At 45.3% G+C, this 72,089-nt stretch overlaps 1 protein-coding gene across 1 annotated transcript; it reads left to right on the top strand.

Moving 5' to 3' along the window:
- Window positions 1–21,010: 21,010 nt before the first annotated feature.
- Window positions 21,011–36,836, top strand: LOC136991959 (olfactory receptor 4S2-like; the record flags this gene model as incomplete). Its single annotated transcript, XM_067295460.1, has 2 exons — window positions 21,011–21,024; window positions 35,948–36,836. Coding segments are annotated over exons 1-2 (903 nt in total), but the record flags the coding sequence as incomplete, so codon positions are not given.
- Window positions 36,837–72,089: the final 35,253 nt, after the last annotated feature.

Here is a 72,089-nt window from a genome sequence, read left to right as displayed (position 1 = left end):
GTGGACACAGCTAAAGGTGGGACCATCCCCACCTATTTGTAGCAGTCTAAATTCTTCATGCAATGAAGGACAGTTGTCTAGCTCAGCACCATTGTCAACAGAGAGGGACAGGTGCCTTCAGAGGTTGGTCTGTCTCACCGTAGGTGGGGCAGGTAGAAAGACAGATGGGGCCCACTGACCCCCTTCATACTGAAACTGCTAAGGGGTTAGGGCACACGGCCAGTTCAAACTAAGGCTTATAATTTAAAAACTTTTTTTTTTTTTAATGTTTTGGGGAAGAACGCCATGATTTTTCTGATTTCTCTTCTGGCTGCTGGATGCTAGCAGGCAACAGCGGGACCATAGCTTATGGAAGGTGTCAACAACAACAATGTGATATGTGCTAATTTGTTACATCAAATTGAGAAACAGCCTTGAAACATCCTGGACTGTGATGTGTGCTAATTGGTTACATCAAAGTAAGAAACAGCCTTGGGAACATCTGTGGGAACATCCTACATCCTGTGGTGGGGGCATGTACCCTGCCTGAGATAAGGGAGTTGAGCTAGTGAAGCGGCAATGTTAGTTTAGATAGCCTAATATGGTGATGGCGATGTCACACAACTGTGAAATATAGCACGACCTCGAAAGTTGTAAAATATATGCGTGACCTGAGGGTCACCACTCACAATGCAGAGGGCTGAAGAAGACCCCCTAGCAACAGCCGGCGCAACCGCAGAAGTTACAGGAAGTGCCACATATACCCGGAGCTGGAATTGCATATAAGGAGACTGTGAGGGGGGGATTGCGCGCGCCGTTGGTGGAGCAGGAGACTCCCCGGCCGCCCAGTGCTGTTTTGCTTACTTGTGACTTGCTCAATTATTTTATTAAATTGGAATTTATGCAACCCGGCCCGAGTGGTTGTCAATTTGTCGCGTTTACCTGTAACAACAACATTATATTTCTCTACACATTGGCCCATGAGCTTCAGCCTCTGCAGCAACAGAAAGATGACAACTGGCAGGACCAAAAGGCTATGTTTTCCTGAGACTTGTAAAATCCTTCTTTAGGGTGCCATAGATGATCATAGGGACACAATCTTTGCTATAGTTATGCACAGCTTTAAGGAGAGGAAGTCAGGGGAAATAACAGCCCTAACAGGCTTGCAGTGAAATGCAAAGGGAATCCGCAAGACCTCTTTCCATCCCCCTTTGACTGTAAACCTTATGCAGAGGCAGGAACCTCTCACCTGTCTGAGATTAATTCTGTCACTTTCAGCTCAATAAAGATTTCAACTCCTTCTGCCAACTGAGGGACAGCATTTGTAAACTCAGCCAGAAGGGATGAAACATCTATTAGCGCTAGAACACCTATCCTTAGAGCTAGCTTAGTTGAATTGATAAAAGGATTCCAAAGCCTTTCCCAACTTTCTCCTCTCCCAGAAATGATTGGTCGTTTATTCTCAAAATCACATTGATGGCAGACACATAGTTGGTAAGTCACCATCTTATTTCGGCATTTTTTTAAGTGAAAGAACACTGCAACTTGATTAACTTTCAGATTATGTCCAATGTCCTTAAAATAACTACCAGTTCACTCAGTTGCCTCAAGTGGATTGCTGATATGTGGAGATGAAAAGCAGGAATAAGGTCTTGTTACTTCACAATGGTAGCAAAATTAGAAGTCAATCTTTTCTGCATTGCTGTAGTTTTTTCATGTTTCCAGGCAGAAGGGGAAAAAGGAGGTAGTAGTGAGTGACAGAAGAGGGAGATTTAACAGAAGAGGGACAGTTACTTTCCCTAGTGTTTGGGGGGCAAAAACACAGGTGTGTGTTCTCCAAGATTTCCTTTCCAGAACTTCAGGTTCTGTGTGTTGCACTGGAAGAGGCTACTCCTTTCAAATACTGAAGACGTAGCAGAAATGGCCATAAATTCAAATCACATTGCTTTTCTCCTCTTGAATATCTTTGAAAGCTTTTTCTCATCTTGACAGGCCGGTGGTTTTCCTACATGAGCAAACGTTCCTAATAGAACAGAGAACTGCAGTTCTGTGCCACGCACTCCTCAGGCAGGAGTCCTGTTTGTGCTTGGAACTTGCAAGTTAAAAGTCAGGATTCCTCCAGCTTTCAGCAGCAGAGGAACACAGTCTTTCAAGATAGAAGTTGCAGATACAACCAGTTAAAAGTCCACCTAAAATCACTTCTAGCAATTTAGTACCTTTCTGAATCTCACCCTTGGAAGCGGATCAAATCTTCCTTGGAAGTCCTACTCTTTGTACCAAGGTTTTGATAAATTCTCCCCAAACAAAGTTCTCTTTCTAACAAGTCTGCTGAAGTTTCTCTAATATGATCTAAAACTCTCCTCAGAGCATCCTTCACCTCCTTATTCCTCAGGCTGTAGCTGGTAAGATTCAGCACTGCAGTCACCACTGTAGAGAACAGAGGGGCCCATTTATCTCAGTCCAATGAGTAGCTGGATATTGGGCTACTGCACATAAAAACGGTGCTGCCATAAAACAAGAAGAGAGCTCTCAGATGGGAAGCACGGGTGGAGAAGGCTTTGCATCTGCCCTTGGAGGAGTGGATCCTCAGGGTGGTGGAGATGAGGTAGATGGAGGAGATGAGAATTGCCAGAGATGTGAAGATGCCACGAAACACACCAAAAATGTGAAGTACCGTCTCTTTGCTATAGGTGTCAGAGCATGAAAGCTGGATCCTCGGGGGATATCACAGAAATAATGACCGATAACACCAAAGTCACAGAAAGAGAATGTGAAGGTGGAGATAGTTTGCGCAAGTGCGTGGACAAAGCCAGTGAAAGAGGAGATGATTACCATCTGTGTACAGGCTTTTGAGGACATGACAGTTGCATAAAGGAGAGGGTTACAGAGAGCCACATGCAGTCATATGCCATTACTGCCAGCAGGAGACACACAGCACTAGCCATGAGGAGACAAGTGAATAGCTGTGCCACACAGGCACTGACTGAAGTGGCTCTCCTCACTGCTGAAGAGTTCACCAGCAACCTTGGGGAGAGAGCTGAGGAGTAACAGAAATCCACAGGAGCCAAGTTACTGAGGGAAAGGCACACAGTGTGTGAAGCCTTCAACCTTCATCTACATGATCCTTCCAAGATTCCCTATTAATGTGCTTAAAAAAAGTGGGTTACCTTCACCTCTTGGCTTTCTGTTAGTCCAGAGAGGATAAACTCAATGGCCACACAGTGATTCCTCTCAGGCATGTTGCTAGCACACTCATATTATCTCCCGACAAGAAACTGGTTCAACACCTAGAAGCAATGGGAAACTGGCAACACACAATGGATTGTCTCAGTAGCCACAAGGAAGTACGGCGCATTTTCATCATAGCTTCTGACTAGACTTCTTTAATTACGCATTGAAATGACTTGTGATACAAGGGAGTACTGTTCCTATTTTTCAGGTGAGATAAGAAAGCGCAGAAAGATAAAATAATTTATTCAAAAGGCAGCAGCAGCACTGTGAAACACCAGTCCTAGTCTGGCACTACAATGGTTTTCGTGTGCCCTCTTTCTCCTCTTTTAAGGAAAAAAGTCTGCTTTTCTTGAGGACATCTATGGAGCACTCTTCTCCCCTCACTCGTGGCCACGGTTGGGTGTACAGTATCATCCAAATGGCCCACTCCAAGGGCAATGGCCCGCTTGTTCCTGAAGATAGGTGGTCTTGACACTAGTTCAGACATCATTCTTCCTGTATTGCAATCACCAATACATTTTTTGCGTATTAGCTAACTCCCCGGGGCATTGGTAGCAGGGTAGTTAGAGCTCAGTATGGGCCACAAAGTCCATTAATGGGACAAAGCAGCCCCTGTTCAGCCTTGCTGAAATAGGAATATAATGGTTAGGCTGCAGCTGTGCCAACTTGCTAAGACCTGCCTTCATTACATGGACCTCCACCACCCTGACCTTTGGGACTGCAACTTGTAAACATACAAATAACAAATCCACATCCTGGCAGAAGAAAGTAAGAGTTTCTTCTCTTGAAAGAAATGGTGCCAAGCACTAAATGGCAACAGCAGCAGGAAAACCCAGCTTTGCATCTTCCCAAAGAGGAGGAGATACCACAAGATCCTCTAGGTTTGGCTGAGAAAGGATTTCTCATTTGCTTGCATCCCTGCTGTCAAGGAAAAGTGGCCATTTTCTGCTCAGGAATAAATTGGGAAGAGTCACCAAATGAAATACTTTCCATTTATAGGGTGAAAAATCTCATGTTAAAAGGGAAGGAATCCTGAACAAAAAGGGAATCACTCATCCCTGTAAAGGTTCTACCAGCTTCACCTCACATGAAAAATTATTGTTAATCTATTGGAGGTTAGCAGTAACCTGGCTGATGCTCTCAAAGCGGAGTTCTTATCACGTGGGTGACTGAATGGAGGTTTCAGTTCTTGCTGAGCTCTGTTTCTAGCATAGGCTTCAAGATATTGCATAGGTACAAAACTATTCTCTTACTGACCTGTTTCATCCAGAAAGGCAAGAGTAGATACTCTGTACTGTAGATACTGTAGATACTGTCTGTACTGTAGATACCAAGCCAGTTTATTCCCCCCTTGAGCCAAATCTTCAGAAGTACTTGCCCATTTCAAGAAGCAGACAGCAGGATTAAAATCAGCCTATAATGGTTAGGTACACAGTTTAAGTGAGCAAAATGCTTGCCCTGCTTAGATGCACAAAAGACCAGACTGCCTTTACACACTGAGTCATCTTTGCATAGCTGGCTGTTGTTTATCTCCAACCTACCCAACCTTTTCTGCCCTAAAGCACAGCAACTAGCCCAGTTAATTTTCAGAAACGGGCTTCGATGAGCTTGCTATCAACAGGTTGCTCTCTTCCATGGACTACTTGGGAAACTGAAGGAGGAAATTTCCCTCTCCTGCCCCAACGTGAGTGATCAAACACTGGATTAGGTGCAAATTTGTACAATCTCCATCTGTGCTGACATTTAAAATTCAGCTGGATCGGGCCGGAGCAATCTGATCTGACTGAACCTGCTCTGAGGAGGAGGTTGGACTTGATGACCTCCAGAAATCCTTCCCAACCTGAATTATTCTATGATTCTATCTGCAGATTGAAAATGATCTTTTTGATCTCTAAAATGAAGAAATAGGCCTACCTTCCTTGCACGAAGGTGTGAAATATTTTATGCCATATTGTTCCCAGAAATAAACTCTTATTTCAAAAGCTACAAACATTTCATGTACCTTCGTAAGAGTGAGTAGCTTCCTTCTTCACTTCAAAGACATCTTACTGAAACAAATCAGAAGATTTATCTAAACAGAAAAACTTTAGGACTTCACACTTGCAGTAGAGCCCCTCCCTGCTCCAGATAAATGCCCAGATAAATGTTCTTTGCTTCGATGTTTGCAGAACTATGCAATTCAGTACTGCCTTTGGAGCAACAGCTCATTCTTTTCCCTATATGTTGCAGCTGACCTGCAGCCTGGGCGTTGTGAAACATTAGTGGAGTGTCACGCTGAGAAACAACTTCAATATGAAATGTGATATTCTAACACTCAGCTTGCCGCTTTGGAACTCTTTCTTCAGAAAAATGGTGTTACTGAAGTACTTGGTGTATTTATGACTCTCGATGCAGTTTAATGTCTGTAAGACACCAGGCCTCTGTGCAAGACACCAGGCCTTAATCAGGAGTCTCAGCAGATGCACTGTAATGAAGAATCCTTCTGTGAATTAATTTCCCCTACCCTTGGTTAGGGGTCCAGTCAACATCTATTCTGGGCTCCCCCTATAGACAAAGGAAGCAATATCACCTTCAGAGGACAATTCATCCCATCTTAAGATAAGTGTGATAAGCAGAAGGAATCATCCTCTAAGGGTGTCTTTGTTGTCATTGATTATAGGACATGCCCGTCTCTTTCCCTGCCCTTACTACTTTTTACTAGTGAAACTGATGACATAAGTGTCCTAGCAAATTCAGTGAACCCTGGTCGTGTCTGTCCCTATCAACTCACAAACAAAGCTTAACAAAGCTTTAGACTGCAAACTTTCATATAAATTCTTTTAATAATAACAAGACCATATTCATGTAAATAGCAGTACAGTGTAAGATATCAGAGGAATCAGTTCTGCTTATCTGACTCTGAAGAGCTGCAGTGCAACTCTGTGCAGTTTAAGCATTAAGTATGCCATCTGAATGTGAATCCACCTCTGTTATTAACTATGATCAAACTTGATAATTCTTCCTCTCATTAAAATGCACAGTCCTGATACACAGTTAGCTGGTTTTTCCACAGAAGACTCCTGTTGTCTCTAATAACACATCTACCCTTGGACTCGTGTCCTTTGTTAGATAACCTCTTTGGCTCATGGACCATCTAGTTTCAGGCAGCCTGCTCATCTGTGGAGCAGATATTTTGCTGTGATAACCTGTTCGTGTGTGGACCATCCAGGCTCAGATTATGTGTCCATCCATCGGGGTAGATTTTTCTTCAAATGCAGATATAAAGTTCTTCAAGTAGGTAATCGCTGGTGATTTGCTTAGAGTTCTGGTGCCTCTGCCTTAACACTGCCTTTTCACTTGCACCTAATCCCACATATAATTTTCTTCTAAGGTCCTTGAACAATTAACTCTTTTGAAGAAAAGAAAAATAATGGTCTATTGGAAGATGTTGACATAGATATCATGCTTTAGTAACAGCTTGCCATTAACCTCTCTCTGTTCTTGCAATATCACTGGACACTTATTGAAATTACTTTACGATAAGATGATGAAGACAGCTGTTCTGGGAAGCTGAGGAGCCTTTGAGACATACGAACAAAGACCCTTCCCCTGATTCTGGCAGGAGTTTAAGGACATCTCTACCTGCCAGAAAAGCTAGTTTACTTGTGCTACTTCGAGGGCTTAGAGGTTGTTCGACAAACTGTTGGCCTTCAGAGCAGAGAGCTGAACTGGATTACTCAGCTGAAGAGTGATCTGCTCTGACTGTCCCTAGCAGGGAAAGTCATCAGTGGGGCTTAGGCAGGCAGAAATGTCCCAGGTAACGCAGCCTTGGTTAGACTGTGCTTACAGTGGCTGCTCGTGTTGTGGAGTGGGGGCGACTCCTGGGACAATGAATGTGCAGTGCCGTGTGTAAGATGATGAGTGAGGGAAGCTCGTCTCTTTGGGCTGCACCATGAGGTCTGCAATGTATTTGCATTGGACCGAGTCCTCTTCCAGACTGCATTAGACTGGCAATGTAATGGCTTCCGGAGTTCTCGTCTAGACTATGTGAAAGCCATGGTGTTCAGGAGATAGCTGGGTTAAAAGTGGATCAACAGGTATTGCTTCTCTGGGTTATTTATCTTTCTTTGCTGTAGTCCTCTCTCACAGTTTAGTCAGAAATATCTGAAACCTCCATGGTATTCTAGGAAGCATGAAAATGTTTGCTTGCAGAAAATTTGTACTTCTAGATGCTGCCAGAGTTGCTCTGGGAACTGACTGCTTATTGTTTAATAACACCTGTCAGTCTTAATGATAAAGCTATGGCTATGGAAGAGTGGAACATATTTCTTCCTCAGACACTACGTTTACACATTAAGGGGTCTAAGCGGTTCAGGATGGGCAGAATGGGTTGCTCTGAGTGATGACCCCCAGTGAGAGGGAGTGTAGCTTTTTATGGGACCTTTACTTGCAGTCCTTCCTAAGGATAGGGAAAAATGGTCTTACACCCATTTGTCTAATAACTCTGTGTATTGAGGCAGTGTTATAGCAGGTTCTGTTTCCTTCTCTCTGCTACTTCCATGGCCAAAGCAGCTGAGACTGAAGTCTTTCTCTACTGAAGCCAGTGGCTTTTTGTTCTCTACGAGCCATAAACCTGAGCTGGTCACTCTACACTCTTCCTGTAATTCATAGATATAAATATAGACCTTTCAAGGGAGACAGAGACAGGTGTGATCAATCTCTCTTCCAAAACTTTGGAGGCAAACAGACTTTTATTTGCCTTCATGAGCTATAGAAAGAGCCTACAAGTTTGGTTTATGCTTTGGCAGCTCATTAACAGAAGTCTAAACTTAGGTAAGATGAATCCCAGCCTCAGCATTTGTAAAAAACTCTTCTGTGTGCACATTTTTAGCCTGCGATGAATGTGAATTGGTTCAAGGATATTCACCCACAACAAAAGAGGGTAGGCTGTCCCTCAGGACCACCTGCTGTGTGGTAACTTTGTTCTTGCATGGAAGACTCGAGTCGCCCACATCACTAATACTGTAAACAGTCTAAGGTGCCTGATGAATGTGACCCACTTTTGCTAAAAGGTTAATGATCACCTTCAGACTGTGAGTCAGGAAAAGAAAGACTACAAGGATGTATGAGGTAAGGGAATGGAAACAGAACATGGAGGTGATACTGCTGAAGTGGTACTAGTTAGCAACAGTCGAAAACAAAGCTGGGATATCTTCAAGGCATCAAACTTGAAAGTAAAAACTTAGGTGAAAATAATCACCGTCAAAAGTGTCACAATTGTACTTTCTCACAGTAAAGCTGTAGCTCTTGCTATTACAGAAAAGTTTTTAATATTTAATATTTATTTTTAATATTTAATATTTAATACTACTACTGTTTTCAGGGTCTGAGGCCACTAATAGGCCTTAATGGGCCTGATCATCCTCACGTGAGGCAGCTACTTGCACCTCCTGCCCATGGGCCCAGGAGCCCCATTTAAGCTCAACCCTGGGCCTTCAGTTTCTGTCTGAGCTGCCCTAGAGGAGCACTGATCTCCAGCTCAGCTCAGCTCAGCTCAGCTCAGCTCAGCTCAACTCAGCTCAGCGTGCAGACTCCATTGCTCTGCACCCTGCCCTGTGGACTGACTTCCCAGCTTGACCCTGCACCTATCTTGTCACTTTGGGCCTGCCCAGTAGGCACTGGACTCTCTCTGTCCCTGGTTACCCTCACCAGGCCTGATCCTGGCTCTGACCTGCAGGCTGACTTCTCAGCTTGACCTCATACCTGCTTCATCACCAGGAACTCTCCTGGTCATCTGGACTCTTGGTTGAACTTGGCTACCATCTCCAGGTCTTCTCTGCCCACCTGGCTCAGGGCCAGAGGGACAGGCCCTGGCTGCAGCCTCCTGAACTTATCATTCTACACATCCTGAATAGAGAAAAGGAAGGAAAAAAAGGGCATTTCTCTGGCATAACTCATCTCATCATGTAGCAGATGTCTAAGATACTCAGATGAACCATTCTGTAAAAATACCTGTTACTTTTTTTTTTCCTCCCCTATTGCGAAGAAACTAAGATGGAAGACAGAAACGAAGGCATGCTTAGAGGTATATCTCTAGGTGAGATGAATTCCATAAGCAGGCATATGCATGTAGAGCTACTCCAGATTTATTACAAATAAAACAACTATTCCTTCACTGCCGTATTTATAACTGTGATACTAATATTTTTTTAATTCAGAAAAGGATATTAAAGTCCACTGGTTGGATTCCAACTGTTTCCAGTCAACTTGATGGCATTCTACTAGACAAATGTTTGATAGAAAACATTCTTTGATTATTTCTGCTCATTCCTGCACCAAACCAAGCTCCATTCACACTCATAACAAACTGACTGTCTGACTAGTAGGTACATGGACGTATGAATTCATGAGCTGACTTTTGAAGGTGTGCAGGATATACAAAGTTGCCTGTGAAGACAGAAATGGATGGTCAGCCTCTCTGGGGAAAATAAGGTTTCAAATGCATTTGTCTGCATGGGATTACAATGATATTCCAGAGTAGATGTCAGCTGCACTTAAACTCCACGACTATGAAAAGAGTTAAATTCATATCCATTTTCACTTATCATGTCTTTATTAAACCAAAGGTAAGTAACTGCAATTTGTTTGCACGGAACAATACATCACTACAATCTGCTGCTGCTGTATCAATTCTATCAATAAATTGGACATACAAGCCACAAAGAACACGTGTGAAAATGAGGCTATTCTAGGATTCCTAGACTGTAACATTCTAGTTCCACATTGTCCTGAAATGATGTTTTGCTAAATTTCAGTCTACTTTTAAATACAAACAGACTATATCTCTGTTATTTCTGTTTTGTATAACAGAGATGGTCTCTTTCCAAAATGTTGAGAAGATTTGGATTTATTCCACTCTTGGTAATACCCAGCACTGTGAAAAAGAAGGAGATCTGAACAGGCTTTTATCTATCTGGGCAGGTGGCTCTCCATGACCCGAGGTTACACTAATAGGATAAAAACACGAGAAACTGCTGGACATTACAGAGAGTGAAAGAGGCTTGTCAGGAACTCCCCATGGGTGAAGGATATTGAAAGACAGTGAAATAGGATTGCTGTCTTAGCAAAGTTGCTCAGGAAGGCTACGCTTATCAACATAATCATATAAATAGCAAATACAGGTGTGAAACGAGCAAAACAGGAGTCAAAAGGGAAAGCATAGTTGGGAGGGGAAGAGAGGAAAGAGAAATATAAGCTAATGACATTAGAGCTGCTTGTGGGTACCTGTTGATTAGTCCTGAATCTGATCAACACAGCCTGGAACAGGACAATAAGCTTGTATTTCTGACCATACCACAGGTGTCAAAGTTGCTTCTGCAGTCAAGGAAACCTGCACTGTTTCTCCTAACATCAATGAAGGGGTCACCCCGGAGGGCGCAGAGGATTTCTGCAACATCTCAGGGAATATACATCCAACGCAGAGGGAAAGGAGAGAGATTCCATGACTAATCCCTAAAACCACAAATTAATATGCTTCATATTCATACTCATAGGGTGAGGTAGGAAAGGGCATGTGGGTGGCAATCACAGCTGTTGCTCCTATATAAATGCCATTGTTAGCCACATCTGTGTTTTTTTCTGTAAAGGAGAAGAGGGGGAATTGTTCTCTAGTTGCTGAAAGCAAAGGTCTGTGGCAGTCCACCTGGGATGTGTATTGCCTAACAAATTCTTTAGCTTGGAAGTTATCCTTGGCAAGGTAGTGTTGTGACCAAAAAGCTTAGATGCCCTGAATGCCTAACTCGTAGTGCTTCTAGCTTTTAAAATTTTATCAAGAGGTCTTGCTTGGTTAGACTTGTTCTTTTTCAGTCTGTCTAGGGGTGTTCGGCTCCTGTTGATTTCCTTCAACTGTAGTATGCTTTTTCTTTTTTGAAGTGGAGATCTACAGGGTTGTGAAATTGTGGACTAGTTTATGTTCAATGAGTTCTCTGCAGGTCTCCTAATTTAGTCTTTTGCTCAAAGTAGGCCTAATTAGATTAAGACATTAAGGGTCTTATCCAGCTGGTTTTTCCCTGTCTCCAAGTATGAAGGTTTCACAGTCTCTCTAGGCTTCTGTCCCAGTGTTTTGTCACCCTCCGGATGAAAAATGTTTTCCTTGTTAACAAACTTGTCTGCATTGGAATTTTTCATCTTGTAAGCACCATGTGTAAACAGTGAGAGGGGGAAGCTAGTCTATTTAGTCTATGCCATGAGGCCTGGGCTATCTTTTAATAAGTCCTCTTCCAGACTGGCTTCAGGGGACTATGTATGAAAGTGGGACCTCTCATTTCTGTTTCTCTGTGTGTCTAGTCACCATGTACTGAGTTCAAGGGAAAAAGTCTGTATGTAGGTGACAGAGCAGAAATATTCAGTACTACTATGCTTGCTAACATGCATGCTACTTCCAGCCTGCCTTCAACTCCCCCCCCCCCCCCCCATTTCTGATATGGGGAAAGAACTCCTTCTCCTGCAAGGTACTGGGGAATTCAATAAATGCTTGTTACTTAAATTACTGCTTGCCTTGGTCAGTGAGGAACAGGACAATGAAGCTGAACCAGGTGTCTGGGTTACATAGCCCATGTCTTTTCTCTAGTCTTCTCTCCTCACTCAAGCTAGGAGAGAATATCTGTGAGGCCTGATTCTTAGGCTTCCTTGAGTCCACATGCTGCATAATGCATGTATGTGATCTATTTGCTCTGTGGTGTGGTTTTCTTTTTTTTCTTTTTCTTTTCTTTTTCTCCAGGTGACTATTCCTATATCAGGACATAGGAACTGTCTCCTGAAGTCTGTGCCCATCTCATAGCACTACCACCAATGGCTTGCCTCAGTCATTTGGAGGTCCTTAACATAGACACCACTTGCTCCATCAGTCTGACTACCTGCAGGACCCTGTCATGATTCCTGGTGGCCACAGCTTGTGTAGAGCCTGCATCACCCACTACTGGGAGCCAGTGGTCAAGGACTTCAGCTGCCCAATGTGTCAGCATGTTTGTGCTCAGCAAGTCATGTACCCCACCCGGCAGCTGGCCAGCATAGTGGAGACAGCCAGGCAGTTGCCTTTTGTCAAGGAAAAGATGCAGAACGAGAAGCTCTGCTGCCGACACCATGACAGTCTCTTCAGGAAGAAGAAATAGGTGAGGCATTCTTCAGAGAACTGGAATAAAGTTTATGTCCATAGGCCCTGGTCCTATGAGCTTCAACCACCCTGACATTGGCTGGCTGGACAACGGAGTAGGGCACAAGAAATCCAGGGAGTTTATGGAGTGCATTGATGACAACTTTCTAACACAGGTGATCAAGGAGCTGAGGAGGAGAGGCATTCTGGATCTCATACATACAAACAAGGAAGGACTGATTGGAAATGTGGAAGTCGGGGGCAGTCTTAGCTGCAGTGACCACAAAATGGTGGAGTTGAGGATCCTGTGAGGAGGGAGCAGAGGACAAAAGGCAGGATCAATACCCTGGGCTTGAGGAGAAGAGAATTTGGCCTGCTCGGGAAGGATTCCATATGATATGGTCCTGGAGGGAAGAGGGGTCCAAGACAGCTGGCTGATATTCAAGGATCACCTCCTCCAAGCTCAAGAGTGGTCCATTCCAACAAGCAGGAAATCAAGCAAAGGTAGCAAGAGGCCTATGTGGATGAACAAGGAGCTCCTGGCTGACCTCAAACCTAACAAGGAAGTGTGCAGGAGAGATTCCCAAGGACTGCAAGAGAGCAAACGCCCCTGCTACCTTCAAGAAGGGCAAGGAGGAGGATTCAGGGAACTACAAGCCAGTCAGCCTCACCTCAATCCCTAGGATGGTGATGGAGCAACTAATCCTGGACATCATTTCCAGACATGGGAAGGAAAGGTGATAGGCTGAAGGTTGACAGGATGGCTTTATGAGGGGAAAACTCTGCTTAACAAAGCTGCCAGCCTGCTCTGAGGAGATGATTGGCTTGGCGGGTGAGGGGAGAGGAGAGGTACTTGTTTACCTCAGTTGCAACAAGGCTTTTGACACAGTCTCTCATGACATCCTCCTAGAGAAACTGATGAAGTTCAGGCTAGATAGGTGGACAGTGACAGCTGACATCAGGGCATCCTTTCCACCTGTGTTTCTCAGGCTGTGGATCAAGAGATTTAGCATGGGGATGACATCATATAAAATACTGCTCCAATTGTTGCCTTGCCATTGTGAGCTGTTGCACTGAGGTTGAACATAAACGCACCTATCTGTTGCATATAGCACGCTGACTGCTATCAGATGGAGAAATTCTTTTCTGTGAGCTGATAGCATCCTCAGGATGTTTTGAAAGCCCCCTGCAGTGTGCTTAGATGCCACTGAAGATTTTCAGTATTTTACGTTATGCATTTTGTTTGCACTGTCAGCCTGAGGAGCGGAATATATTGACTCTGATTTGGATGTTTCCCTCTAAACTAGAGAGACAGAAGAACCTTTAGATGGTGATTCATTTCATTCTTGGAGAATTATCTTAATATACAGACAGTATTTATTAAATATGGTGGATATAAATAAACAACAAGAGTAAAACTACAAGAAAGCAGGCATGTAATAGAAGAAGTTTCTAAGTCCTTTGCGTCACTGGCCTTTCATTCCATAGATAGGAAATCCATAGGGATTTACAAGCGATTGGTCTAAAGTCCGACAGCAGAGCAGGGAAGAAAACAGAGGTATACTACATGACATTCTACAACATGCCCCTTTTGTCTCTTCCACCTATGATTTAGTTGCAAAAGGTTTGAGAAAAGACTTCTGTCGCGAAAGGAGTGATGCACTTCCCTCGTAAGAGGGAAGCAGCACTACGTTTACTGCAGTAAGACAGCGACTTAACAAAGTTCAGTTGTAAATAAGAATGATTTAACGAGGTTCGATTGGCAAGGTTCTCTCAGTTATTTACTGCATGAAGGACAGGGTCAGATGCGTGTGCAATGGAGACCCTCCCGTTGAGTCACGAGGTCCAGACTTGGCCCCCTTGCTTTCTAAACTCCTTTGGAGAGAAGCCCAGGTGCAGCTGGATCCAGTCCTAGTCCCAGACTTGGTCAACGGTTCATATCTAAAGGAGTGAGTGCAAAGGGAACCCTCCCTGTGGGGTTTGCTGCAGTGAAATAAGTGACCTGTTGATGAAATATGCTATGAGACAATGACTGTAATAAACAATGAAAAGTCCAGAAGGACTTGAGAAACGTAGTGAACTTTAACCAGAACCTTGAAGGAAGAACGCCAAGGACGAATGGACTGCTTATCCAGGATGTAGAGCATCGCCAAAAGATAAATGGACTGACAGTTCAGGATGTAAATAACATTAAAGGCCAGCTGGATTATATTAACTGTCATACTGATAAGCAAATAGCGAACTAGGTAATTAGTATACAATGAATGAGCATATGAAATAAGAATATAAAAGTGTGATTCTGCTTGCAATAAAGTGGACATGCGTAGCGTTCATATTGAGTGTAGTGCCGTGTCTCATCTTCGCTGCAACACCTCCCGTTGAGTCACAAGATTCAGACTGGACCCCCTTGCTTTCTAAACTCCTTCAGAGAGAAGCCCAGGTGCGGCAGAATCCAGTCCTCGTCTCAGACTTGGTCAACGGTTTATGTCTAAGGAATTAGGTGTGCTATCAGTCAGGGATATAACTCAGGAAAGTTTTGCGAAGTTCACAAAAGTTCAGCATGCTGTTGATCACTTACCGAGGATCTGTGGTGGGTAAGGAATCTCTCAGCCTCGAGGAGTGACCTTGAGAGGCGCTCCTACTCAAAAGGAGTTCTGCAGTGCAGCCTGCTGCTGTGCAGGAGAGTTCAATGGTCTCTGGGCTGCCCCCTATTTATGGGGGGGAGATGATTGACTCATGGTCGTATTTGCATGCTAGACAGGTCTTAGCTGGTGCATGCTCAGCTAGCCCCTACATACGTGCTGTTTACAGGGAGGTCAGGTTGAGGGGGAGAGAGCACATCAGTGGGGGGAGGGGGAAGGAGCACACCGTCACAACTTCTTTCCTTAGTCCACTCACTCTCAAACAACTGTATATGAGGCAGAGAAGAAGAGTCAGAAAAGTTTCTTGCATCTCTGAACTTTGCATTTTCCTGTACAATCCCACAAGGCTTTCAGGGTGCTGCAGTCTGGTTGCATCTCTGCATGCTGCTCTTAGTGGGGCTATTTTTTCTACAGCAGACAATCTCCTTCCAAAACACACCAGTCTTCTAGATCAGGTATTCAAACAGACAGATATCCATGCTAAACCCAACAGAAGCAGCAATGACCAAACCTACCTCAAGCACAAAGAAGCTAATCCCTACAGCTTCTAAAGGCCTTGGCTTCTGCTCCCAGCAGAGATTTTTTTTTTTTTTTAACCCATTACATCAGGATTTCCTTGACAGTGCTGTCCATTCCCACTCTCAGACAACTGTTTGATATGCAGTTCAAAGTCACCTGCATATCATTTTGATTAGAAAGAGGCTGTTAGAAACAGCTGACGTTTGCTCAAGCTTTTATCTGCTGTGAAATAGTTTGTGGCCAAAACAATGACACACACATATCATTTTAAAATATTATTAAACCTAGTTCCAGACCTTTCACAACAGCTCAGTCTTAGATGCTTTAAAGAAATTTCTTTTCAGGATATTCTTTTCAGAAGAAAGAGTTTTAGGAAGTGTAGTGCCTTATGCTGGTCATCCATCTGGGTTAATATTCATTTTGAAAATCTTGATTAATGAGAAAAGATATGTTTGTCCAGTCCCCAGCTGTCTGCTTCATTTCCCAACTCAGAAGCAAATGTTTGGAAATTCATGGTCATTAACTTGCCTGTAGCTTTTGGAAACGTCTGAAGTGTTTTTTGATGGTGTAGCTACAGAAAACTTTTCCATAGTATTCAGACAGTGCTAGTTTAGTCCACAATTCGTAAGAGATTCCTTCCATTTATAGAGGTAGTAAACGTTGCTGGTGACTGCACAGCCTGTTGGTACCAGAAGCAATGATCTGGTTGCCTCAGTTTGTTGGTGAATATTACATTGGTATGACCTTACTGAAAAGGGTAAGAAAGGGTCTTCCAGCTGTCAATGCAGACTATTGTTCCCCAAAACTATGAGAGTATAGCATGGCTCACATCCAAATGGGTCAGTTCTCTTCTCCCATTTACCACTTCAGAAGGGGTTAGCCATGGGCAAACTATTAATGAGCAGTCACCCGGCACTGTATCCTGTCATTGCCTTGGGGGTAGAGGGGGGAGGGAAAGAGATAGACGGACATGGATTTGGTGCATGCCAACGCTGTGATAGGCTCTGTATTATTTAAGTAGTGACAGTCATACCAAACCAGTTCTGGAGACAATGCCCTGCTGGTTTTTATTTAACTGCAGATGTAGGAATTGCCTAGTTCGGACCCTGAAATTACACATCCGTGCGTGGCTCCAAGGCTCTTTTTCAGCTGAGAGAAAAGGTGCTATGATGGTGCAGTTCATCTGGCATAGGAGAAATATTTACTTTGGGATGGGATGAATGCCAATTCTTGATTTCTCTTCACCTGCTGCACAGGGAACTGCACAGAAAGCCCTGGTACAGATGCCTCACCTGCACTGTTTCCCATCAATCCCATCCATAACAACTCTGCTGTGATGTCAACATGAGAAAAGAGGCGCCTCCTCCCTCCCCCCTCCCCAAAAAAAAGCTTCATGAAAAATTCATGGAGGCATTTACCAACTTCTTAAAGCTTGGCTTTGGAATTTAAATGGTTTGGGATAGGAATGGACAATCATGCTATTTTTAAAGTTGTTGAAATATACTTTAAAAAAAATCAGAAAATGCATTATGAACCCCTTGTCAACATGATGACCCACAGCTGAAGGTGAACAAAACTTAAACTACTTTCATACTTTCACTGGTTTACTGTTAAGAATGCACATTCATTAGCACTGAGAGCTGAGTTCCAGCAGGAAACAGTCATGAGCTTAGCCTTTACAGAAAGGCAGCAACCACAATAAAAGGCCCCTAAGAAACACATCCTTGACACTTGGTTTCAGTACAGAGCAGTATGAAAACAACAAAGTCCTCTCAATTATTCTGCACCAGGCACCACAGCTGGAATGCCATGCCATAGCGCTTTAACAAACCTGAGGTCTATCTCCAGCCATGAGTGTTCATCATCGCAGCACAGAAGCATAGTTAAGATGCACCCAGATTTATCACCACAACACGCATGCCCAGGAGTCTGCACAGCACTCTGCCTCTTACCAGAGCAAGTCCAGTGAAGGGCCATGAACTGATTAAGGCACTGGAGCATCTCTCTTACAAAGGGAGGCAGAGGACTGTTTAGCCCAGAGAAGAGAGGGCTCATGGTGAGGGATCTTATTGATGGTTTTAAATATCTGATGGGAAGGTGTGAAGAAGATGGAGCCAGACTCTTCTCAGTGGTGCCCAATGACAGGAAAACAGGCAATGGGCACAAACTGAAGCTCAGGGAAGGGATGGTGTACCCAGAATGCATTTTGTTCTTTTGGCTTTATCTGGTGGGATACAAAATGGAATATAATCCAGTATCTGATAAAAGACTACACTTCTTCCTATAAATTTTGCCCTGTAGACTTTCATAACAACGGTATTATCACCTTTAGGATCTACTCAGACGTTTAATTTTTTCCCCTCTCCCAGTGCATAGAAGTCTAGGCAGACTTGGCGTTGAAGGATCTTTCCATATACCTTGCATTACTATATTAAACAGTAACTCAGTACTTGCAGGAATGACTTACACACTGGTTCTATAGCGAGAGCTCACAAGAATATTCTAGCTGAATCTTATGCAGGAAATTCTTTACTGATAACCATTCTAGCAATTCATTACTATGATCAGCTATGATTTTGTATAGGCCCTCCAGAAATGACAAGAGGTAAACCACTTGTGAAATCCATGCGCTACTTGAAGTGCATGTGTAGCCAGGCATAAGAATGAACACAAATTACCAGCACTACTTCAGAGAACATCAAAAAATCCCACTCTTGTTCCAGGAAGCATCCATGCATTTATTTATTGTAATGCCACTTTCCCTCTGGATGCACAGCTTGGTGTATATGTTACTGTTCCAACACTACCAACCAATAACTTTTGCAGTGTTAACGTGGATAATATTGTTTATCAATCACTCCTAAAGCCTCTTCTCTATGTTTGCAGTGTGTGCCTCTTACAAAATTAAGACTCCCATGTATATGTTAGAAGATATGCTGGTATTCTCCAAGGATTACCAAACACAGGTCTACCCTATGCAATGCTTGCATAGACCTTTGGCTGGAATAAATGCATGAGGTCCAGTTCTCTTTGTGTGTACTGCAGTAAGCCCTAGGACCATCAGAAATCACGTATCCCATGAAGTTTTGAAACAGAGAATGGAGCTAATCATTAGGTAATAAACCCAACAGATGCCAGAAATGGACACAGTGAACAGATACATTTCATGTATGCCTAGGAGTAGAACTAGGGCTGTGCCCTTCCGTCTTCCCAAACTGGCTTAATGTGCTCTCCACTAGCTGAAAACTTTCTGAGTTACCCATCTTTTGTTGGACAGCCACAAGAGGACAATACTTCATACAAAATCTCTCTGTGATACACGGCTCCAAAATACAGTGCTGTACAGATAGCCAAGTGATGATGTGCTAATACTAGCCAAACGAATGCACCTCCTGCCTGTGAGATGCTCCCTTTCTGGAACTTCTAACCTGAGACCTTACATCTAGATCCCAGTGCTGATAATCCAATCCTGTCACAATGCAACGTCTGACATTCTGCTAAACCATACATCGCTAGCCATCAGCATGAAGTACATGGTAAAGCTAACTATCTCATCAAAATGCACGCGTCTAAAAGGTAGTGGTGTAGTTGTATGTGAAAGTATAAACAAGTTCAAGGAGAGCTTCACGTCATGTATCTTAGAAACCTCTTTCAGGTTGGGATGCATTGCCCCTTCAAGGTGAGAGTCTCCCATGACTATGGAGAGAGCTTTGGGCTGCTGGCTCTCAGCGACACCTCTACTTTTCACATGTGTCATTGTAGGCATATTCTTAGTTGTACCGGGTAATTAAAAGTAGAAACATAGGGCAGTGTCTGAGATATGTTCTTAGCCATATCTAATGAGGCCTTCCAATTAACCAGGTTGGTTGTGATGTTGTTAGCCCAAGACTACAAAGGTCTAGGCTTGTGCATATGATGTTACTGATCCTCAAGATGCTTGTGAACTGTATGTGCCACTATTATGTACCAAATGCAAATGCCGACTTTAAGGCCTTAGGAAAATATCAGCAATTACCAAAAGCATCCTCAGCTGTGTCTGTATTATGCTGTTCTTTTTATCAGCTTTGTCATATGGTTACCAAGGCCTAGTGAATTTTACCTAAGTAGAGAAATATTTCATAACAATAGCATTACTAGCCTCTCTCTATTCTAGATACTGAAATATTCAGTCCGTATGCAATAATTGCAGTACTTGTGAAGTATTACTCAGGAAAAAAAAATGAGGCCTTTAGGCCAGTTGCAAGTAGATGTTACATATTGCTTGTAAAAAGGGCATTCTGCCTCTGGACAAAAATCCCATTTCACAGGTAGTAATCTTCACCTATGAATACTTCAAAGTAGTTTGGAGGTACTTGGGTGGTGCAACTCCCTCAAATGTTGCTATTTCATACGCCTAACTTGCAGGATATATGTAGTGCAGCGTAAACTCCTTATTCCAGATCTTACTAATCCAAATGGCTCTATCATCCAAAGCCACCTGCTACTACTCAACCTGCTTATTTTGGTATGCTCACCACAGGAAATTTCTAATTGAGGATGCGCACTTTAAATTACAGTTCTTCCATTTTGTTTTATGATGAAATAGTAATTAAAACAAAAAAAATCTCAGGAGTCTATTTGGAGAATACATGCATGCACTAGTTGATGATATGCTGGGCCCAGATAATCGCAGGCCTGTTGGGGGAGCAATTTAAATCAAAAGTTTTGAACACACACCTCTGAATTCAGTGAGTCCTTGGAAAAATAGTTCTTCCTTTGAGCCCTGCTTTCCAGGTCAACACCTCTCAGTGGCTTTTTTGGTTGCAGAAAACTCAGCCCTGGCCCTCTTGGCCCACCAGGAGAGTCTCTCTCCCTCTGTCACTTCAGAGGCCTCGCTCTGGCCAAGTCCTGCAGCACACTGCCCCCCTGCAACTCTCAGCTGTCTCTAATCTGCATTCAAACTGCAGATTCCCTACCAAACTCCTGCCCTGCCAAAGGCACTTGCTCTCCAGAAGGCTCTCTAAGGTCAGGATGTTTGGGGCAACTGAAATCTCCTGGAGTTTCATCTCGATCCACAGTGCAGCAACCAGGACAAGACAAATAAGCAGCCATTCCCCCTGGTGCCCAGCCACACGCTTTTACATCTATACACTCATTATTATCGCAACTTCCTGGCTGTTTTTTTTTTTTTTTTTTTTCCCCTAGATTTTGAATCCTAGCTTTGGATCTCAAAGCAAATAGAAAGCTCGGAAGGAGAGGAAAAGTCTTTTTATGCATGCCATACTGCTGTTGAGATTTGTTTAGGCTTCTTCTTTGCACTGTGCATGCTACTGCATTGTGTAACCCTGCAGACTGGTGCTTCCACCGAGGGTCCTTAGCCTTATACCGGAGGAGCCGTCACTATGGGGTTTATGTAGGCATCAGAGGGGCAAGTGTTTGTCTGGAGAAGGGCTTTGTTCAGACCTCTCATGCCACACCAGGACTATGTTCCTGGAGTAATGCAATCTGATTTTGACTAATAGTGGGATTAATGAGCTTTGTCAGGTCTTGAGCTGTCCAACTAAGGATGCTCGTTATGAGCCCAGGCCAATTACAGACTTAGCTGCTGCCTTCAGACATGGGGCTGAGAACGATCCTTTTTTCTTTCATGGCCATTTGTGTTTCAGACATAGAGACAAGATGCTCTGAGGTAGTTCTGTTGCAAGGGAATAATCCCTCCCTGCAGCTCACATTGCAGGTGGGCTCCATCCTCCCTGCTAGGCTCCCTCAGAATGTTCTTTATTCTAAAATTAAATGAAAAACTGGGTTTCTAATGAAAACTTTGTCCCCTGTTTTCCAGGTTCTGCAAAGGAGATGGAGTAGCAAGAAGAAATCTGCAGAGTAGGAGGCCTGGGACAGCAGAAGAAGACAGGGAAACTTGTGAATTGGCCTCATCTTTGCCAGAAACCATTTCTGAGTTTACTGCCTTTGCTATGTAGACCAAATTGGTCAGTCAGCTGTGTATCATCCCAGCAAAAAACAGAGCAGTTCAAAACCAGCTCAGTCCAGGCAGTTTTAAGCTGCAGCCCCACTAGTGCAATGTAGCCAGCTCTGTTTGACCCATCATCTTTAAATGAAATAGATTAGACCGGGGTCTCTGTGGGGTTTTTGAGATACAGCAAAAGCATTGTAGAGATCCTGCCAGTTTTCACAGGCTGCTTTTCCTTCAAGGCGGTCTCTCGCTGTCCCTAGATTAGAGCAATAATCACGTCTGACTGTAAGATGAGAGAGCTGCTAATTTCAAGGAGTGAAAGACCTTGAGATTTTAATGATGCACACTGGAGCCAATTTAAACACACTCGCAAACTCACTTGCCAAGTTGCATCATTGCAATTTGTCAGGCACAAGTTTCTTAACTGTACCTACGGAGACCTTACTAAAATCATCCGAAGTCATTTCCTGGAAAGACAAACCAATTATATTAAATTGCTTGCCTTGAGTCTTTAGACACAGGCTCCTTAAAGCTGTAACCTACCTGGAATTTGCATTTGTCTTCCTTGTCAAAGGCAGAGTGATTAGTTCAAATCAATACATGTAATAATCTGCGTAGGGTTTCCTCAGAGAAAAGCAAAGGAAATCACAGACATTTCCCCTGGAGGAAAGGTAAAGCTTAAAAAAAGAAACTAGGAAATTACAGTTTCACAATTACAGATGAAGCAATTAAAAAAAAATCTGAAATGCCACAGTTTTGTTCTTATGGCTATGTTAGCATCTGTCAAATATTACTAGTCATCAGTTGATAAGTATCAGCCAGACGTGCCTGTTTTCCACAGTCTCTCCATTTTGCCTCACCAGCACAAAATGTCTTCTTAAAGGCATACATCTTAATGCTGAGAGAAATCAAACTGGCAACTGAGGAATCCAGTGCTGAAGTCCATCACTGCCACAGGTTATGAAACAGGGTGCCCCTTCTGAAAAAAAAAAAAAAAAAAAGAACTTTAATAATAAAATAATTGAAATTTGACAGTATACATAATCCAGCCCAACTTGTTCTCTCTCCTGCCACCTCTCTCAGGTTATTAGGCAGAACAGAGGGGTTGCCTTGGGCAGCAGATTAGTAATGGCAGCAAAATTGCCAAGACCCCAGCAGAGCAGAATCCTGGAAAATTTCAGTGGGGCATAAATGGAGGTGGTCACTGAAGGAGTGGGGCAGGGAAGGAAGAACAGCCCCCTCCCCAAACTGGTAATTGTGTTCTTGTTTTTTGCTGTATCCTTAGCAGCGGGCAGTAAATTCCAGCTCTTCAGGGCTGTCCCTGCACAACTCTGTGGCCTCCTTTTGGGTTTGTCAACAAAATTCAACTGCCGAGAAGCCTGTCAGCCAACCCTTCAAGTCTGCCAGTGAAACTCTTATCCTAAACCCTACCCGACAAGCACCCCATAGTTCCATTAAGGATCCCAAATCCTGTTTTCCACTGCCATGTTCCCTATGAAATCAAAGATCAAGAATACCTCGAGCCCACCTCCGCCATATGTGTCAACTCACAGACCCAGGTGAGGGCTGCTACCTACAGACTTGGAAATAGAGAGTTCAGTCCCCTGTCCTGCAAAGACCTTTGGCATCCCAGAGGGTTTTCACACAATGTCAGACCATGCAGAGATACCACTTGCCCCCACCCGTGATCATGAGCTCTAACCTTATTATAGCGCAATGCCTTTCAAACTGAAGAACTCAGCACTGAGGATAAGCTGGCTGCTGTTGCAAGGCCATGGCTGAAGAAGGTAGAGTCCAGGGGGTGGGGGAACCTGGATGTGTTGGTGGCCGGACAGGCTACAGCCAACACGGAGGGGGTCTGCGAAGTAAGTGCCAAGGTCTGGCTGAACTCCTGGAGCAAGGGACTCAGCTGAGGAAGACTCCAGGGGCTGTTTGGGGAAAGAATGGTCCCGCTGTGGTGGCCTGGTTAGGTTGTGCGTGAGGACGCTGACTCTGGATGGAGGGAAGGCAAAGGAAGGGAGGAGAGGACTAAAGGGAGACATGGCTCAGCGTAGCAGGAGGAGAAGAAATGAGTAATTGGAGCAAGTGACAGAAGTGAGCGTGAGAAGCGCAGTTTAGGGCACTACCTAGATAAGCTCAAGCAGCTGGAAGTCCAGACTGGCACTCAACCTAGCCTCCACAGGTAACGACACAGACTGTGAATGCTCGTAATGGCCGAACTGAGCTGAGGCCAGGGTTTACCTTGTTTCCAGCAAAGACAGGCTGTGAGGCGATCAGCAATTGCAAAAAAGTCATTTGCGCATCCTCTGCAGACATGTCCCTCGTTTGTAGCTGGCTAACTCTGCTCCTAAATTCACTGTTTCCACCATTCTGTTATTTCTCCCTGAAGTCCAGCTGAGCCCCTTCACTTTTGGGCCATAGCCACCTGCTGCTATTTCAGTCTGCCCTCACCCCCATGCATATCTGAAGACCTCTTTCCCAAAAGCTGTTCCTGTGAGGTAATTACATACTCAGTTATTTCCAGTTGATAAACCTCGTGTGCTTAGAGATGCATGCGATGGACACACATGCAGAATTCCCACTACCTTAATAGCCCCAGTATTCCTCCACACATCCCACAGGGCCTCCATCTTCCCACAGGTCCCCTTCCCGCTTCCAGCACAACATCTCCCAAGGAAAAATAAATAAATAAATAAATAAATAAATAAATCTCTGTAAGTGCTCCTATTCCCAGGTTTTTAGCACTTCCTTTTAAACCAACTGCCCAGCTAGTCAGCTGGTATAGTTTGACTTTGAGCCATCCTTACATTTGAGGTGGAGAAGCACTTCCAGTTTCCAAAGCATTTTTCATACCTACTTTCTTGTCTAGTTTCATTTAATTCAAAACACACTCTATTATTACATATTATATGACTGTATCACAATGTCTATGGTATACATTCTGAAATATCTAATAATTTCTTTATTGAAATTAAATTAATCAAAATGATCAAAGTGAAGCATTTTGATTTTTCTCAGTTGAAATTTAGCATAATTGACCCAGAAGACATTTCAATGTTTCAACATTGCTCTCTCATGCAAAAGGAAGATTAGAGAAGTAGGAATTCACCATTGAAGAGAAACACTATTTGCCCAAAGATGGGAGATCTTTGGAGAGCAGCCTCCACCAGGAATGTCAATGACTCCCCCACTGCTTCTGATCTTCCTTCTCTTTCTGCAGGTGTGGGAGTGAGGGCAAATTTAAGATAGCATTTAAAATACCAGCAGGAAATGAGTGGAAATGGAAAATGTCCCACGTCCCTGTAAGATGAGTTTGCAAGAGAGAGATGATGAATTATCTTCTTGAATGGCCTGTCTCCTTCCTTTACTACAAAGGCAGCTTAGACAACTAGATTAGATTCAGTCACCTAACTTTTAAATAGCTTAACTGCTGGGAGATGAATCCCATCTGCTTTACTGCTGTATAGACATGTGGCATGTGCTCAAGATCCATGCTGGGTCTGGATCTACTGCACAGCTCTGTCCAGGAGATGCATTTCACATTCTCTGAAATATCACACTGAGCTGCACCCTGTGCTGTTCTGACTCTCTTTATGTGCACAGTAAACTATGCACATCCCAAAATCTGGGATGCATGGAGCCTAATCCACATGACATGGAGAAAGCATGTGTGAAATTGCACGTGCATGTGTAAAAAAAACAAAACCAAAAACCCTTCCCCGGAAATCCACCAGCCTTACCCTCCCAAGCCTGCAGTTCTGCACCATGCCATCACACCATATTTCCATACCACAGCAATGCAGGAGGCCAGGCTCCATGATTACTCTTTCAAATGCTCATAGGTGTGAAACACTTGGGGAAAACATACAGGAAGACTTCCTTACTGAGCTTTAGCTGTATGCAAGTGACCTATTTAAAGCTAATCAGGCTTCCTCTGTGTTCATCAGAGAGAAAGAAGTTAGCATCTTCACAGAGCGCTTCTTCCTTAGGACAAGTTGAATCATCTCCAGGAACTGCCTGTCTCTCTCCATTGAGTCCAGAGGGGGTTTAGATGACTAGATTAGGTTCAGACAAAGCTTTTACATGCTTACTGGTAGATGACATGAGCGTTTTCACCCACAGTCCTCCCTAATTTCTCCCTTTTATCTCTACTGAGAGATCTCCAACCTCCTAGGCACCAGCATGAGGTCCTTCAGTAGGATGCCTGAATTTAGGCGAGATGAACTGAATCCTAAGAGTCAGTTAGTCTAACACAAACAGATAATGTAACTCCCTGTATTTCTCTTTTGGCAGATGTTGAACTTTTGACGTATTTGGTGACTTAATTAATATGTTCTTAATGGATAATTTGCTGAAGGAGCACAGTAACTTAATTCCTGCAAGGTGGAAGTTTCACAGTTATTCAGTTCACCTCACAGAAGAAAATCCTCTTGTCTTCCCTTTACTCTGCTTCCCCAAATACTTGTGCTGCCTCCCCAGCTATAATACTGGATTGTGTCACTTCCTCCTTTCCTATGGATGTCCCCTTGTATGACTTTTCATAATTAACTTGTGCAGGAGAATTATGACAATTTTCAGAAAAGTTTTTTAAAATATAGCGCCCTACTATGGCTAAAGAAAATCCAACAAATAAAATAGCCATCTTCCACTTACCGGAAAACATCAGCACCAGTGTATCCACATTTATATACACTCAGGTTTGTGCCTTCGCCATCTGCTGGCAAAGCACGATCATAGCATGTCCATAGAGCTGAGAAAGTTTTTGGACCCTATCTATTTGTTTGAAAATGAGAATTCGAAATAAGTAAGATGGCTGAGAAAGTTTCCGTTTTTCAACGTTTGTTGATAATACCATCAGTTATATATAGACATCATCTGGAGATCTTCTATTTTGTAAATAGGTGATACTTATTGTTTACTGCTGCTACTTGTTTTAATGTATTATCTTGTATTGTATTGTACTGAACAACATTGCATTGCATCATATCTGAGTGTTGTGGCACAAAAATATCCGACATGCTCTTTTCAGATAGTTGACTATGCATCTAGTCATAGGCTTGAGCAAAAGGCTGTCCTGGCTTATTCCAGTTATAGCTGAGCACATTGATTGATCTTACCCAGATTTAAACCTCTGCAGCAGATTTGAGTTCATCTGACCTTGTCAATCTAATCTTGCTTTAAGGTTAAAAAAAAAAAAGGGGGGGGGCACTTCTTGGGCACTGTTCATCTTTTCTTAGAAGAGACATCTTCATATCCCGGGATCCATGAATCTTCTTTGTAAACTATGAAGAACACGAGATGAACAGCTTAGGTGAAGTCGATTACTTCTGAGATCATATCTCTTACATCATAGAGAGCCAAAGTGCAGACAGCAAAAACCTCACATCTTGTCCTTCAGTCTGGGGAATCCAAGTCAGTGAGTGTAATTATAACCCGGTTACTTTCTCATGTATCCTGAAATATTGGAGCTGAGAAAGATATCTGAGCCATATGACCCTTGATATCCAGATGTCTGTAGATACATATAGAAGCTCCATTGTTAACCAGATGAAAGCCTGTTCAGATCTCCTTATTCTTCACAGTGCTGGGTATTACCAAGAGTGGAGTAATCCAAATCTTCTCAACATTTTGGAAAGAGACCATCTCTGTTATACAAAACAGAAATAACAGAGATAAAGTCTGTTTATATTTAAAAGTAGACTGAAATTTAGCAAAACATTGTTTCAGGACAATGTGGAACTAGAAGGTTGCAGTCTAGGAATCCTAGAATAGCCTCATTTTCACACGTGTTCTTTGTGGCTTGTATGTCCAATTTATTGATAGAATTGATACAGCAGCAGCAGATTGTAGTGATTTATTCTTCCGTGCAAACAAATTGCAGTTACTTACCTTTGGTTTAATAAAGACATGATAAGTGAAAATGGATATGAATTTAACTCTTTTCATAGTCGTGGAGTTTAAGTGCAGTTGACATCTGCTATGGAATATCGTTGTAATCCCATGCAGACAAATGCATTTGAAACCTTATTTTCCCCAGAGATGCTGACCATCCATTTCTGTCTTCACAGGTAACTTTGTATATCCTGCACACCTTCAAAAGTCAGCTCAGGAATTCATACGTCCATGTACCTACTAGTCAGACAGTCAGTTTGTTATGAGTGTGAATGGAGCTTGGTTTGGTGCAGGAACGAGCAGAATTAATCAAAGAGTGTTTTCTATCAGACATTTGTCTAGTAGAATGCCATCAAGTTGACTGGAAACAGTTGGAATCCAACCAGTGGACTTTAATATCTTTTTCTGAATTAAAAAAAAAATATTAGTATCACAGTTATAAACACAGCACTGAAGGAATAGTTGGTTTATTTGTAATAAATCTGGAGTAGCTCTACATGCATATGCCTGCTTATGGAATTCATCTCACCTAGAGATATACCTCTAAGCATGCCTTCGTTTCTGTCTTCCATCTTAGTTTCTTCGCAATAGGGGAGGAAAAAAAAAAGTAACAGGTATTTTTACAGAATGGTTCATCTGAGTATCTTAGACATCTGCTACATGATGAGATGAGTTATGCCAGAGAAATGCCCTTTTTTTCCTTCCTTTTCTCTATTCAGGATGTGTAGAATGATAAGTTCAGGAGGCTGCAGCCAGGGCCTGTCCCTCTGGCCCTGAGCCAGGTGGGCAGAGAAGACCTAGAGATGGTAGCCGAGTTCAACCAAGAGTCCAGATGACCAGGAGAGTTCCTGGTGATGAAGCAGGTATGAGGTCAAGCTAAGAAGTCAGCCTGCAGGTCAGAGCCAGGATCAGGTAACCAGGGACAGAGAGAGTCCAGTGCCTACTGGGCAGGCCCAAAGTGACAAGACAGGTGCAGGGTCAAGCTGGGAAGTCAGCCCACAGGGCAGGGTCCAGAGCAATGGAGTCTGCATGCTGAGCTGAGCTGAGCTGAGCTGAGCTGGAGATCAGTGCTCCTCTAGGGTAGCTCAGACAGAAACTGAAGGCCCAGGGTTGAGCTTAAATGGGGCTCCTGGGCCCATGGGCAGGAGGTGCAAGTAGCTGCCTCAGGCGAGGATGATCAGGCCCATTAAGGCCTGTTAGTGCCCTCAGACCCTGGAAACAGCAGTAATTGAAATGCTCACTAGCATATGTAATTTTGATTTAAGAATTCAAAGAACTGGGAAATGTTACTACCTCTTTAAGATCTGTCAGAGACTATTTCTTCTGTTTCCAGTCTCATTTAGCCTACTTCCCGCTAACAACTCTTGAACATTGGTATGTATGTATTAGACTGTGACTTAGTGGCATTCATAGTGCTTCAGCTTCACACTTGAACAATCTAGGTAGATAATGTATGTTACAGCTGGTCTGGGATAACACAGACAAGTGATTCCATTTCAGAATGGCATTTTGGGTGAAATCAGTATTGTCCTCGTTGACCAAAGGAAGTATGCTGGTCACCGCTAGTGGGAGCATATGATCATGATCGGTTTTTGCCAGTTGTTCTCCAGAGTGTATCAAGACAAGATTGCTTACCTAATGTGAACAAATATCTGAGCAAAATGGCAGGAGAAAATTACACCACAGTAGCTGAGTTCCTCCTCCTAGATCTAACCAACGAGGCAGAAGCACAGCCCACTCTCATTGTAATGCTTTCAATTATTTACCTGATGACTGTAGTTGGAAATCTGGGCTTGACTGCATTGATAAGGATTGTCTCCCCAAACCACCCTCCCAAATAGCTTTTCCTTAGCCATCTGGCAGTCTTAGACCTCTGCTGCTCAGGCATCACCCCCAGGATGGTGGCCAGTCTCTTAGCAGAGAGCAAAGCTGTCTCATTTGGTGGCTGTGCTGCCCAGATGTATTGTTTCTCTACATTTTGCACCAACAAATGTTTCATTCGGGCTGTGATGGCATATGACCAGCTGGAAACCACTGCTATGCAAAGCTGTCATGTCATGAAGCCTCGGCATCCAGCTGTGACTTGGTTCTTACTCTTGTGGGTCTCTAATCTCAATGATACACAGCAGCTGTGCCTTTTGGGTGTCCTTCTGCCATTCCAGCATCACCAGTCACTTCTGTGGTGTGGTACCCCTGGTCTGTGGTATCTCCTGCTCTGACATCAGGGTTAACAAGATCATCCTCACAGCATTTTGCATCTTAGGTGACATCTTTGTCATACTGCAGGTACGCATTTTGCTACATCTACATCATCTCTGCCATCTTGGGGTGTCACTCCAGCGAGGGAAGGCACAAAGCCTTCTCCACCTGTGCATCCTGTGCACTTGATAGTTTTTGCCATATCCTTTGGCACTCCAGCTACACACCCCAGAGCTCTGGCTCCTTGCCTGACCAAGACCAGGTGATGTCTGTGTTTTATACAATGGTAAGCCCCACAGTCTACAGCTTGAGGACCAAGGAGGTCCTCAAAATGAGGCACTGAACAGACTGTTACATGGAGAAAATTGTTTGTCAGTCAATAAAACCTCCAAAGGAGTTGGAACAGGTGCTATTGAAGGGTAACACTAGGAGAGGTTGCAGAATTGTGGCTGCTGAGGTGTCATAAGGCTGGCTACAGAGTTCAAGGAGACCCTACAGCAGAACAGGTTGTGCGAAGTAGTAGGGGACAATGTATGGTGACAACTTGTGTTGGGAGAGGTTTTGAGGTCAGAAGAGGACACTCGGTAGTGATGAGTGTGCTAAGGGGGGTTCTGCAGTGACAGTGGACCCTTGGGGAAGGAGAAGTTGTGTTGAGGGAGGTTGTGAAATCAGCAGCAGGCATTATGGAAGAGGACTGTCAATTTCTCAATCTGTGTGACCCTGAGCAGCAGTAGAGCATCTTCTGCAAGGTCTGTGAAGCTAGAGCTGCTCATGAATGCAGCTGGGAAGCAAAGCATCAGTGCAAGAGTCAAGCTATAACTTTGGACAGACAGTTCTTGTGTTCTTTATATCGCGAGACTGTCTGAAGAAGGGAGAAGTAGTGAAAAAGCATTACCATAGCATGCCAAACATTGGTAAATTCCCATTTTTGATGGTCCCTGGCTCATCTCTCTGGGACAGCAGCACCAACCCGGTCATTTACTTCCTCTTCAGGAGCAACCGTCACCACCGGCTCCATGGCTCTGGGAAAGTCACCTTCCGACAAGCGTTTGCAGAGAAAGCAACGTGCGGAGAAGGAAGCCAAGTGCCCAGAGACACTGCTGCAGAGACTGCTGTATAAATCCCTGCTGGCGAGGAGGTGTGGGAGGGTGGGGCAGCCTGCAGAGGGGACTGAGGGGAGGTGGGCAGCAGTGCTCAGCCCCCAGCAGAGCCAGGGCATCTCCACTGCGGTGGGAGCAGCTCAGCTGGTGACGTGCCCCTTCCGAGCAGGGCTGTGCTGGGGACCAGGGAGCTGGGTGAGAGCGATCCTTGTCTGCACACCATGCCAGTGCCTCTTCTCATTACGTGGTCCCCCCGTGTGGAAGGGGACATGGTGCACAGAGCATGGCTATGCAGAACATGCAGAGTGCGGGGAGGAAGAGTGACCCAGGATGCTGGGCATGTCTTTGGGACCCTGAACCTTACAGGGAGTCTTTTCCCTCACTTTGACTTGAGGCCAAGCCTGCAGGACTCCAGTGCATTCTGGCAGCTCCTGGGAGGCCATTCTCAGCAGGCATGAGTTTCATCCTGGCTATTTTGGGCTTGTATAGAAACATCCTTGAGGTCTGAACACCTAGGGGACCATTCAGCTGGTGCCACGGCTGCTCTGGTCAACACACAGGGGTCCTGGAGTGATGCATGGTGCTTCTGTGTGTGTAGAGAAGAGCACCAATTCCTCACCTACACCCTGAGCCTCTCCATCGCTGTCCCCAGAGGGCTGGAGGGGGAACTCATCTCTCCCAGCTTTTGCCCAGGGTGGCCATCTCCAGATGAGTTAGTTGCCCTAGGCTGCCTGTACAGGCAGTGGAGAGAAAGGTGCTTGTAAGGAGCTTTTCCCTTCCCTATGTGGCTGCAGCACACAGCTGCTGCTGAGCCATCAGCCACCCTCCTGTGCCTGTGCCAAATCTCTTCCCCACCACCGTCTCGCCCCACACTGGGGATGCCTCGCTCCCCTTACGCAGTGCCATGCAAGGCCTCTCACCCTAGTGCTTCTGAGAAAGCTTTCAGCTCCCAGCCACAGCACCTTATCTCACTGTCTTCCCAGTAGCTGCTGTGAGGGTCACCTCTCTTCCTGGCACTGGCACTTGCCTGTTGCTGCAGGGCTGAAAGGGCTTTCTCTGCCTCTCCATCCAGCTCTCCAGACTTTCTATTTGTTTTTTGTTGGTTTTTTTTTGGCTCCTGCCCTCAATCCTTCCCTCCTTTGTTTCTCCATTACTCTCTTTCTGGGTTGGCTGGTGCGTGGATCTAATTAACACTAAAACAGTTTGTGAGCAAGTGAAGGGCTGGATTTAAAAGGAATGGATCTAAATCTGATTTTTTGAAATTAAGTTGAGGGCAGAGAAAGAAGGGAAAATGTCTGCACCAGAACATTCAAAGAACTAACAGGGGTCAAAACTTTTCTTTTTTGTTTGTTTTAATTCTACGGAGTAGCAGTATTCCTGAAGCCATTTCATTCCAGTAAACAAGGTTTGGAAAAGCCCTTTAATGGTTGATTACAATATTGCTTTAGCAGAGATTTCACTAGAAACCATGAGACCTCTCTGCTGTCCTCCTTCGTTGGTTTCATTTCATAGGTTCACCTTTGACTGCAGCTGCTCAGGTTAAGAAAGATGGGGCCCATCATGACAGTGAGATTTGTCCGCCCTAAGTTATTTTGTTTAAAAGCTAGATGTCTATTTCACACCTAATCGCATCCTAAAATCAGTTCTGAGGTAGATCAGATGCATCTGCCTCCAGAGACATTCATTTTTTTGCGCAGAAGAGCCTAGAGCGACTAAGTCAGGGTTAAATTTGCTGACTTCCATCAGCATTAAATACGTGACTTCCTCCCTCAGTTTCCCAATTCGTAAATGAAGGATTTTTTTGACTGACTTGGTAATTCACTGACCTCTGTTAAAACATGCAAATTCTTGCAAAGAGGCTTTATTCACTGGATTTCCAGTGATGAAATTTCTGGTGAGATAGGACTTGGAGGGTCATCAAGAGGTCACCCAGGACATCTTCTGTCCCTATAAAAACTTAATCGTAACCACTTCTGAGAGAAATGAGCCCAAGCTGTCCTTAAAAGACTCCTGTGATAGGAATTCTTTACCATCCCTGGAGGATGGTGACTCTTCCTACAGCTTGAGGTTTCTTTCTGTTTTTCTTTAATGAAGGTATCTCTTTGACATGTTTTTTGGAATACACAGAAGTTAAAAAAGGAGAGAAAATATCTAGATTACAAATGGACAGTTTTAGCATTCACAATGCTAGGAAGCCAGAGCAGTGGACCTAATGGCCCTTTACACAGGGGAAATCCATACAACTATCAGCTTGGAGTAAGGAAGAACTCTGAGAAGCGTTAGCTGGATAGTTCCATGCATATGCTTGTCCAGTTGAATACTCAGCTACTCCTTTGACTGTTATTTCTTATGCAGAAACCCTGAAATGCCTTTGTGATATCATTATAAAAGCATTGACTGACAACTGTTTCTTTAAAATATATTTACTTAAACTTTTCAATCAAGACGGAACTCATTCTCCTCCTTTGCCCCTTTCTTTCACGCCCTCCCTTCACTAAGCCTCCACCCCTCCCTCCTCCAGCCCCAAGAGCCCTTCAGGTGGAAGATTTCCTGGGAGAGGGTTAAAGGTTGGTACTTAAATGTTTTTCTTCTCAGCCCTTTTTGCAGCTGCTGGGATGTGAAAGCATCATTCAGCACACCCAGGTCACATCATCCACACAGCCTATTAAACCACTTCTCACACAGGCAGGAAACATCAAGATACACTTGTGACACATGAAAGCAAGTAATAAATTAGATGGGATTGGATTATACACTAACAGCCACCTCCTAAGCAAGTTTTGGAAGCTTTCCAGAAGCCATTCTATGTTTTTTAAAGGTGCTGTGCTCTAACACATTCATACCAGGGGAGACAGAAGTTGAGGAGATAAAGTTGTACAGCCTTACACAAAAAATTAGATCTCTAAACACAGGCGAGGTAAGTTTTGCAGCTTCTCTGGCTTCTCGCTTTGCTTCACTTTGCTTTGCTTTGCTTTGCTTTCCTCTTCCCTTTCCTTTCTTCTTGCACAAATGTGAAAATACAGAAAGGAACTTCCACTGAAGTTATCAACTGTCTCTAGTTATCTTTGGCTAGAATCATATACAGAGCTAGTTCTACAGCCGCAGATTCGATTGCTTCGATATTATTCTTTTGTTTCCCATAACCACCTGAGATTTCAGGGAAGAATGCATGCAGTAAGGAGATGGTGCAATTTCTCACCTTTTTTGAGATGTTAAGAGTACACATGAGATTCATTTTATTTTGCAGCTGATTGCGTTATGTCATATAGCTCAGGTCTACCCCTGCAAAGGCACTTGAAGAGATAAGCCATAACTGGTGGCAATCCTCTACTGAATTAGTCATTCTAGTAATCCTCTTGGAGTCAGCAGTAAGAAACGGGTACCTGCAGCACATGATTCATCACATCTACAAGTAGACTGGTCAGGTGTAATATGCCTAGCTTAGGTACAGGTGCCTACATGACTTAAGGCGATGAGATGAGATCAGACAGATGGGTAGTTTGTTAAATGCAGTTTGGTGGTGATGGAAAGGACCTTGTCAAGAAAGACACATAGCCGAGCTGTCTGAATTGTGAATCGGTCCTTTTGTAGATGCACACCTTGTTTCTAGCTCAGGAGTTTGCCACCTGCTGGTATTCAGGCATATAGTTTCCCCTGACCATTTCTCTCTTGGTCACTCCTTTCTGACTGCCTAAATATGGCCCTGCGATTGCTGTGGTATGCTTCCAGTCATGCTCTGGCTTGGATGGAGCCAGATAGGATAGATAACTTGGCTTAACTGAATCATTCCACAGATTTGCTCACAGATCACCAACACAAATGAGAAGAACTGGTTGTGGTATAATTCTGCAGGACTTAAAATGGTGCATTTTAACACCAGCTGACGGGGAATGTTTTGATCCTAGAAGGAAGCCCATACAGTGGATATTTTTATTAAAAGAGTGCCTGCTTTTGGCTGACCTTAAACTCTCTGTGAAGAGTTTCATCTGGTGGTTCCCAGACTTCTTTGACCAAAGGAACTCTGGTGGTCTGGGTGCATAATGGCAAGCTAGAGACGTTACACTCTTTCTAAAGATGTAGGCTACTCATTTATTAGTGACACGTAATGCTCGATGGGTTGTAGCTGGAATACAGGGTGAACCAAAGAAGTCCCATGTTTATGCTGGAATGTGACCTTGTCTCGAATGAGAAACTGTATGGATGTAGAAATGCCTAGGGACAAGGAGCTCAGCCATAACCTAAAACAGGTGGATGGCATACAAAAAGCTCTGAGCTACTTTCAGGCACCAAAAGGGATTATTCTCCAAAGGTCATTCTAACCTGGTGGTGCTAATTTGCTTAAGCTCCTCATAGTGAATGGAGGAAAAAAGGGTTCTGCAAAGGACCCTAATTCAGTCATTCTGAATCAGCCTATAGAGAGACTTATACTGGCTGTTGAAGGAGTTTAGTTAGATTAGCTTCATTAAGCTAAGTTAACCCTTGAAAGGATCACGCAGAGTGTATCAAAAATCACACTAGGTAAAATCAGTACAGTGCTGGGACAGAAGATCTCACAAGAGTCTTTCATTCTTCCTTCCTCTGATAGAAACAATGCTGAGATTTAGAACAATGTGAAATACTCCATTAAGTCATATGTGCAATTTTTTTTCCCTCCATGATAGATAACCTTCCCAGAACTCATTTTTCAGCTTGTGACATTTCATATTTACGTTTCAAAATGTATATACGCAAGAGAGTTCTTTTCTCTGCCCGTGGTTACATTTCCCTTCTAAACAAGAATTCAAAGATCATGTGTACTTATAAAGCCAATCATCATTCTGAGCAATATTTCCAGGTATTCTTAAAGACACCCATTTTACAAAGATTTCTGTCAGGGACTTTGTCTCCCCTGAGGGCAAACATGCTGCATTATCTGCCTCGTAGTGCCCAAGGTGAACACTCTGGCCTTGTCCTTAGTGCATGGAAGGCTATCAGCCATGGAGCCAGTCCTTCAAAATCCTGGAGGACCAGGATTAAGGAACATATCACAGAGTGCACCTATCTCTGTGCCACCAAAGCCATGGCAGAAGCTTTGTACTGTGGAGAATTAAATAGCTGTGAAAAAAGTACATGACAGAAACTAAACACTTCATAAGCTTAATACTAATGCTATATCTTTCTTGGTTTGTATCCACTTCTGATATAGAACTCATCATTAATAATGAAAAAATGCTAATGAATCATGTGTCTGTCTTTGTTTTCCCAGGTGTATAAGCTGTATATTGCATATTGGCACCCGACTGATCAACATGGAGAATGTAAGCAGTGTGAAGGAATTCATTCTTCTGGGCCTTTCAAAGAACCAAGGGGTGCAGAAAATATGTTTTGTGGTGTTTTTGTTCTTCTATATTGTTACTGTGGCAGGAAATCTGCTCATCGTTGTCACTGTAGTTAGCAGTCAGAGTCTGAACTCCCCTATGTATTTCTTTCTCTGCCACCTGTCCATTGCAGATACTTGCTTCTCTTCTGTCACAGCTCCCAAAATGATTGCTGACTTCCTTGTTGAGAAGAAAACCATTTCCTTTGGGGGTTGCATGGCACAGCTATTTGGGTTTCATATCTTTGGCGGCGCTGAGATCTTCATCCTCACAGTGATGGCCTATGATCGCTACTTTGCCATATGCAGACCCCTGCACTACACCACCCTCATGACCAGGCGTGTGTGTGGCTGGATGGTGATGGGTTCATGGGTGGGGGGCTTTGTGCACTCCCTGGTGCAGACCCTCATAACCGTTAGCCTCCCTTTTTGCGGTCCCAACAAAATTGACCACTACTTCTGTGATGTCCATCCCCTACTGCAACTGGCCTGTACCGACACCTATGTTGCGGGCATCATTGTTGTTGCCAATGGTGGAATGATTTGTTTGGTCTCTATCTTCATCCTGGTCACGTCCTACATTGTCATTTTGTTATCCTTGAGAAGGCAAACGTCCGAAGCGCGGTACAAAGCCCTCTCCACCTGTGGGTCCCACATTACTGTGGTGATTCTCTTCTTTGGGCCATGCACATTCATCTACATACGCCCATCCAGCAATCTCTCGGAGGACAAGAGGGTAGCTGTGTTTTACAATGTCATCACGCCCATGCTGAACCCACTCATCTACACGCTGAGAAATGAGGAGGTGAAAAGTGCCATGAGAAAACTGTGGAATAGAAAAGTTTGGCGTGAAAAGGGTGAGGTGTAGAACTGTGGTAACATTTTCTCAGGAGCTGAGAAAATCAAGTCTCTCTCACTATAATTCCATTTTGGAAAATTTACTGAAAGCTCCCTTTTGAAGAAAAGCTTGGTTTTAGCTGTTGCAGTAATTAGGAAGACACTGAAAATTCATGTTTTGATTGGAATGACATTGCAAACTCTGTTACTAGCAGGGATTCCCTTTATGTTCTCTTTTTGAATAGCACAGGCCCAGGACTGGGGCTTCCAAGCACTGCTGAGACACCAGCAAATAAATAAATGAATGCTATCAAAAATATTAAAATGTGTTCCAGGCAGAGCATCCCAGTAGTCCGAGCTCTCCCAGGTGTAAACTTTCCGTCAGACAAACTCCATCTACTCTGTAATCTACTCAGCTAGGAAATGATGGCCCAAGGTGTCTGCAAGGCTGCTGGTCACCTGCTGCTGGAAGCAATTGTACCAAAGGCTTCCTTCTCCTTTACTTTGGAGTATATGCCTTCTTAGGAGTACTGCATTGTCATATGCTGAATCCATGGGTTAGCAATTAAACTGCTGATATTAGATGCTGGTTGGGTCATTTGCTGATGCAGATGATATGAGGAGAAGCTTCTCCCCTTCCCATTCCAGTGCAGCAACTCTCTTCCTTTCTGCAGTAGTTCACCTATCACTAATGCCCTCCTTCCTAACCATCCCCTCTGCCCTTCATCTCTGCCTCAGATTTTGCATTTTACTGTTTAGACTAATAGCGAATCAAAGATCCAAGTGAAAGATAAATTGCTCACCGTAGGAAATTGTGGCCACCAAAGAAAGCATTGGGGGACAAAAAAAGCATTGGGGGGCACAATTTTATGTGTCAGTGAAAAAAAAGAGTTGTTTGGGAATAATTCCTGTACGCAGGATAACTCCTAGCCCAACAGGGCACATCTACAGGCCCAGGCAAAGGAAGAAACATGTATTCCAAGGGAATAGCTGGAACAGCTACTCCTGCAGGAGGGAAGAGAAGAAATGTGAAGATGGAAGATTAAATCATCTCAGAGCCAGTCACAGCTGCCACAGGGAGGTTAGTTATAGCAGCTAAGGTTCTCCACAAGGCCAAAGGAGCCACGAGGAGCCACGGGACCCTGACTCCTACCTTGCCAGGAGGAAAAGAGCAAATGAGCTGCGTGAGGGAGAAAGACATCTGTGTAATTCACTCTGAAAGTAACTAAAGCACTTTCTTTTTCCTTCCTTCACTTCACGTTCCCTAGAAACACTGGCTTGCACTTGTGTTGCACCTTAACATGGCTTAAGTGTGATTCAAGATAAGAAGGTGTTCCCTGCACAGGAGAGCGGCAGATCTACAGACCAAACCGTGGGACAATGTCGCAAATGCTCTGGTTCCCCGAATGTCCTCTGCTCTATGCAGGCGGTGCATTTGCAAAATCTTGCACATGGTCAGCCATGACATTGATTTTAAATAGAAATGTTTCCAAAAGAAGCACATAGCTAATACTAAATGAAGTCCATTTATCTGGACAGCATTGGAAAGCAAGCAAGAAAGCAAGCAAACCCCCCCACAATGTGATATGGTCTAGGTGATCACGCTCCAGAGTCACCCTGTAGAGATTACTCTAATAGCTGTCCAAAATATATATTTTAGCTCCCTGTCCACTGATTCTTTCTGACAAAGAAAACTTCACATGCCTCTGCGATCTCATTGCTTCTGGTAAGCTTGTGCTTCTGCTGTGCAATTTACTTGAAATATTTCTGCCACAACTTCCCCATCTGGAGAGAGAAAGAGAGTTGTTCTTGCAGATGCTCTTGGAAGTTGTTTTTGCAGAATGAGAAATGGAGCTAGACATTCAGGCTGTCCGTTTCATCCCCTGTAGTTTTCAGCCCTGGCAGAGATGTGGACTGCTCTCGTGACACACAAGAAGCAGCTTGGAGCTGAGAGGTTTTGATGAAACTGCCTGAAGTGCTCTGAGAGGTCATCAGAGGAGAATAGCAGGCAAACTGTTGGAGACTAGCAAATATAAACTGTGGAATTTTTTTGATCTTGCTTCGTTTTGTTCAAGCATGACTATGAAATCCTGCCTTTGAAAAGAGGCATTACTGTTGAGTGACTTTTGTGAGATGCATTCTTTAAGTAGAAAGAACTCAATTTTTTTTTTACCCTTTGTTTTAATTGGTGTCTTCTTTGCTTATTTTTCAGTTATATGCCATTTCCAGAAATATCTGTCAAGAGGAAGATTCTGGTGTTACAGAGTCAAGGAGTCAATAGGTAGCTGCAGCACTTCCTATGTACTCAATCTTAACTTTGGGATTAAGATCCCAAAGGACTTGCCAGTATTGTGGACATTGTTATGCAGCTCTTGCTGTCTATCTTTTCAGTGTAGAAACTGAACACTAGTGATACTTGCGTACTGCACTAGAGTGCAGCAAAGGTGAATACAAGGGTGTTGGTGAGTAAAGGAGATTCAGCAGCGGTGTATTTATTACCCCAGTGGCATCACAGGTGTGTTTATAGGGGTTTCCATGCCTAGTCCAGAACTTGGCTGAGGTGTACAAAAACCTTACTGACACATCATTAATGCAGATTATCTCCAGTATTCACCCATGTACTGTAGGAAAGGTGGTCTGAGGAAATACAAGCCTGCTCTTTTGGAGACTGAGGTCGCAACCCAGAAACTCATGAGCAATAACTGGAACCAATCCACACAAGATGTAGCCCAGTACAGCACATATAGGACAATGACTCTCCTGCTTCAGGTTTCCTGGCATGCCTTGAACATGGTCTGATTTCACTTAGGGCGCCTTAAAGACAGTTTGTGCCTAAAGGCACATCTCTGCTAAACAGACATGAGGTAGGTGTCCACTTTACCTCCTCCAGAAGGATCTACGCTGATAGTTGAAGTGGTGTTAATTAGCCAGCTGCCTTGTGTCATGATGTGAACACTGATGGTTGCACAGAAATGCATGGACATTCTACCAGAGTCAGAGAGCACTAGTAAGGACTAGTTCTGTTGAATTCCTTCAGAGGGTTGAAAAAGAAGGTACGTTCACTGCTTGAGCAGAATTCCTTAGGGGATGACTAACGTGTTGAGACTCAAATCAAAACATGCACTATCCTTCTCAATCGGTTTTTCATTTCCAAATTAACACAACAAAAGTGGATGTTTAGGGAACCTAGTGACTAGTCTTCCTTTTTAAAAGGGGCAAAGATCAGAAATATGAATCTGCAGGATATTTCCACCAACTCCTTCCAATAAATAAACGGAGCTCGCTATTACACACTTCAGTAATACATTCTGAGTTAGAAATCAACTGTCACCCCTTGAGAGAAGCATTGACTTTGAAAGGAAACTTTCCCCAAAAGGCATAAAAGGGAATACATTGACATTGAACATACCAGTGATCAATATGGATGTGTACTGATAACACTGTGTTTCTAATGCCATCACAGGTGGCTTTATTCTGTGCTTCAGGTCCTGTCTACGTGACATATATGAAGAAGAAGAACAATGTGACGGAGTTTGTCTTCCAGGGACTCACACAAGATGATGCATTAGCAAAAGTATGCTTCACATTCTTCTTAGTCTTCTATGCCACTGTTATTCTTGGAAAGCTGCTTAGCATCATCACTATACAGAACAGTCAACAGCTGGACTCTCCCACCCCATACTTCTTCCTGAGCTGCTTGTCCTTTGTAGATATCAGTTACTCTACTGTCACAGTTCCCAAACTTATTTGTGACCTTCTTGCTGAAAAGAAGACCATCTCTTCTGTGGGCTGCATAGCACAGCTCTTTGGGGTCCATCTCAACCATGGGGAGGCAAAGAGAAGTGTTCAGGAGGGACTTTTCAGGAATGTTGTTCTATTTTTAGCATGGCTGTTCAGAATAGAACTGAAACTAAATTCAAGGTTTCATGTAGCTCTCATCTTTCTTTGGAAACTGTCAGTCAAAAGGATGTGAGCATATTGTCACCAGTCAAACCCGAGCCTTTGGGGTGGTATTGTGGCTTTTACCTTTAGACACCTTAGAGCTGTGTAAGTCTCAGGTCTAGGCTTCTCCTGGCATTAAGAGGAATAACTAGGTATTTTGAGAGGTTATGCTTTCCCACTAGCTCTTACGAGCTTCAGAGAGTGGTGTCTGCTCACGTTTCTACACAAAAAAAGTGATGGTGGTGCTAAGCTTCCAAGAGAAAGCAAATCCTTCGGAATGGCACAGCACAAGCAGGTTTCATCTCACATATATTGGCGTGCTGACATGAGGTGCCTCATCTTGAGAGAGCTGCTGAAGACAGCAAGAGACCTTTGAGGAGACTGAGATTCATTGCATGGTAAAATAGGAGCATGAGAGGAGCAGGATGCTGTACTAGGTCTCTGCCTTACAGTGAAGGGTGACATACACTGTACTAGACTTTCCAAGGCTCCCAGGAACACTGATGGACACAGAGTCCGTTCCCCAATGCCAGGCATTAACTCCGATTTTCATCAGTCTGTGCCAACCTGGTGTCTCTGGGAACGCTTCATTTAAAGGAGCTCTGCTAACACCTTTCCAAGGCCTAGACCTTATGTCATAGCTGAGCTTTATAATCTATCAGAGCAGCAATCCAAGCATGGTTAAATACCATAGTCAATGTTGGAGCCACAATCCAGTTCAATCGTCGGGACCTTTTTCACCGCTTTATTTAGAGACTGGATGAAGTTTCATACTTTGGCCAGTCGTCTGGTGCTTTACACTATAAAGATCTAAGGAATAGGTATCTCAGTGGAAATATGGGGATCCAATATCTCTCCATACTCCACACAATATAACCTAATTCCTAGCTGAACACTGAAAATTTCCCTAAAATTCTTAACAGTACTGCTCTTGATTCATCGAGTTTTCCTCAACTGTTTGCAGCAGGGAAACCCCCAAATGCCCCTAGGACCTCCTAAGACTGGGCAATGCTGTTCTACCGCAAACAGACTTACTTTAGCATTGCTGTCATGACAAGTGATTCAAGGCAGGGATTTCCCCAAATCTCCTCCTGGAACTGAGATTTGGGGAAGGGAAGAAGAGGAACAGGATTCTGGATGGTGGATCAGAAGGCTTTCTTAGAAAAGCAAACTGTAGATTTGAAGAGACAGCAGCTCTTTAACATTTTAAATTCCCTAATTTTGTCTGGGTTTCTCGAGGTGGAGACTAAGGCATAGGTGAATGCGGGGCTTATGAAAATCTGTTCTTTTTGATGATATTTGTCAGAAAGCATATTTAGGTTTGAGATTGTGATTCTTGATTGAAACATGCTGCCGGTTCTGCTGATGCTTAGCTCGAGATGGCTTTGACTATCTTAAACATCAGCACAGAGAGAGGTGTGCAGACATGACTCATTGCTGTGCAGGGAAGCTCTTTGATGGCGATCTACCTGTCTTTTTCTGGAAGAGTAGTAGTGTACATTGCTCTTCCCAGAGACCTGTAAACATACACAGGAAAATAAAATGATGCCTGTGATTTCTTCTCAAGCTATTTCTTTCCTTTGAGCTGGGAGTCCACTGAAAGAGACAATTTTGGACACCTCAGAAATCTGGTTTAAAAATCTCACTTCTCTGTTCAAGATAAGAACAACGCAACATTGATACGTGTAAAAACAGTGAACTTCACATATCTGATGATACTTAATGATGAGAAACAAGAGATAAACCTTGAGCTTCAGCCTCTGCAGCAACAGAAAGATGACAACTAGCAGCACCAAAAGGCTACATTTTCACATTCTTTTTCCTGCGTTTTAGGACCGTCAGGCCAGTAGGATAATAGTGCATATAGTCCAAATGCTTTTACTACCCCATGCATATTCTAATTTTAGCGTTACTGAGATAAATGCTTCTGAGATAGTGATGGCCTTTAATCATCACTACTTGATCAAAATTCAGACTATAACATACTGAAGATAAGTCTTCTCCCCAGCCGTGTGTCTTTGGGCAGAAATAATGATGTTTCGCAGTCATATCAGCTCTCTGTAAAATATGCTGGCAGCTGTTTGAAGAAAAGAGATTTGTAAAATCCTTCTTTAGGGTGCCATAGATGATCATAGGGACACAATCTTTGCTATAGTTATGCACAGCTTTAAGGAGAGGAAGTCAGGGGAAATAAAAGCCCTAACAGGCTTGCAGTGAAATGCAAAGGCAATCCGCAAGACCTCTTTCCATCCCCCTTTGACTGTAAACCTTATGCAGAGGCAGGAACCTCTCACCTGTCTGAGATTAATTCTGTCACTTTCAGCTCAATAAAGATTTCAACTCCTTCTGCCAACTGAGGGACAGCATTTGTAAACTCAGCCAGAAGAGATGAAACATCTATTAGTGCTAGAACACCTATCCTTAGAGCTAGCTTAGCTGAATTGATAAAAGGATTCCAAAGCCTTTCCCAACTTTCTCATCTCCCAGAAATGATTGGTCATTTATTCTCAAAATCACATTGATGGCAGACATGTAGTTGGTAAGTCACCATCTTATTCCGTCATTTTTTTAAGTGAAACAACACTGCAGCTTGATTAACTTTCAGATTATGTCCAATGTCCTTAAAATAACTACCAATTCACTCAGTTGCCTCAAGTGGATTGATGATATATGGAGATGAAAAGCAGGAATTAGTTCTTGTTACTTCACAATGGTAGCAAAATTAGAAGTCAGTCTTTTCTGCATTTCTGTAGTTTTTTCATGTTTCCAGGCAGAAGGGGAAAAAGGAGGTAGTAATGAGTGACAGAAGAGGGAGATTTAACAGAAGAGGGACAGTTACTTTCCCTAGTGTTTGGGGGGCAAAAACACGGGTGTCTCTTCTCCAAGATTTCCTTTGCAGAACTTCAGGTTCTGTGTGTTGCACTGGAAGAGGCTACTCCTTTCAAATACTGAAGACGTAGCAGAAATGGCCATAAATTCAAATCACATTGCTTTTCCCCTCTTGAATATCTCTGAAAGCTTTTTCTCATCTTGACAGGCCGGTGGTTTTCCTACATGAGCAAACGTTCCTAATAGAACAGAGAACTGCAATTCTGTGCCACGCACTCCTCAGGCAGGAGTCCTGTTTGTGCTTGGAACTTGCAAGTTAAGAGTCAGGATTCCTCCAGCTTTCAGCAGCAGAGGAACACAGTCTTTCAAGATAGAAGTTGCAGATACAACCAGTTAAAAGTCCACCTAAAATCACTTCTAACAATTAAGTACCTTTCTGAATCTCACCCTTGGAAGCTGATCAAATCTTCCTTGGAAGTCCTACTCTTTGTACCAAGGTTTTGATAAATTCTCCCCAAACAAAGTTCTCTTTCTAACAAGTCTTCTGAAGTTTCTCTAATATGACCTAAAACTCCCCTCAGAGCATCCTTCACCTCCTTATTCCTTAGGCTGTAGCTGGTAAGATTCAGCACTGCAGTCACCACTGTAGAGAACAGAGAGGCCCATTTATCTCAGTCCAATGAGTAGCTGGATGTTGGGCTACCGCACATAAAAACGGTGCTGCCATAAAACAAGAAGAGAGCTCTCAGATGGGAAGCACAGGTGGAGAAGGCTTTGCATCTGCCCTTGGAGGAGTGGATCCTCAGGGTGGTGCAGATGAGGTAGATGGAGGAGATGAGAATTGCCAGAGATGTGCAGATGCCACGAAACACACCAAAAATGTGAAGTACTGTCTCTTTGCTATAGGTGTCAGAGCATGAAAGCTGGATCCTAGGGGGATGTCACAGAAATAATGACTGATAACACCAAAATCACAGAAAGAGAATGTGAATGTGGAGATAGTTTACGCAAGTGCGTGGACAAAGCCAATGAAAGAGGAGATGATTACCATCTGTGTACAGGCTTTTGAGGACATGACAGTTGCATAAAGGAGAGGGTTACAGAGAGCCACATGCAGTCATGTGCCATTACTGCCAGCAGCAGACACACAACACTAGCCATGAGGAGACAAGTGAATAGCTGTGCCACACAGGCACTGACTGAAGTGGCTCTCCTCACTGCTGAAGAGTTCACCAGCAACCTTGGGGAGATAGCTGAGGAGTAACAGAAATCCACAGAAGCCAAGTTACTGAGGGAAAGGTACACAGTGTGTGAAGCCGGGGGATCAACCTTCATCTACATGATCATTCCAAGATTCCCTATTAATGTGCTTAAAAAAGCGGGTTACCTTCACCTCCTGGCTTTCTGTTAGTCCAGAGAGGATAAACTCAGTGGCCACACAGTGATTCCTCTCAGGCATGTTGCTAGCACACACATATTGTCTCCCGACAAGAAACTGGTTCAACACCTAGAAGTAAGGGGAAACTGGCAACACACAATGGATTGTCTCAGTAGCCACAAGGAAGTACGGCGCATTTTCATCATAGCTTCTGACTAGACTTCTTTAATTACGCATTGAAATGACTTGTGAAACAAGGGAGTACTGTTCCTATTTTTCAGGTGAGATAAGAAAGCGCAGAAAGATAAAATAATTTATTCAAAAGGCAACAGCAGCAATGTGAAACACCAGTCCTAGTCTGGCACTACAATGGCTGACGTGTGCCCTCTTTCTCCTTTTTTAAGGAAAAAAGTCTGCTTTTCTTGAGGACATCTATGGAGCACTCTTCTCCCCTCACTCGTGGCCACGGTTGGGTGCACAGTGTCGTCCAAATGGCCCACTCTGAGGGCAATGGCCCGCTTGTTCCTGAAGATAGGTGGTCTTGACACTAGTTCAGACATCATTCTTCCTGTATTGCAATCACCAATACATTTTTTGCCTACTAGCTAACTCCCCGGGGCATTGGTAGCAGGGTAGTTAGAGCTCAGTATGGGCCACAAAGTCCATTAACAGGACAAAGCAGCCCCCGTTCAGCCTTGCTGAAATAGGAATATAATGGTTAGGCTGCAGCTGTGCCTACTTGCTAAGACCTGCCTTCATTACATGGACCTCCACCACCCTGACCTTTGGGACTGCAACTTGTAAACATACAAATAACAAATCCACACCCTGGCCGAAAAAAGTAAGAGTTTCCTCTCTTGAATGAAATGCTGGCAAGCACTAAATGGCAACAGCAGCAGGAAAACCCAGCTTTGCATCTTCCCAAAGAGGAGGAGATACCACAAGTTCCTCCAGGTTTGGCTGAGAAAGGATTTCTCATTTCCTTGCATCCTTGTTGTCAAGGAAAAGTGGCCTTTCTGCTCAGGAATAAATTGGGAAGAGTCACCAAATGAAATACTGACCTGTTTTATCCAGTAAGAAAAGAGTAGATACTATACATACCAAGCCAGTTTATTCCCTGCTTGAGCCAAATCTTCAGAAGTACTTGCCCATTTCAAGACAGCAGGATTAAAACCAGCCTATAATGTTTAGGTACACAGTTTAAGTGAGCAAAATGTTTACCCTGCTTAGATGCACAAAAGACCAGACTGCCTTTACACACTGAGTTATCTTTGCATAGACGGCTGTTGTTTATCTCCAACCTACCCAACCTTTTCTGCCCTAAAGCACAGCAACTAGCCCAGTTAATTCTCAGAAAAGGGCTTCAATGAGCTTGCTATCAACAGGTTGCTCTCTTCCATGGACTACTTGGGAAACTGAAGGAGGAAATTTCCCTCTCCTGCCCCAACGTGAGTGATCAAACACTGGATTAGGTGCAAATTTGTACAATCTCCATCTGTGCTGACATTTAAAATTCAGCTGGATCGGGCCGGAGCAATCTGATCTGACTGAACCTGCTCTGAGGAGGAGGTTGGACTTGATGACCTCCAGAAATCCTTCCCAACCTGAATTATTCTATGATTCTATCTGCAGATTGAAAATGATCTTTTTGATCTCTAAAATGAAGAAATAGGCCTACCTTCCTTGCACGAAGGTGCGAGATATTTTATGCCATATTGACTCCAGAAATAAACTCTTATTTCAAAAGCTACAAACATTTCATGTACCTTCGTAAGAGTGAGTAGCTTCCTTCTTCACTTCAAAGACATCTTACTGAAACAAGTCAGAAGATTTATCTAAATAGAAAATCTTTAGGACTTCACACTTTCAATAGAGCCCCTCCCTGCTCCAGATAAATGCCCAGATAAATGTTCTTTGCTTCGATGTTTGCAGAACTACGCAATTCAGTACTGCCTTTGGAGCATGTGGGAACAAGAGAGAATTCAGGGAGAAAGATAAGGGGGCACACGGGAAAAGCAGTACGTGGCAGCCAAAGCACATCACCCTTTTGCAACATGAGTAACGAACTAGCTGGTGAAGGCCAGACAGTTTGTTCCAGCTGCACGGCGGAGGAGGGAGCGATACGGAGGTATCACGGTCCTCCCCTGACCACAAAGGGTTGCATCCCAAAAAATAATTGCTGCTCACAGACTAACTGTTGACCTATAGTACCCCCAGCCTCATTATCCCTGCTTACCATATTAAAAATCACGCCCTTTGCTGCATAACGATATGTAAATAAGGGGGGCATACCCCCAACAACCGCGCAAATGGCAATCTAGCCAATGAAGTATGTCTGCCGCACTTCCACATCCCACCTTCAGCAACTATAAAACAGAGGATAGCTCACTAAAGTTTTTGGAAGGGAAGAAAATTGAACCGCCGACCTGTTCACTGGAGATTGCTGACGAGCGAGCCTCCTTCTCCCTCCCCCAAACAGGGACGCCTCTTTGGTAAGACTTGCGCCTCCGACAAACGTCGGACGTTACCCGGGAAAATATATTATTTTTGAAAGCGCTTAATTGTTAGTTTGAGCTCATAGAAAGAACATTTGTAGCAGCAAGTGCATTTATCAACGGCAATTCCGAACCTGTTGTATCTGTCGCTTTAATAAAATCTTATTCTTTTTACTTTGTGAAACTGACCCAGGGAAAGTCCTCAAACAGGGGGGCTCTGGCAGGCAAACGTAAATTATAAAGATAAGGAAGGGCCTTCCGTCCCTCCCTTTCACGCGACAGAGCAACAGCTCATTCTTTTCCCTATATGTTGCAGCTGATCTGCAGCCTGGGCGTTGTGAAACATTAGTGGAGTGACATGCTGAGAAACAACTTCAATATGAAATGTGATATTCTAACACTCAGCTTGCTGCTTTGGAATTCTTTCTTCAGAAAAATGATGTTACTGAAGTACTTGGTGTATTTATGACTCTCGATGCAGTTTAATGTCTGTAAATTAGATCTCCTGCAAGACACCAGGCCTTAATCAGGAGTCTCAGCAGGTGCACTGTAATGAAGAATCTTTCTGTGAATTAATCTCCCCTACCCTTGGTTAGGGGTCCAGTCAACATCTATTCTGGGCTCCCCCTATAGACAAAGGAAGCAATATCACCTTCAAAGGACAATTCATCCCATCTTAAGATAAGTGTGATAAGCAGAAGGAATCATCCTCTAAGGGTGTCTTTGTTGTCATTGATCATAGGACATGCCCGTCTCCTTCCCTGCCCTTACTACTTTTTACTAGTGAAACTGATGACATAAGTATCCTAGCAAATTCAGTGAACCCTGGTCGTGTCTGTCCCTATCAACTCACAAACAAAGCTTAACAAAGCTTTAGACTGCAAACTTTCATATAAATTCTTTTAATAATAACAAGACCGTATTCATGTAAATAGCAGTACAGTGTAAGATATCAGAGGAATCAGTTCTGCTTATCTTACTCTGAAGAGCTGCAGTGCAACTCTGTGGAGTTCAAGCACTAAGTATGCCATCTGAATGTGAATCCACCTCTGTTATTAATTATGATCAAACTTGATAATTCTTCCTCTCATTAAAATGCACAGTCCTGATACACAGTTAGCTGGTTTTTCCACAGAAGACTCCTGTTGTCTCTAATAACACATCTACCCTTGGACTCGTGTCCTTTGTTAGATAACCTCTTTGGCTCATGGACCATCTAGTTTCAGGCAGCCTGCTCATCTGTGGAGCAGATATTTTGCTGTGATAACCTGTTCATCTGTGGACCATCTAGGCTCAGATTATGTGTCCATCCATCGGGGTAGATTTTTCTTCAAATGCAGATAGAAAATTCTTCAAGTAGGTGATCGCTGGTGATTTGCTTAGAGTTCTGGTGCCTCTGCCTTAACACTGCCTTTGCACTTGCACCTAATCACACGTATATTTTTCTTCTAAGGTCCTTGAATAATTAACTCTTTTGAAGAAAAGAAGAATAATGGTCTATTGGAAGATGTTGACATAGATATCATGCTTTAGTAACAGTTTGCCATTAACCTCTCTCTGTTCTTGCAATATCACTGGACACTTATTGAAATTACTTTACGATAAGGTGATGAAGACAGCTGTTCTGGGAAGCTGAGGAGCCTTTGAGACATATGAACGAAGACCCTTCCCCTGATTCTGGCAGGAGTTTAAGGACATCTCTACCTGCCAGAAAAGCTAGCTTACTTGTGCTTCTTCGAGGGCTTAGAGGTTGTTCGACAAACTGTTGGCCTTCAGAGCAGAGAGCTGAATTGGGTTACTCAGCTGAAGAGTGATCTGCTCTGACTGTCCCTAGCAGGGAAAGTCATCAGCGGGGCTTAGGCAGGCAGAAATGTCCCAGGTAACGCAGCCTCGGTTAGACTGTGCTTACAGTGGCTGCTCGTGTTGTGGAGTGGGGGCGACTCCTGGGACAATGAATGTGCAGTGCCATGTGTAAGATGATGAGTGAGGGAAGCTCGTCTGTTTGGGCTGCACCATGAGGTCTGCAATGTATTTGCATTGGACCGAGTCCTCTTCCAGACTGCATTAGACTGGCAATGTAATGGCTTCCGGAGTTCTCGTCTAGACTATGTGAAAGCCATGGTGTTCAGGAGATAGCTGGGTTAAAAGTGGATCAACAGGTATTGCTTCTCTGGGTTATTTATCTTTCTTTGCTGTAGTCCTCTCTCCCAGTTTAGTCAGGAATATCTGAAACCTCCATGGTATTCTAGGAAGCATGAAAATGTTTGCTTGCAGAAAATTTGTACTTCTAGATGCTGCCAGAGTTGCTCTGGGAACTGACTGGTTATTGTTTAATGACACCTGTCAGTCTTAATGATAAAGCTATGGCTATGGAAGAGTGGAACATATTTCTTCCTCAGACACTACGTTTACACATTAAGGGGGCTAAGTGGTTCAGGATGGGCAGAATGGGTTGCTCTGAGTGATGACCCCCAGTGAGAGGGAGTGTAGCTTTTTATGGGGCCTTTGCTTGCAGTCCTTCCTAAGGATAGGGAAAAATGGTCTTACACCCATTTGTCTAATAACTCTGTGTATTGAGGCAGTGTTATAGCAAGTTCCGTTTCCTTCTCTGTGCTACTTCCATGGCCAAAGCAGCTGAGACTGAAGTCTTTCTCTACTGAAGCCAGTGGCTTTTTGTTCTCTGAGAGCCAGCTCCCTGAGTCAGATGGAATGTGATCCAAAACCAGAACTCAGGGCAGCATTAAGCTGCATTAATGTGGACTTGAAATAATTCCATAAACCTGAGCTGGTCACTCTACTGTACTGTACTCTACTGTAATTCATAGATATAAATATAGACCTTTCAAGGGAGACAGAGACAGGTGTGATCAATCTCTCTTCCAAAACTATGGAGGCAAACAGACTTTTATTTGCCTTCATGAGCTATAGAAAGAGCCTACAAGTTTGGTTTATGCTTTGGCAGCTCATTAACAGAAGTCTAAACTTAAGTAAGATGAATCCCAGCCTCAGCATTTGTAAAAAACTCTTCTGTGTGCACATTTTTAGCCTGCGATGCATGTGAATTGGTTCAAGGATATTCACCCACAACAAAAGAGGGTAGGCTGTTCCTCAGGACCACCTGCTGTGTGGTAACTTTGTTCTTGCATGGAAGACTCGAGTCACCCACATCACTAATACTGTAAACAGTCTAAGGTGCCTGATGAATGTGACCCGGTTTTGCTAAAAGGTTAATGATCACCTTCAGACTGTGAGTCAGGAAAAAAAAGGCTACAAGGATGTATGAGGTAAGGGAATGGAAACAGAACATGGAAGCGATACTGCTGAAGTGGTACTAGTCAGCAACAGTCAAAAACAAAGCTGGGATGTCTTCAAGGCATCCAACTTGAAAGTAAAAACTTAGGTGAAACTAATCACCATCAAAAGTGTCACAATTGTACTTTCTCACAGTAAAGCTGTAGCTCTTGCTATTACAGAAAAGTCTTTAATATAACAGTTATATCTTTCTTCAATTCTGCATTCACTTTTCTCATACTTCTATTGCATAACGAGCAATTATTTCAGAATAAATTCATCCATGAACAGCTGTACTCATCATTTTAATTTTTTAAGCACCTGTTCCAACTCTTTTGGAGGTTTTATTGACTGACAAACAATTTTCTCCATGTAACAGTCTGTTCAGTGCCTCATTTTGAGGACCTCCTTGGTCCTCAAGCTGTAGACTGTGGGGCTTACCATTGTATAAAACACAGACATCACCTGGTCTTGGTCAGGCAAGGAGCCAGAGCTCTGGGGTGTGTAGCTGGAGTGCCAAAGGATATGGCAAAAACTATCAAGTGCACAGGATGCACAGGTGGAGAAGGCTTTGTGCCTTCCCTCGCTGGAGTGACACCCCAAGATGGCAGAGATGATGTAGATGTAGCAAAATGCGTACCTGCAGTATGACAAAGATGTCACCTAAGATGCAAAATGCTGTGAGGATGATCTTGTTAACCCTGATGTCAGAGCAGGAGATACCACAGACCAGGGGTACCACACCACAGAAGTGACTGGTGATGCTGGAATGGCAGAAGGACACCCAAAAGGCACAGCTGCTGTGTATCATTGAGATTAGAGACCCACAAGAGTAAGAACCAAGTCACAGCTGGATGCCGAGGCTTCATGACATGACAGCTTTGCATAGCAGTGGTTTCCAGCTGGTCATATGCCATCACAGCCCGAATGAAACATTTGTTGGTGCAAAATGTAGAGAAACAATACATCTGGGCAGCACAGCCACCAAATGAGACAGCTTTGCTCTCTGCTAAGAGACTGGCCACCATCCTGGGGGTGATGCCTGAGCAGCAGAGGTCTAAGACTGCCAGATGGCTAAGGAAAAGCTATTTGGGAGGGTGGTTTGGGGAGACAATCCTTATCAATGCAGTCAAGCCCAGATTTCCAACTACAGTCATCAGGTAAATAATTGAAAGCATTACAATGAGAGTGGGCTGTGCTTCTGCCTCGTTGGTTAGATCTAGGAGGAGGAACTCAGCTACTGTGGTGTAATTTTCTCCTGCCATTTTGCTCAGATATTTGTTCACATTAGGTAAGCAATCTTGTCTTGATACACTCTGGAGAACAACTGGCAAAAACCGATCATGATCATATGCTCCCACTAGCGGTGACCAGCATACTTCCTTTGGTCAACGAGGACAATACTGATTTCACCCAAAATGCCATTCTGAAATGGAATCACTTGTCTGTGTTATCCCAGACCAGCTGTAACATACATTATCTACCTAGATTGTTCAAGTGTGAAGCTGAAGCACTATGAATGCCACTAAGTCACAGTCTAATACATACATACCAATGTTCAAGAGTTGTTAGCGGGAAGTAGGCTAAATGAGACTGGAAACAGAAGAAATAGTCTCTGACAGATCTTAAAGAGGTAGTAACATTTCCCAGTTCTTTGAATTCTTAAATCAAAATTACATATGCTAGTGAGCATTTCAATTACTGCTGTTTCCAGGGTCTGAGGGCACTAACAGGCCTTAATGGGCCTGATCATCCTCGCCTGAGGCAGCTACTTGCACCTCCTGCCCATGGGCCCAGGAGCCCCATTTAAGCTCAACCCTGGGCCTTCAGTTTCTGTCTGAGCTACCCTAGAGGAGCACTGATCTCCAGCTCAGCTCAGCTCAGCTCAGCTCAGCATGCAGACTCCATTGCTCTGGACCCTGCCCTGTGGGCTGACTTCCCAGCTTGACCCTGCACCTGTCTTGTCACTTTGGGCCTGCCCAGTAGGCACTGGACTCTCTCTGTCCCTGGTTACCTGATCCTGGCTCTGACCTGCAGGCTGACTTCTTAGCTTGACCTCATACCTGCTTCATCACCAGGAACTCTCCTGGTCATCTGGACTCTTGGTTGAACTCGGCTACCATCTCTAGGTCTTCTCTGCCCACCTGGCTCAGGGCCAGAGGGACAGGCCCTGGCTGCAGCCTCCTGAACTTATCATTCTACACATCCTGAATAGAGAAAAGGAAGGAAAAAAAGGGCATTTCTCTGGCATAACTCATCTCATCATGTAGCAGATGTCTAAGATACTCAGATGAACCATTCTGTAAAAATACCTGTTACTTTTTTTTTTCCTCCCCTATTGCGAAGAAACTAAGATGGAAGACAGAAACGAAGGCATGCTTAGAGGTATATCTCTAGGTGAGATGAATTCCATAAGCAGGCATATGCATGTAGAGCTACTCCAGATTTATTACAAATAAACCAACTATTCCTTCAGTGCTGTGTTTATAACTGTGATACTAATATTTTTTTTTTAATTCAGAAAAAGATATTAAAGTCCACTGGTTGGATTCCAACTGTTTCCAGTCAACTTGATGGCATTCTACTAGACAAATGTCTGATAGAAAACACTCTTTGATTAATTCTGCTCGTTCCTGCACCAAACCAAGCTCCATTCACACTCATAACAAACTGACTGTCTGACTAGTAGGTACATGGACGTATGAATTCCTGAGCTGACTTTTGAAGGTGTGCAGGATATACAAAGTTACCTGTGAAGACAGAAATGGATGGTCAGCATCTCTGGGGAAAATAAGGTTTCAAATGCATTTGTCTGCATGGGATTACAACGATATTCCATAGCAGATGTCAACTGCACTTAAACTCCACGACTATGAAAAGAGTTAAATTCATATCCATTTTCACTTATCATGTCTTTATTAAACCAAAGGTAAGTAACTGCAATTTGTTTGCACGGAAGAATAAATCACTACAATCTGCTGCTGCTGTATCAATTCTATCAATAAATTGGACATACAAGCCACAAAGAACACGTGTGAAAATGAGGCTATTCTAGGATTCCTAGACTGCAACCTTCTAGTTCCACATTGTCCTGAAACAATGTTTTGCTAAATTTCAGTCTACTTTTAAATATAAACAGACTTTATCTCTGTTATTTCTGTTTTGTATAACAGAGATGGTCTCTTTCCAAAATGTTGAGAAGATTTGGATTACTCCACTCTTGGTAATACCCAGCACTGTGAAGAATAAGGAGATCTGAACAGGCTTTCATCTGGTTAACAATGGAGCTTCTATATGTATCTACAGACATCTGGATATCAAGGGTCATATGGCTCAGATATCTTTCTCAGCTCCAATATTTCAGGATACATGAGAAAGTAACCGGGTTATAATTACACTCACTGACTTGGATTCCCCAGACTGAAGGACAAGATGTGAGGTTTTTGCTGTCTGCACTTTGGCTCTCTATGATGTAAGAGATATGATCTCAGAAGTAATCGACTTCACCTAAGCTGTTCATCTCGTGTTCTTCATAGTTTACAAAGAAGATTCATGGATCCCGGGATATGAAGATGTCTCTTCTAAGAAAAGATGAACAGTGCCCAAGAAGTGCCCCCCCCCTTTTTTTTTTTTAACCTTAAAGCAAGATTAGATTGACAAGGTCAGATGAACTCAAATCTGCTGCAGAGGTTTAAATCTGGGTAAGATCAATCAATGTGCTCAGCTATAACTGGAATAAGCCAGGACAGCCTTTTGCTCAAGCCTATGACTAGATGCATAGTCAACTATCTGAAAAGAGCATGTCGGATATTTTTGTGCCACAACACTCAGATATGATGCAATGCAATGTTGTTCAGTACAATACAATACAAGATAATACATTAAAACAAGTAGCAGCAGTAAACAATAAGTATCACCTATTTACAAAATAGAAGATCTCCAGATGATGTCTATATATAACTGATGGTATTATCAACAAACGTTGAAAAACGGAAACTTTCTCAGCCATCTTACTTATTTCGAATTCTCATTTTCAAACAAATAGATAGGGTCCAAAAACTTTCTCAGCTCTATGGACATGCTATGATCGTGCTTTGCCAGCAGATGGCGAAGGCACAAACCTGAGTGTATATAAATGTGGATACACTGGTGCTGATGTTTTCCGGTAAGTTGAAGATGGCTATTTTATTTGTTGGATTTTCTTTAGCCATAGTAGGGCGCTACATTTTAAAAAACTTTTCTGAAAATTGTCATAATTCTCCTGCACAAGTTAATTATGAAAAGTCATACAAGGGGACATCCATAGGAAAGGAGGAAGTGACACAATCCAGTATTATAGCTGGGGAGGCAGCACAAGTATTTGGGGAAGCAGAGTAAAGGGAAGACAAGAGGATTTTCTTCTGTGAGGTGAACTGAATAACTGTGAAACTTCCACCTTGCAGGAATTAAGTTACTGTGCTCCTTCAGCAAATTATCCATTAAGAACATATTAATTAAGTCACCAAATACGTCAAAAGTTCAACATCTGCCAAAAGAGAAATACAGGGAGTTACATTATCTGTTTGTGTTAGACTAACTGACTCTTAGGATTCAGTTCATCTCGCCTAAATTCAGGCATCCTACTGAAGGACCTCATGCTGGTGCCTAGGAGGTTGGAGATCTCTCAGTAGAGATAAAAGGGAGAAATTAGGGAGGACTGTGGGTGAAAACGCTCATGTCATCTACCAGGAAGCATGTAAAAGCTTTGTCTGAACCTAATCTAGTCATCTAAACCCCCTCTGGACTCAATGGAGAGAGACAGGCAGTTCCTGGAGATGATTCAACTTGTCCTAAGGAAGAAGCGCTCTGTGAAGATGCTAACTTCTTTCTCTCTGATGAACACAGAGGAAGCCTGATTAGCTTTAAATAGGTCACTTGCATACAGCTAAAGCTCAGTAAGGAAGTCTTCCTGTATGTTTTCCCCAAGTGTTTCACACCTATGAGCATTTGAAAGAGTAATCATGGAGCCTGGCCTCCTGCATTGCTGTGGTATGGAAATATGGTGTGATGGCATGGTGCAGAACTGCAGGCTTGGGAGGGTAAGGCTGGTGGATTTCCGGGGAAGGGTTTTTGGTTTTGTTTTTTTTACACATGCACGTGCAATTTCACACATGCTTTCTCCATGTCATGTGGATTAGGCTCCATGCATCCCAGATTTTGGGATGTGCATAGTTTACTGTGCACATAAAGAGAGTCAGAACAGCACAGGGTGCAGCTCAGTGTGATATTTCAGAGAATGTGAAATGCATCTCCTGGACAGAGCTGTGCAGTAGATCCAGACCCAGCATGGATCTTGAGCACATGCCACATGTCTATACAGCAGTAAAGCAGATGGGATTCATCTCCCAGCAGTTAAGCTATTTAAAAGTTAGGTGACTGAATCTAATCTAGTTGTCTAAGCTGCCTTTGTAGTAAAGGAAGGAGACAGGCCATTCAAGAAGATAATTCATCATCTCTCTCTTGCAAACTCATCTTACAGGGACGTGGGACATTTTCCATTTCCACTCATTTCCTGCTGGTATTTTAAATGCTATCTTAAATTTGCCCTCACTCCCACACCTGCAGAAAGAGAAGGAAGATCAGAAGCAGTGGGGGAGTCATTGACATTCCTGGTGGAGGCTGCTCTCCAAAGATCTCCCATCTTTGGGCAAATAGTGTTTCTCTTCAATGGTGAATTCCTACTTCTCTAATCTTCCTTTTGCATGAGAGAGCAATGTTGAAACATTGAAATGTCTTCTGGGTCAATTATGCTAAATTTCAACTGAGAAAAATCAAAATGCTTCACTTTGATCATTTTGATTAATTTAATTTCAATAAAGAAATTATTAGATATTTCAGAATGTATACCATAGACATTGTGATACAGTCATATAATATGTAATAATAGAGTGTGTTTTGAATTAAATGAAACTAGACAAGAAAGTAGGTATGAAAAATGCTTTGGAAACTGGAAGTGCTTCTCCACCTCAAATGTAAGGATGGCTCAAAGTCAAACTATACCAGCTGACTAGCTGGGCAGTTGGTTTAAAAGGAAGTGCTAAAAACCTGGGAATAGGAGCACTTACAGAGGTGATTTATTTATTTATTTATTTATTTATTTATTTTTCCTTGGGAGATGTTGTGCTGGAAGCGGGAAGGGGACCTGTGGGAAGATGGAGGCCCTGTGGGATGTGTGGAGGAATACTGGGGCTATTAAGGTAGTGGGAATTCTGCATGTGTGTCCATCGCATGCATCTCTAAGCACACGAGGTTTATCAACTGGAAATAACTGAGTATGTAATTACCTCACAGGAACAGCTTTTGGGAAAGAGGTCTTCAGATATGCATGGGGGTGAGGGCAGACTGAAATAGCAGCAGGTGGCTATGGCCCAAAAGTGAAGGGGCTCAGCTGGACTTCAGGGAGAAATAACAGAATGGTGGAAACAGTGAATTTAGGAGCAGAGTTAGCCAGCTACAAACGAGGGACATGTCTGCAGAGGATGCGCAAATGACTTTTTTGCAATTGCTGATCGCCTCACAGCCTGTCTTTGCTGGAAACAAGGTAAACCCTGGCCTCAGCTCAGTTCGGCCATTACGAGCATTCACAGTCTGTGTCGTTACCTGTGGAGGCTAGGTTGAGTGCCAGTCTGGACTTCCAGCTGCTTGAGCTTATCTAGGTAGTGCCCTAAACTGCGCTTCTCACGCTCACTTCTGTCACTTGCTCCAATTACTCATTTCTTCTCCTCCTGCTACGCTGAGCCATGTCTCCCTTTAGTCCTCTCCTCCCTTCCTTTGCCTTCCCTCCATCCAGAGTCAGCGTCCTCACGCACAACCTAACCAGGCCACCACAGCGGGACCATTCTTTCCCCAAACAGCCCCTGGAGTCTTCCTCAGCTGAGTCCCTTGCTCCAGGAGTTCAGCCAGACCTTGGCACTTACTTCGCAGACCCCCTCCGTGTTGGCTGTAGCCTGTCCGGCCACCAACACATCCAGGTTCCCCCACCCCCTGGACTCTACCTTCTTCAGCCATGGCCTTGCAACAGCAGCCAGCTTATCCTCAGTGCTGAGTTCTTCAGTTTGAAAGGCATTGCGCTATAATAAGGTTAGAGCTCATGATCACGGGTGGGGGCAAGTGGTATCTCTGCATGGTCTGACATTGTGTGAAAACCCTCTGGGATGCCAAAGGTCTTTGCAGGACAGGGGACTGAACTCTCTATTTCCAAGTCTGTAGGTAGCAGCCCTCACTTGGGTCTGTGAGTTGACACATATGGCAGAGGTGGGCTCGAGGTATTCTTGATCTTGGATCTCGTAGGGAACATGGCAGTGGAAAATAGGATTTGGGATCCTTAATGGAACCATGGGGTGCTTGTCGGGTAGGGTTTAGGATAAGAGTTGCACTCGCAGACTTGAAGGGTTGGCTGACAGGCTTCTTGGCAGTTGAATTTTGTTGCCAAACCCAAAAGGAGGCCACAGAGTTGTGCAGGGACAGCCCTGAAGAGCTGGAATTTACTGCCCGCTGCTAAGGATACAGAAAAAAAAAAAAAAAAGACACAATTGCCAGTTTGGGGAGGGGGCTGTTCTTCCTTCCCTGCCCCACTCCTTCAGTGACCACCTCCATTTATGCCCCACTGAAATTTTCCAGGATTCTGCTCTGTTGGGGTCTTGGCAATTTTGCTGCCATTACTTAGAAACACAATTTTTCATTTAATTTTAGAATAAAGAACATTCTGAGGGAGCCTAGCAGGGAGGATGGAGCCCACCTGCAATGTGAGCTGCAGGGAGGGATTATTCCCTTGCAACAGAACTACCTCAGAGCATCTTGTCTCTATGTCTGAAACACAAATGGCCATGAAAGAAAAAAGGATCGTTCTCAGCCCCATGTCTGAAGGCAGCAGCTAAGTCTGTAATTGGCCTGGGCTCATAACGAGCATCCTTAGTTGGACAGCTCAAGACCTGACAAAGCTCATTAATCCCACTATTAGTCAAAATCAGATTGCTTTGATCGCATTGCTCCAGGAACATAGTCCTGGTGTGGCATGAGAGGGCTGAACAAAGCCCTTCTCCAGACAAACACTTGCCCCTCTGCCGCCTACATAAATCCCATAGTGATGGCTCCTCAGGTATAAGGCTAACGACCCTCGGTGGAAGCACCAGTCTGCAGGGTTACACAATGCAGTAGCATGCACAGTGCAAAGAAGAGGCCTAAATAAAACAGCAGTATGGCATGCATAAAAAGACTTTTCCTCTCCTTCCGAGCTTTCTATTTGCTTTGAGATCCAAAGCTAGGATGAAACGAGGCAGGGGCTGCCTGACACAAAGCTTCGTTAAGCCAAAAGGCATCCTCCCAGGACTGCCTTTGGCTCCTGCATCTCCAGAGCTCTGGGGATACCCATGAATGGACAAGCTCTGCTGTGAACACTGCGGCTCTCCAGATTTCATATGGGCGGCCCCCTTTGCCCACAACACTCCTTGCCTGCTATTCAGGAGCAATGAACTGCTAAGAGGAACAGTGCTGGCTGGTGCTCAAATGGGTGTAAAGGCTGCCAGGTGAAAGCCAGTCTGCTGGTTTTGGAGACCACAAGTCATCACTTTGACTGGGGGCTGAAGGACACAGAAGTGCACCCCTGCACACTGGCGCCATCTGGTCCAAGCTGTCTACATGCTCGCCTCTCAGCCCCACTCCCCCCTGCCAACCTGGCCTTGCTCATGTCACGCTGCACACTCCCTGCACGGGCTTTTCACAGAGGCCACGGTGGCAATGCAGCAGGCAATGTGGGCATGCCTGAAAACCGAGGGGTGCCTCTCCTTCCACTTCCCACCCCCAGCCTGGAGCCTGCCATTCCTGACAAGCATGAAGCCTGAGCATTGTGCCATGGCGTCCAACCCTGCCACATGACATGTCCCCACGACTCACCAGCAAGTGTCAACACACGTGCCAGTGGGCCAGAGGAGGATGAGGGAATTCCTGCTTTTGGGGCACAATTCCTCCTCCGCCAGCTTCTTCATGCCCAGGCACCTCCTTCGCACCGCAGAGCATCTGCAGCTCCCGGGGCCCCAGCCAGTGCTTCAGGCAGAAGGTCCTGCCTCCTCTGCAGAGAGGAACAGCAGGGGCTGACGTGGAGGCTGCTTTCTTGGGGGCCGTGCTGGCAATCCCCCTGGCAGAGTCTCGGGAACAGAGGCCAGAGTGCACGGTGCTCGAAATCTGCCACAGTCACTGCCCCTGTGGGCCCCTGCTGTGGAGGTTCGAGCTGGGGCCATGGGGCAGAAGGTCTCTGTGCTGGGCTCTGTGGGCCACCGGGACAGAGCTGGGGCCTTGGGGCAGTGAGTGGCAGCTGGTGCCATGGGCCAGGAGATCTGGGCTGGGGCTGTGGGGCAGGGGGAAAGAGATGGCCGGGGCTCCACGGGGGCAGGGGCCACGTCTCCCCGGGCTGAGCCGTGGTGCCCCATAGCAGCCCTGCTCCCAGCATGCCGTGGGGATGCCCCAAGGCATGCTGGGAGTGTGGCTGCCGCCAGCCCAGCCCTGGTGCGGCAGAGCCGAGGTGCTGGCAGCCTGAGGGCTCTGCCTTCCTGCCAGCTTAAAGCCATGGGCTCTATGCAGCCAGTGCGTCGCTGTCTGCTTTCCGGGGGCGTGCAGTCGTGTGCCTTGCAACCTCCTCGATCGCCTCCTTGGCACACTCCAGGCTCCTTTGTGCGACCTTAGATCCCTTCTCCATGCATGTTCTGATGCTCTGGTCCCCTCACACCTGCTAAAGTCTCCTCCAGTCCTCTCCCTGCATCCTCAGGTTCCTTCTGTTTCCCTCCATGAGCACCTGAGCCCCCTGCTTTCCCTGCCCGCAGCACTCTCCTCCCTTCTATTTCCCCCAAGGCTTCCTCTGATCCCCTCCGTTGCTCGCCACGCACACCCTCAGCCCCTCCATTCCCTTCCCTCTGTGCTCCCGTCCCCTCCATTCACCTCCCGGCACGCTCGCATCCCCTCCCTTTCCCCCACTCACACTCACTTCCCCTCTACAGCTTCTCTCTTCTGCAGTCAGTGCTGCTGCCGAAGGCACCGTGCCCCTTCCACAGACCTCTGCAGCTGTACAGTTGGGGCAAGGGGGTCAGTAGGAACTCAGCTCTGCTCCCACTGTCTCGCTCACTCCATTGCTTCCTTTGAGGCTCCCTCAGATTTGCAGGGCGGAAAATAATGTGCAGGGGATGCCTTTCAGGCACTCGGTGTAAAGCCACTCTGCTTTCCATGCAGCCATCTCAGCTATCTGTTCTGCTTCTGCAAGGGGTCTCTCAGCCTGCAGTGCTTACCAGGCAGGTGAGAAAGGAAAGACCTCAGGCATCGTTTCCTTCCGAAGAGGCCAGAGGGCCGGCCGCTCCTCGGACCACCCTCCGGGCAGACTGAGAAGTAACCAGAGAGGGTCACCAGAATGTACTGCATGCAGGCATTATTCCCGTGCCTCGTTCGGGTGTGTGATACTGCGTTGTCACGCTGTAGATGGGAAGCTGCTCTCAGTCTCCTCCACTGGGAACCCAAGCGGTGGGATGGCACTGCAAGTGTTGCAGGCTCCATCTGAGCATCACATTTTTCTTCTGCAAAACCAGTGACTTTAGAATGGAAATGGGCTTTTGGGGCTCCAGTGATAATCTCCACCTGGCGCCACCCTTCTTTTGGTTTTGCCCTGTTAGGATCACATCTTCAAAACCCCCCCAATTAGAACCCACCCCAAGACCAGGATTCACAGACGTCGTCTCTAACGCAGAGAGAATTTAGTGCCGAGGGAAAGAAATGACCTTTCCGATAAGCGCTTTTTTTTTTTCTTGATTTTCCCAGGCTTTGACACCCTTTGGAGGCATTCATGGTGGATTTGCCTTAACACAGTTTTCAGGGTGAGAGAGCACACCCCTCTACTCCTTCGCTAGGCCATGCCATCTCCATGCCTGTGGCCTAGGGAAGCAACAGCTAGGAGTTGGCCCTTCCTCCCCAGAGGCTGAGAGAGTGCAGTCACAGTCTTCCTCTTTATTCATCCACTTGCTCATTTAGGCCTTCCTTCCTGAGCAGAGCCTCTCCTTGCCAGCAGTTGTAGCCCCGCAACCCTGATCTGGGGACATTGCGGGAGTGGCATGCCTGAGGTGAGCCCCAGCCTGGGGGACCCCTCCTGTGGCTCCCCGTGCCCCCTGTTGTCCTTGGGGAGTGGGCAGTGAGGTGCGGGCAGCTCCCTAAAGTGCCCCAGGCAGCTCCCCTTGTCCTTGCAGGGCCCACCTTGGCAGCACCTGGGGGTCAAGGGACCCTGCAGCCCCTCTGTGACATGGCCTGGGGCATCACGCAGTGCATCGCAGCAACAGCTGCGCCCTCCCCATATGGCCCTGGGAGCCTGAGCTGAGCCCAGGTGCTTGGGGCTGCTCTCGCCATGACTCTGCCCTGCCCTGCCCTGCTCTGCTCTGGAGCAGCTGCTGTGCAGCGAGCAGGAGAAGGTGAGAGGAGGTGGTGGGACAGTGCGAGATGCTGTTTGGTGACCTTCCCAGCAGGTCGTTGGAGAGGAGCGTTTCTTCCTGCCACAAGAGCTCTTTGGACTAACTCGGTAGGCTGGGAATTCCCTCTGTGCCCCTAGGGAAGTCCTCGGTGCTGCTGGGAATTGCTGCCTGCGGGAGCCCTCCATAATATGGCGCTGTCAGGGCTGCAGAATTTGCACGTTTAGAATCTTTGCTCCCTGGCAGTGCGTCCACCCCCGTGTTACTAGTCCCTTGTCAGCTGCGGTCATAGGACCTTTGGTTCTCGCTCCAATAACTCTTTCCTCCTTTGCCGCTGTCACACCTGTGGTCCTTGGCACAGTGGAGCCAACCTGGTTTGACAGGAGTGTTTTGGAGGTGGACAGTCATGGCTACTGGAGTCTTTGAGCACTGGGAAGGTGCATGAGAGGAGCACTTGTAAAGGTGCTTCATGTCTGAAGAATTTGCAGACGGCTCCTGTGTATTTCCCTGTTGCTGCTGTCTTCGGTTTTGGATCATCTTTCCAACCAGACCTTCCAACTTCTGCCCCTCATGTCTGTGGGCTCAGTAATTTACGTATTCTCTTGTGAACCAAACGCTTGCTTCACTTGCAGGAGATTTACCTTGTCCTCTTCAGCAATTTTCTTTGCCTGAGAAACTTCTGCAAAAGTGAAGAGCTTTACTTCCATGCTTACAAAAGTCCATTTGTGGTTCATATGCTCTTTGAGTTCAGGTTCTGAGGAAGAATGGACCTCAGGCAGACTGAGCGAGTCCTTGCAGAAGTCAAAATGACTTTACCTTACTCCTTTTCGGTAAGTAATGGATTTCACACAGCACAATGATGCCAGTGCACTTTTCGCTCAGCTGAGAAGAACTTCCTCCAAAGTGTACCACAGTCTAAAAGAACCTGTATCCTTGATCCCTATAGGCACACTATAGTGTGAGAGATAGGAAGCCTGTTGTATGCTATCAAGCTCCACTGGAAAGTAGGTTATAGGCACAGCTTCTCGGAAGGGCTAATCTCTCCTGTATAAGGAGGATAGAAGATATTAAACGAAAATGTAGCTACACACGGTGCAATCAGAAACTATGTCTAGGTTCTGTAATTGTAGGGCCATCAAAGGCCGGTGGACACCAAGAAGGGGAAGATGGCCAAGATGCTCGCAAGGAGTATAACCTTCGGTGCAGGAATACTGTTCTCCAGTATCAAGAGCCTTTGGAATGTGGGTTACGCACACAGTTTGTCAGAAGGGCTGATTCCTTGTGCTTAAGGGTGGGAGCTATAAGTTCTTGAATGAAAATGTGCATACGCAGAGACAAACAAGAAATGATGACTTGGTACTGTAATGACAGGGTCCTCAGAGGACGATGAAGAGCAGGAAGAGGATGACAGTGAAGATACTCCAAAGCCATCTAACCTGCGGCAAACTGCTGAAGACACTCAAGCCCCACTGGAAGGTAGGCTATATGCAGAGCCTCTCTGAAGGGCGAATTTCTTGTGCAGAAGTGGCATACATGTTGTTGAATGAAAAGCTATACGCGCACAGACAAATAAGAAGTTCTCGCTAGGTTCTATAATCATAGGGGCAACACAAGAAGGTGAAGGCCAAGAAGGGGAAGATGGCAAAGATCCCTGCAAGGAGTATAACCTTCAACCCAGGAAGACCATCATGTACTTCCAGGATCCACTGGAAAGTAGGTTCCATGCAGTTTCTCGGAAGAGCTGATTTCTTGTGGATAGTGGGCTAGAGGTTGCTAAATGAAAAGACATATACCTCCCACCCAACCCCCCCCCCCCCCCACACACACCTTTCATTTAAATTCCTTGCCTTCATTCTGCAGGTTAAACTCTCCCTTTGGGATCGAGATGCCTGTATCCTGCGCACACTGCAGCTCTTGGCCAGTGTGCATGCTCACTGCTGCTTTTCATTTCTTCAGGGCCATCTTCTCCTGACAGGCAAAGGGCTGCTCCGTCGCAAAGCCCATGCTGCAGAAGAACAAACAGGTTGGTGTACGGATAGTGATAGTTCTCAGGGATCCATAGTGCTGCCACTCCCATCACTCAGTAATGCTTGAAAAGATTTTCCGATTGATGGCCGTGATGGGAAAATCGCAGCATTGTAGCTGGCACAGCTGGAGGGTCTAGAGGAAGCAAGGCTTTTCCTTTGGGAGAGAAGATAACTTTCATTAGCCCACAGCTTTTAAAAAGGCAGGATTTGGGGGTCAGCGATGAGATGATTGCGGATTGTCCTGGCTGAGATTGGGGATCTGCAATTCTTCTGTTCTGCACTTGAAGCCAGAATCCCTTTCCACAAATTGTCATTAGACGATTTCATCGTGCAGTATAAAAATGACCACCTGCCTTTCTTCATGCTTGCATAGTGAATGCCAATCTAGTCTAGGGAATATTTCATGGTTTGGGAAGTTTATGTCAGGGTATAAGCGCTTCTGCACTCACTTGCCAACATGAAAACCACAGCAATCCCGCTAACTGCATGTTCAGTTAGAAAGCCCCTTTCCCTTTCTCCTCCATTCACATCTGGTGTCTTCCCCAAAGCTCTGGGAAAGACGAATTCAAGGCAAAGCACGTGGATGGAAGGAAAAGCGGAACCACCCTGCCGGAAGCTGATCCAGTGCAAATCCAGAGTTCGGTAAGTAGTGGTAACTCATTGTGTCAGTGGGGACTTTCCAGGGGTCATGAAAACCTTCCCTACTGTGCTGCCGACAGCTCCCGGGCTTTACACTTTCCTCTCAGGGAACTTCAAGATCGTCCTCAGCCTTTCCTTTGTGTTGGCATAGGAAAAATTTGGAGGAAGCCTTTTTTTTCCAGGTGGCAGCTTTCTCTGACCTCTGACATGTCTTCTGTTGCATGTCTCTTTAGCTATGCTTTGATGATGTGGGTGGTCTCTCTCACCACATTTCAGCCTTAAAGGAGATGGTCCTGTTCCCACTGCTTTACCCAGAATTCTTTCAGAGATTCCAAATCCGACCCCCCAGGTAACGGGCAGTGCATTCGAACTACAGAACTAACTGCTGCAATATGCTTTCCAACATGAAAAGTATTCTCTTTTTTCTTTTTTCTTTTTTTTTTTTTTTTGGAGGGGCAATATCTCAAGACGTAATGGTTAGCTTTATATATTCTTGGCCAACAAAGCTTGACTCACTGGATGTTGAAATATGACTTGAAATCCTTCCCTTTCCATACCTTTAGAAGTGTGCAAATCTTCAGATGCTTTGCTGCTTTGGTCACAGGAATTCCCTTTTCTGGCTGATGTTTTAAGTAGGGTGTGGAAACACAGAAGACCTTTTTTGGCCTCCCAGCTGAAGGCTTCCTCCCCAGTGCTTCCAACAAATTCTGGGAGGCACAGTCCAAGAGACTCCAACTGTGGCAGGGAGAAAGACAGGCTTTGCTCTCAAATCTGTCTAAGATGGGAAGTGTTTTGGTTAGGAGGGAAGGCCACTTTGCTTTCACAACGGGGGCTGTCATGGGCACTTTTCCATGTTTTTGTTGTAGCTACGTAAATCTCTTTTTTTCATGTTGCAGAGGCTGTCTGTGCTATGGCCCACCAGGCACTGGAAAGACACTGGTGGCTCGAGCGCTCGCAAATGAATGTAGGCAGGGAGACAAGAGAATAGCATTCTTCATGAGAAAAGGTGCCGACTGCCTCAGTCAATGGGTGGGAGAATCCGAGCGACAGCTGCGCTCATTATTTCGGCAGGTAAGGAGGAAATGTGCAGTAGGTTGGGTCAGAGTTGGACCTCTACTTTTCCGAGGTGGACGTCTTCCAGGAGGACTTGGCCTCTTGGGCAGTTTGGCAGTGTCTCCTGTTGAAAAGGGAACATCAGGGTTTCCTTTTCCCGTGCCGTGCTGCTTTGCCTGAGGGGCTGGAAATCTTGCAGATGTTGGGTCCAGCACAGTGCCAGTGCCTTTGCAGCCATAATGTTTATCCTGCATGTGCTCGCTGCGTGGTGCTCTGTTTCACATACGTCAGTATGCCTGCATCTGTACTTCCCTTCCAGGCCTATGAGATGCAGCCTTCGATTATTTTCTTTGATGAGATCGACGGTCTCGCTCCTGTGCGCTCCAGTCGCCAAGACCAGATTCACAGGTACTTCCTTTTGCTTCCATCTCCATGTCATCTGCTTCATCTCTAGGAAAAGAAGACCCACCTGCTTCCCTTTATAGGACACACACCCACACACCCACACTCTGAACTCCTCGAGTACAATGACACAGAGCTTCATAGCAGTTTAAAGGCAGGAGTTGAAATCAGGTCACTAAGCTTGGTGTCCGGACAAGGTCTCTCTCGAGACCTTGCCTTGGTTTTTCTGTCTTACCATGAGTCCTTTCGCTAACAACAGCTCATCCAGAAAAGCTTCTCCTTTCTGAGCGACGTGACTTTGGAGAAAGTCATGCCAAAGGTAACAACAGCTACTAACCCAGGGAATCCAAACAACATTTTTTTGGTAGTTCTATTGTCACAACGCTCCTGGCGCTTGTGGATGGCTTAGACAGCAGAGGAGAGATCGTGGTCATTGGAGCCACCAACAGGCCAGACTCCCTGGATCCTGCTTTACGAAGGCCTGGACGCTTTGACAGGGAGTTCCTTTTCACCTTGCCAAACAAAGAGGTAAGGCTGTTTCGTCAACCTTCCTGCTACTGGCACAAAGCCTTGCTTGACAACAAAACCGTCTTACCCCACCCCTGAGCGCAGCTAACAGAGGCAGCGAACAGACGCAGCAGTTTGCGCAGCAGTGGTTGGGCTCTGACTAGAACTTGAGGATCTTGTGGAAGTTGTGGGCTTTCTGAGGACCCCCGAGGACCTAGAAGGTGATCGCTGTGAACAGGAAAGGGGAAGCTAGGCAAGGACAACTGCAGGAGGCCTTGACTTCTCCTGGGAAAAGCTCGTGGGAAAAGCTCCAGCTAGGAGTGGCTGCTGCTAACGAGCTCTCTGGGTTGCCCCTGACCAGAGGGGGTTGGGGCCTTTGATCCCAGTGGCCCTTGATTGGGCGGTCAAGCACCCTGTGAGTCAGTGCTAGGGAGAGGCCTATATAAGAGCCAGGCCTAGAGCGCAGCTCCCAGAGCGCAGCTAACAGACGCAGCAGTTTGCGCAGAAGGGCGCGCGAAGGGACCTTCATTTCTGTTCCCTGTGGTGTACACTTCCTCAAGTATGGTCGTGACACGCCGCACAGCGCGTTCCCCAGTGACTGTTGGAGTTGCTGTGTCAGAGGCTTGGACCCAGACTGACCCTCTGACAGTAGATGCGGCTCTACAGGTCTCAGGCTGCAGGGAGTGCTTGGGGCCTCTCCGGGAGGCCTGGGCTGGCAGCCAGCTCTCCTGCAGGAGGTGTGCTGCTGTTGACGAGTTGTGTCGTCAGGTAAGGGAGTTACGGGAGGAGGTCAGTAGGCTGCGCAGCATCCGAGAAGCAGAGCAAGAGATAGACAGGGTATTCTCGGAGACTGTACAGCTCCAGGAGTCCCAACCCCCTGCAGCAGTGGAGTTGCCAGAGGGCTCTGTGCCGTGTGAAACGGTACATCATAACATCATAGAAGAAGGCTGGAAACTGGTCACTGCTCGTGGGAGGAGAAAGGCTCCTACTCCTCCTGAAGACCTGAAGCTGAAGAACAGGTTTAGTGCCCTCCAGGATGAGGAGGAGATGGGCATGGCTGCCAGGGAAGTAACCGGGACAACAGACCCTGTGCCCTGCCGGAACACCCGGAAAAAGCGGCGGGTGATTGTTGTGGGGGACTCCCTGCTGCAGGGGACGGAGGCATCTATCTGCCGACCTGACCTCTTGTCTAGAGAGGTTTGTGGCCTGCCGGGGGCTCGTGTGAGAGATGTCATGCAAAGACTGCCAAGGCTTGTCCACGCTTCGGACTATTACCCACTGCTGCTCTTCCATGTGGGCGCCAATGACACCAAGGGCAAACTGGAGACCATCAAGCAGGATTTCAGAGCTCTGGGGATGGTGGTCAAGGGTCTGGGAGCCCAGGTCATCTTCTCCTCAATCCTGCCAGTGAGGGGGATGGATGAGAGGAGGAGGAGACGGACTTTCCAGGTTAACGACTGGCTGCGCCGCTGGTGTTGGCAACAGGGTTTTGGTTTCTACGACCATGGGACCCTGTTTGAAGATCGACAACTGATGGTGAGAGATGGGATCCACCTCACGAGGCGGGGCACACAGGTCTTTGCCAACAGGTTGGCCAACCTGGTAAGGAGGGCTTTAAACTAGGAAAGATGGGGGAAGGGGAGAGTTATAGTGACAGGGTAGTTGGCAAAAGACTGCTCAAGTCAGGATGCCTCCAACAGGTGAATGCAGCCAGGGAAGTGCGCATGGGATGTGGCTATGGAGGACCCTCTTTTAGCCCTCCTGGGAAACCTGCATGCTCGAGCACCTCCCTGAAATGCCTGTACACCAATGCACGCAGCTTGGGGAACAAACAGGAAGAACTAGAGATATCTGTGCGGTCGCAGGGCCATGATCTCATTGCAGTTACAGAGACATGGTGGGATAGCTGGCATGACTGGAGTGCTGTCATGCATGGCTACGTGCTTTTTAGGAAAGACAGGCCAGGAGAGCGAGGTGGTGGAGTTGCTCTTTCTGTGAGAGAGCAACTGGACTGTATGGAGCTCTGCCTAGGGGTGGCTGAAGAGCAAGTCGAGAGCTTATGGGTAAGGATTAAAGGGCAGGCTAATAGAGGTGACACTGTTGTGGGTGTTTACTACAGGCCACCTGATCAGGATGAGGAAGTTGATGAGGCCTTCTACAGACAGCTGGAAGTAGCCTCACGATCCCAGGCCCTGGTTCTCATGGGGGACTTCAACCACCCCGATATCTGCTGGAAAGACAACACAGCTAGGCACAAACAGTCCTGGAGGTTCCTGCAGAGCATTGGTGACAACTTCTTGACACAGGTGGTGGAGGAGCCAACAAGGAGAGGTGTGCTGCTGGACCTCGTACTAACAAACAAAGAAGGACTGGTGGAAGATGTGAAGGTTGGGGGCTGCCTTGGCTGCAGTGACCATGAGATGGTGGAGTTCAGGATCCTGCGAGGAGGCAGCAGGGCACCAAGTAGGATCGCAACCCTGGACTTGAGGAGAGCAAACTTTGTCCTCTTCAGGGACCTACTTGGAGGAATCCCATGGGTGAGGGCCCTGGAAGGAAGGAGTGTTCAAGAGAGTTGGTTAATATTCAAACATCACTTCCTCCAGGCTCAAGAGCGGTGCATCCCTATGAGTAGGAAGTCAAGCAAAGGAGGTAGGAGACCTGCATGGATGAGCAAGGAGCTCCTGGCAAAACTCAACCAGAAGAAGGAAGTCTACAGAAAGTGGAAAGGGGGACAGGCCACTTGGGAGGAATATAGGAATGTTGTCAGAGTATGCAGGGATGCGACGAGGAAGGCTAAGGCCCGTTTGGAATTAAATCTGGCTAGAGATGTCAAGGACAACAAGAAGGGCTTCTTCAAATACATCAGCAGCAAGAGGAAGACTAGGGAAAATGTGGGCCCTTTGCTGAATGGGGTGGGTGCCCTGGTGACGAAGGATGCAGAGAAGGCAGAGTTACTGAATGCCTTCTTTGCTTCAGTCTTTACTGGTCAGGCCAGCCCTCAGGAACCCCAGACCCTGGAGGCAAGAGAGAAAGTCTGGAGAAAGGAAGACTTTCCCTTGGTGGAGGAGGAGTGGGTTAGAGATCATTTAAGCAAACTTGACACCCACAAATCCATGGGCCCTGATGGGATGCACCCACGAGTGCTGAGGGAGCTGGCGGACATTATTGCTAAGCCACTTTCCATCATCTTTGAAAGGTCATGGAGAACAGGAGAGGTGCCCGAGGACTGGAAGAAAGCCAATGTCACCCCAGTCTTTAAAAAGGGCAAGAAGGAGGACCCAGGGAACTACAGGCCAGTCAGCCTCACCTGCATCCCTGGAAAGGTGATGGAGCAGCTCATCCTGGAAGCCATCTCCACGCATGTGGAGGAAAAGAAGGTGATCAGGAGTAGTCAGCATGGCTTCACCAAGGGGAAATCATGCCTAACCAATCTGATAGCCTTCTATGATGGAATGACTGGCTGGGTAGATGAGGGGAGAGCAGTGGATGTTGTCTACCTAGACTTCAGCAAGGCTTTTGACACTGTCTCCCATAGCATCCTCATAGACAAGCTCAGGAAGTGTGGGTTAGATGAGTGGACAGTGAGGTGGATTGAGAACTGGCTGAATGGCAGAGCTCAGAGAGTTGTGCTCAGTGGCACAGAGTCTAGTTGGAGGCCTGTAGCTAGCGGTGTCCCCCAGGGGTCAGTCCTGGGTCCAGTCTTGTTCAACTTCTTCATCAATGACCTGGATGAAGGCACAGAGTGCACCCTCAGCAAGTTTGCTGACGATACAAAACTGGGAGGAGTGGCCGATACGCCAGAGGGCTGTGCTGCCATTCAAAGAGACTTGGACAGGCTGGAGAGGTGGGCGGAGAGGAACCTCATGAAATTCAACAAAGGGAAGTGCAGGGTCCTGCACCTGGGGAGGAATAACCCCATGCAGCAGTACAGGTTGGGGGTTGACCTGCTGGAAAGCAGCTCTGCTGAGAAGGACCTGGGAGTGCTGGTGGACACCAAGTTAAGTATGAGGCAGCAATGTGCCCTTGTGGCCAAGAAGGCCAATGGGATCCTGGGCTGCATCAGAAAGAGTGTTGCCAGCAGGTCGAGGGAGGTGATTCTCCCCCTCTACTCAGCCCTGGTGAGGCCACATCTGGGCTCCCCAGTACAAGAGGGATGTGGCACTACTGGAGCAAGTCCAGCGAAGGGCCACAAAGATGATTAGGGGACTGGAGCATCTCTCTTATGAGGAAAGGCTGAGAGAGCTGGGCCTGTTTAGCTTGGAGAAGAGAAGGCTGAGAGGAGATCTTATCAATGTGTACAAGTATCTGAAGGGAGGGTGTCGAGAGGATGGGGCCAGACTCTTTTCAGTGGTGCCAAGCGACAGGACGCGAGGCAATGGGCACAAACTGAAACACAGACACTTCCATCTTAACATGAGGAAAAACTTTTTCACTGTGAGGGTGACAGAGCACTGGAACAGGTTGCCCCGAGAGGTGGTGGAGTCTCCTTCTCTGGAGATATTCAAAATGCACCTGGATGCAATCCTGTGCAATGTGCTCTAGGTGACCCTGCTTGAGCAGGGGGGTTGGACTAGATGATCTCCAGAGGTCCCTTCCAACCTCAGTGATTCTGTGATTCTGTGATCTCTGAGAGTGAGCAAGGAAACAAGTGGTATACGTGCTGCACACCTCCCGGTTCCCCACACACAACTGGCAGGAAGGCTGCAAACAGGAGTTTCACTCCGCCTGGAGCACACGGACATTCTTCCTTGCCCTAGGGCTTGCTCTTTGCTTAGTTAGTGAGTCCACCTAGGCTCTTGCCTTCTGAGGTTGCCGCCTTGTTCTCAGTTCTGCATTTGGGAAAGCCTCGGGGGAAAAGTTGGGCTTGAGTGTGGCCGGGCTGGGAATCCTCGGAGCCACCCAAAAGCATTTAGGGAGCTGACATTGTTACTGGCATTAGCAGGGAGCTCAGGCTCTCTTTCTTTTTCTTTTTTCTTTTTTTTTTTCTTTTTCTTTTTCTTTTTTTTTTCTGGCTACCCCAGATTCTTTTGTCTTTAGTTCACATTTTGTGGGGAAAAGGAGAAAAAGGTTATTGGATTGAAGGCTAGTAAAAATGCACAACACACTATACTGGACAGAAACAGGAAACACTTTACTGAAGCTCTGGCAAAGAGCAGCGATGAACATAGGCACAGCTTGACATTTGCTGGTTCAAGGATAGCAGCTGGAGTCAGAATT

The sequence above is a fragment of the Apteryx mantelli genome, chromosome 4, assembly GCF_036417845.1.
Source record: "Apteryx mantelli isolate bAptMan1 chromosome 4, bAptMan1.hap1, whole genome shotgun sequence".
Taxonomy (NCBI): domain Eukaryota; kingdom Metazoa; phylum Chordata; class Aves; order Apterygiformes; family Apterygidae; genus Apteryx; species Apteryx mantelli.
The sequence above is the reverse complement of the archived record's forward strand: the minus strand, read 5'-3'. Positions and strand labels throughout refer to the sequence as shown.